Source organism: Micromys minutus (assembly GCF_963924665.1).
Source record: "Micromys minutus genome assembly, chromosome: 14".
NCBI lineage: Eukaryota > Metazoa > Chordata > Mammalia > Rodentia > Muridae > Micromys > Micromys minutus.
The window spans coordinates 45,965,633-46,025,398 of NC_137983.1; the positions used below are offsets into that span (position 1 = coordinate 45,965,633).

A 59,766-nucleotide genomic window follows, 5' to 3' on the forward strand; every position below is an offset into this window, starting at 1 on the left:
GATGAGTGAATAGAGTTTAATCAGCTGGTGGCATAAAAACGCCAGGGATAGTTTATCTGTGACTTTCTCCGAGAACAAGATTTTTATAGTAAAACCAACAAAGGAAACTATTCTCGTCACAACTACCCTCTGCAGCAGAGCCAGAACTTTGTCTACAACTTTACTGTCCTCATGCAGTGGCTCTCTCTAGATGTTATACCCCTAGAAGGTTCTGAGCATCTCTAAAGCAATATATGCTACTTTGACCCCCTGGAGCCAACTCTGCCTACAGCTCTGCCAACTGTTCAGTAATTCTTCATTGCATTCAGTCTTGACACCAAAAATCCAAATACTGAGCTATAAACAGGCTGCCCACATCTCCTGAGTCTGACAGAGATCGGCTGAAAGCAGAGATCTCTGGCCATGGCCCTTCCTTGAGAGGCAAAGTGGAGCTTAAGTTAATAAATACCTTAGAACATGACAAAACCCACAGCCCCATCCAGGGACATCATTAAAACGATTTAATGTTTAACTTTATCAGACTCGTGGAGAGGTGAAAGGAAAATTGTTTTCAGCTGAGCAAAGTGAAAGTTCTGAAAAGGCATGGCTGTTAAGTTTGGCATGTGAGTGAGGGTACGTATGAATTACTGAGTTCATCAGCACAAAGTGGTAAGCTTAAGACATTATGAGATACTCCGTGACTTGTTGGTATCTGGGGGGGGGGGGCTATTATTGAGCATGGAGTTTGTAGATGGCAGTGTTGAATTGCCATGTCCCAAGGGTGAACAGGAGTAGTTCATACTTTTGGCATGTTAACGGATGTCTGGATAACAGGAATTCTAGTTTGCTTTTTGTTCATGTGATAAAACACTGAGCAAAGTCTTCTTGGGACAGAGGGCATTTATTTCACCTTACAGGATATGGTCCATCATTGGGGAAAGCCAGGCAGGAACCTGGAAGCAGGAACTGAAGCAGGGACCATGGAAAAACACTGCTTACTGGCTTGCTCCTTCCAGCTTGAGTTCACCCTGCTCTCTTAATTTAGGATCACCTGCCTGGGGTTGGCATCTCCCACTGTGGCCTGGCTCCTACTATATCAAGCAGCAATCAAGAAAATACCCCCACAAACATGTCCTCAGGCCTGTCTAGTGAAGGCAGCTCCTGAGTTGAGGCCAGTCTGATGGAGGCAGCTCCTAAGTTGAGGTCAGTCTGATGGAGGCAGCTCCTGAGTTGAGGCCAGTCTGATGGAGGCAGCTCCTGAGTTGAGGCCAGTCTGATGGAGGCAGCTCCTGAGTTGAGGCCAGTCTGATGGAGGCAGCTCCTGAGTTGAGGCCAGTCTGATGGAGGCAGCTCCTAAGTTGAGGCCAGTCTGGTGGAGGCAGCTTTTCAACTGAGTCTCCCTCTTTTCATTTGTGTCAAGTTGACGTCTAAGATTAGAGGTGATAGGGGAATTCCTTTATGACATCATCCAGGTAGTTTCCTGGGTATTTCTAGATCTGTTAAGTTGATAACATCAAACCATTACAGAGGCAGAACACTTGCCTCGCATGCTCAAGACTCCTATTTTAATCTTTAGTACTGAAAAAAGAAATCACAAACTCAGTTTCTTTTAAATCTCTGTTCATGCCAATTTTTTAAAAGATTTATTTATTTTATTTACATGAGTACACTGTAGCTGTTTTCAGAAACAGCAGTAGAGGGCATCAGATCCCATTACAGATGGTTGTGAGACAGCATGTGGTGGCTAGAAATTGAACTCAGAACCTTTGGAAGATCAGTCAGTGCTCTCAGCCCCTGAACCATCTCACCAGACCCCAGAACTGGGTATTCTTAAAGGACAAAAGTTGAAATCAAGGGGCTCGGGATGTAATGGAGCTGGTGGAGTGCTTGCCTAGCATTCTGGAAGCCCTGACTCTGTCCTCTTCATCAGCATCACGTAAACAGTGTATCAGGGCACACTCCTGTAAGCCTAGCACTAAGAGACAAAGGCAGGAACAGTGGAAGTTCTTAGTCATCCTTGGCTACACAGGGAGCTCAAGGCTAGCCTGGGATATTTAAGGCCTGTCTTAGTCAGGGTTTTACTGCTGTGAACAGACACCATGACCAAGACAACTCTTATAAGGACAACATTTAACTGGGGCTGGCTTATATGGTCAGAGGTTTAGTTTATTATCATCAAGGGAGGAACATGGCAACATTCAGGCAGGCATGGTGCAGAAGAAGCTGAGAGTTTTCTACATCTTCATCTGAAGGCTGCTAGCAGAATACTGTCATGCCAAAAATTTTAATGGCCATTTTATAAGTGACTATTTTAAAATGATTTTAGTACATTTAATGTCCTATATATCTGTGACTAGTAATGTGTGTGTGTATGTTTATATATGAATATTATGAAGTATGCAAAAGCATATGAATGCAATCTACTCAAAGTGGTGAGTAAGCCTTCTGTGTTATAGACATGAATCATATTGAGATGCGATATGTAAAATGGTCAGTAAAGTTCCTTTGGCAACTCTACTATATTTAACCAGTACTACTCAGATGAAAAACATGTCATTTGGGAAGTCCTGCTGTGTCTAAAGACCTTGCCTACACTAACATCTTTGTCCACATCTATTGCTTTAACCATTTTGTTGTAGTAAATATGGTATGTGCTTATGCACCAGAAAATGAGTCTGTTTGTGGTCACCAGCACTTCATTTTTAGAATGCATTTATCTATTTACTGAGTATGTCTGTGCACCACATGTGTGCAGAAACCCTCAGAAGAGAGACAAGGCCACTGGAACTGGAGCCACAGACAACTATGAGTCATCATGTGGGTGCTGGGAATTGAACCCAGATTTTCTGTAAGAGCAGCAAGCTTTTTCAGCTGCTGAGCCATTTCTCCAGGCACTACGCTTGTAACAAGTCTAATTTTCCAGTTTTGTTACTGATAAAGACCTATTTTCCTACCGACTCAAAAATTCTAAATTTTTATTAAAAAATAGAACATTAATGCATATATGACTTCTGCATATTTGTTATGTATGCTCATGTTTAATTGCCACTGAATTCCTTATATGTCAAATACATTTATGTATATGATTTCTTATATACAACCTCTAAGAGGCAAAGTTTGCAAGAACAATTTTCCAAGATGTAGCCTCCAAACTAGATTTGGTAGTGGTCCTGACCTTTTCCAGGTCCGTATCCGTGTGTTTCTGTTTATATCATGAATATTATTTGTAAGCAAAGGCAATCAGACATAATTTAATACCACATATCCAAGCAGTGCTTCCAAATAAATGAAAAGGCACTGGCCACTGGTCCTCTAAGGAGTACATCTGTATCTTAGTCACTCTTCTATTGCTGTGAAGAAACACCACGATCAGGGCAACTCTTACAGAGGAAAGCATTTAATTGGGAACTTGGTTACTGTTTCAGAAGTTTAGCCCATTATCATCTTGGTCAGAAGCATGGTGGGACACAGGCACATATGGTCCTGAAGAAGTAGCACAGAGTGACATCCTGATTCACAGAGAGAGGAGAGAGAATGCTCCTGAGCCTGGCATAGGTTTTGAAACCTCAAAGCCCACCCCAGATTAAGACCACATCTCCTAATCCTTCCCAGGTAGTGCCAGTCCTCAGTAACTAACCTTTCAAATAGATGAGCCTATGGGGGGGGGCATTCTCATTCAAACCACCATAATCTGTGAACAACTATTTAATTTTTAGGTTACCTTTCCCTAAATATTTACTCTTGTAGGATTTTTTTTTTAAAACTTTGCAATTGTTGTCTATAAAATAGTGTAACTTTTTTAAAAAGTTAAAAAGCAGTGTTTTTTAGAAATTTTGGAGTCCATCTCATCCTCTTGGGACTCAGCCTTGTGGTACGGATCCACGGACTCCCTGGTTCTTCTTTATCGCTGTCCTCAAGAACTCCTTACCCTGTCTCTATTTCTTCCTGACTCCATGCCCACTGCAGAACCACTCTATACCAAGTGCCCATTTAGGGTGCCTGTGCTCTCCTCCCACTCCTCTGTTCTGCTGGATACTCTGAGAACTGCCCCTGCTGCCCCTGCTCAAGTCCATGCTTCATCCCTGTTGACTATCATTGATGCTGGAAGAGATCCTGCACACTACCAGAGGAGAAAGGTGACGATCACTGCCACCCCGCTGTAAACTACACTCTACAACTGTGACCTGCCGGCAAAATAGACTGGTACAATACTGTCACACATTCTATGAAAGTAACCAACCAACCACCTTTTGATTTGGAATTAGTACCCAGTTCAAGGGATAGGACTCATGCCTGACACTGTTAATGAGACAAAGAACCTGAGGCTTAATAGGTCATGGGCTTGGGGAAAAATCTACTATAGTTTCTCCAATAAATTAACATAGCAAAACAACGATTCCTAATGCCATTTTATTACATTCGTAAGTCAGAGCATTGTGACACCATTCTCAGAGAAGCTTCTTGAAGTAGATGGGAATTAACAGTGCACAGCCAGAGTGCACACACACTGGACATCATGCAGAGGGATAGACTTTGAAGCACTCACCTCTAAGTGGGATGTCTGTATTACCCTCCTCCTCTCAAGCCTCAGGAGTCTATGTGGATAAGGAAGTAGAAAGATTATAAGAGCCAGAGGCGATGCTTGACTCCAAGGAGACTGCGTCTTCCAGACATGGAGACTGAAGCAGCAACAACATGACCTGCATATGTTCAATACAGGCAAATAAAATTCCAGAGGGGACATGCGCACAGTACCATCTCTGCCTGAGAAGCTATGGAGAGCTCAAGAATGCCAACACAAAATGAGCTCCACACGGTTTTCATTTTGTTTATCCTTTTGTTTGTGTTTGTGTGTGCCTTTGTTTGTTTGTTTAAGCAAGAGAGAGAATATGAAACAGAATGAGTAGGGAGAGAGGGGGGTCTGGGAAGAGTTGGGGGAAGACAAAAGAATATGACCTAAATACATTGTATGGAAAATGTTAAAGGAAATTTTAGAAAGAAATTAGTTACATTTATTTGGTAGGTATGTGCACTTGTGGAGGTCAGAGGACATGTTGGAGTTGGTTCTCTTGTTCTACCACACGGGATCTTGGGATTTAACTCAGATTGTCAGGTTTAGAAGCAAGTACCTTTGTCCACAGGAGCCATCTTGCTGGTTTCTGGACATATTCTCTTAGTAATATTTATTCATTCTTTGGCAATACCACATACTAGATCCTAATCATATCCATTCCAAAGTCTCCCCTCTCGCTAGCCTTGAGTTCTCTCCTTTTTATAATCATTTATTTATTTTTATATTATGTGCATTGGTGTTTTGACTGCTTTCATGTCTGTATGAGGGTGTCAGATCCCCAGGAACTGGAGTTACAGACAGTTGTGAGCCGCTATGTGGGTGCTGGGAATTGAACCCAGGTCCTCTGGAAGAGCAGCCAGTGCTCTTAATTGCTGAGCCATCTCTCCAGCCCCAAATTCTCTCTCTGAAAAAAATGTTTTTGTAACCCTCTAAGTTCAAGTGTTGAAATGTTGACTAAGTTGACTGATCTTTCAGCTTGACTTGTGCAGATGACCACAGCAGTAGTGACTTCATGAGTGGAACCGTGAAGCACTCCTTTGAGGCACTCCTTCCTATTCTCTAAGTCTCACACCCCTTCTTCCATCCTCTCTCTGTGCCTTGGGTGGAGGGAGTGCTGGCTAGGTCAGCACTCAAGAATAACTGGCTGAATCGTGATTTTGAAATGCCAGCACATCATCCACCAGAAGATAGAATTAAAGCCCAAGAAGCAAGTTTTCTATAATTCTTGGTGGCTTATACTTTAGCACGCAGGTCCAGTTAACACCTGCTTCTCTGTTCACCCTCCCCCACCCCAGGATGAGAGCAGATGGGTGAATCTCATCCCAGTCGCCAGGTGCCATTGAGATGGAACGACCTTTAGAGAATATCCTTCAGAGGCTGGGGGAAAAGTTTTCAGAACCTCGACTCCTCTGGGATGTAATTCTCTGCTTGCTATTCCAGCACTTGGAAGGCATGGTTGAAGCAGGAAGATAGTCAGTTTTAGATGAACCTGGGCTTCACAGCAAGACTGCCTTGAAGCCAGAACGGAGTTGCTGGTCCCAGCTCCCCCAAAGGCAGCTCAAACCAAGGAGAAATGGTTCTGGCGTGTGGCTGCCTGTCACCAATTAAATTCAGTTGTGAATGAGACCCCTCTGTAAGAGGTTATGTTTGCAGAGACTGGTTAGACTGTGGCACCATGGAGAGACTGGAATGTTACAAGTCCAGAGGCTAATTACTTTATCTGGAACACCCATTGCTTACCCATATCTGTGTCAGAACTAACGTTCTGTGACTAAGAGATTAAAACAAAAGCAAACAAAAACCCAGCTTTTGAAATCTATTAACTTAGTGAGCCATTATCTTCCACCAACACAAAAACTAAGAAGGTCGTCAGAGAGCATCTGATGATTCACAGGCTCAATTCCCCTACCTTGCCATTATCATCCCTCTGAGGTATCCACGGATGCTTTCACACTTGCCTTGATTTATTCCTTTCTTGGTTCCCTAAAACTATAAAACTTCTTAAAACCGCTGCCACATTGGAACGTTACATTCAGGGACTAAATGTATATTCCCATGCTGTGATCTCTCATATCTGCTCTGGAATAAACCATGTTCTTTTTCCTTCGCGGTGAGAGCTGTTTCTTTGGATGACACGGTACACCCTTGATTCCCACTTCTGCTTATGTCTGTTTCAGACGCAGGAATCTTTTACCTCAAAAAAAACGGAAGTGAAATAACCAAGAGGGACCGCATTGTCCTTGCAGGGATGGAGGCTCTCTAAAGAGACGCTCGAGCTCTTCCTCTTAAACTGCAGACATTAACAGACTCCGAGAAATTGGAATCTCTCCCAGAAATATCATCTGAGGCCCCGTAGGAGCCTGTGTAGGAAACCCATTGCCTTCCCCGGAGCTGTGGTTGGGGCAGAGCGCAGAATGTTCTTCCCACAAGGTGGCCTTCTAGAAAATAGTTGCATAACCTGTAAAAAGTGGATGCCCTTGAAAGAGAGGACATGTAGGGTGTACTCTGGGATATCTCTGTGGGAGGGGTGAAGTCCTGGGAGGAATATCTTGCCTCCCCCCCCCACACGTTCAAGAATGATACGACGTAATCTAAGTGTCTTCCCTTGTTGTTCTTGTATTTCCTGGAACTTTCTGTAAACATCACCTCGAGTTTTGCTCGCTGTAATAATAAAGGTGTGAGAAGTGCTTGATTTGCTTGCTCTATTGAGTTCAAATCCTTGGAGTCCCCTGGCTATCCCACAAAGACCTTCGACTTACCATTCAATCCACCGGAGACTTTGTTAGCCTTGCTGGTCGCTGTCTAAAAAACCAGAGATGTTAGAAGCCTCGTGCCAACGTCAGAGGCACTTGGCTCAGGCAGGTATTTCAGGGTTCTGACAAATGCCACCTTAGGAGAGACTGGAGCCTAGACAATGGTGGTGGACCAGAACATACCCTGAGCACAACTACATATTATCTTGCCTTCCATTTAAACCCAAACCTCATGGCAAAATCCAAAAATTGGACTTGGGTTGGCAGAGGTATGTGTGAGGGTGATTGGATCTCTGTCTTTTCCCAATGTAGTCACATTGAATAAACCCCTTTTCCCGATTTTCATTGCTAATTGTATCATGAATTATGGAAGGTGAGCGGCTGAACTTGGTTTGTTTGAGGCAGAGGTGGAGAGGGCAATACCCAGGGTTTTGACCTAATAACTAGTAATTTCCCTATGTTCCAGTGCTGAAACTCCAGTTTAGATACAGTGCTAGTTTATGTTTTGTCTTTTCACTCTCCCTCCCCCAACCCCCTCCCCCCCACCTTGAGAGGGATGGTGGTGTATTACTTTCTGAGGAGCATCACAGGGTGGTTTATTCTTGGTTCTGAACCAGAAGCATTCAGACTCCGAATGGAGGTGGGAGGAGAGAGAGGCAATTCTTGGGACAATCCCTAAGTCAGCCCTAGTGGGGGCTCAGCAGACACACACACACACACACACACACACACACACACACACAGACACACACAGACACACACACACACACACACACCTCTCCGTTAACTTTCTAGCCAGGCGGATCAACTCAGCCTGAAACGCGCAAGGGTGAAGAACTCTCCACGCGGCCAGGTCCCGCACTGCCGGGTCCAGCACTGCGATTGACCAAGGCTTGCTCTTCTGCCAGCGGCTCGCGCGTCCCCTTTAAGAGCCGACAAGTGCCCGTGACGTCAGAGCAGGAAGTGTTTGAGGAAGTGGCGCTGGGCTGGCTGCGTGGGGACCCCGAGTTTTCATGTCCTCAGCGGGTGTCCCTGGCGGCCCCGCGGCCCCCGGGGCAGGTGAGTCCCACGCGAGGGCTGCTCGCGGCGCGTGGACGGGCTCGGCCGGGTGCAGGCTCGGCCTCTCCCGCACGGTGCGGAGCAGACCCGCCGGCGGGCCGGACCGTGGCTACTTTCTATTTGTGAACTAAACCCGTCCCCTTGTAGGGCAGCAGCCGCTGCTGCTTCCCCTGCTTCTTGGGCTCCATCCAGTGTTCTAACTCTCAACTTGTCAACTTGCTTCTAGAGTTAGCAGGGCATCGATATGAGCTGGTCACCTTCCCTCCCAACCCAGACCTGTGGGGCCTGGGAAATGAAAGAACGCCTCGGGACTGGGGGATTTGGAAACGTCATCCGGTGGCACAATCAGGTAGGGCTCTGGCACCGGAGAGGGCGCATGAGCTTTCTTGGCGCCACTTCTGTCCCCGCCCGGTGTGAATGGGTGGATCCCCTCCTATCCTTGGCGTGGTCCAATGGGAGCGTAAGAAAAGGGACTGCAAAGGGGACCTGTGAGCTGCTAAACTGTGTCATAAGAACCTTAATAACCGTGCTTCTTAGAAGGGCGCGGGGCAAGTAAGTGTCATTCCAAGTATTTTGAAATTTTATGTCTACTAATGTTTAGACTAACACGTAATGCGTTACATAGTGATAAATGTAGAATATAGGCAGTGTTAAAAGACGAGAGCAATAAAAACATTTTAAATAACTTTATTTCAAATATTTTTAGGTAGTTGATAACTCCAAGGTTTTTGTTGCTGTGGTGGTGGTTCTTTCTTTTTCATTTTCTTTTTCTTTTGTAATACGGTGCTGCACAAAAGACCCAGTTAAGGATAATGGGTGAAAATGTGTAGCCCATATAAAGCTGAGTGATTTGGACTGATTTCTCTTTTGGATCTGATTATTATTCTTATTATTTTAGTTATGTGTCTGACATGAGTTGCTCAGGTTAAAAGTTTCTGTTCTTCCAAATTTTTTGTTTGGGTTGGCAAACTGGGGGGTGGGGTGGTGAAGGTGTCACAGCCTGTGCCCTAAGCTGAGTCCTCAATAAGCCAATTAAAATAGTCTAATTAATAGTAGAGAGCAACCTGAGGTTGTGTTGCACTGGGAAGAGGGATAGAAAGACCCAGTGAACGTCCCAAGTCTGTCTCCATGGTCCTAAAATTAGATTAAGGTTCAAACAGAATGCCGAGGATATACACGTCTAAGCAGTTTGGCGGTCCGGCCTACCACAGGCCTGTTTTTGTCATCCTGTGAGATTTCCTGAGAATGTGTTAGAAATCTGTACCCCAGAAGACACAAATTCCCCCTCTGGCTGGTAGCTTTTTCTCTCCCAGTGTATAATTTCTAGGGGATTCCCCATCTCTCTGGCATCCAGTGTTTAAAAGTATTTCCTTAGAATATCTTCATTCCTGCCAGGTCAGTTACCCAACCTCCCGATAGACCGTGGGGAGTGCTCTCCAGAGGCTGTTTTTTTATATTTTAGGATTCCAGTGTTGGGTAACACTTGGGAAGCTTACTAAAACAAAAGGCCAGCCACCCTTCTAGGGAATCCTTCCTAAATAGCGAAAATCAAGGTCTTGACTCAAAATTAAGTGGTCAAGGCGAGAGACTCGCTTGGTTTATGGTGGTGATGATAGCGAGAAACAGACAGACAGAAGAGATATTTAGGGGTTAAAATGAACAGGACTTGGGTGATAGAGCGGGTAGGGGCTGAGGTTTGGGAGGAGTTTGGCTGAAGAACCTGCCTGCTTAGACCTGGAAGTCCTCTGGACAAATCTCAGGGAAGCCTGGGGGCTGCTTTGAGTGTGTAGAAGCACCTTTACCCCACACCTAGGATCAGAAGATACAGCATGCCTTCTGGCGGACTCACCTCTGTTCTGACCTCTAGACGCATGCAGCTAGAATATGGTGGTTGTACTTGGCATCAGACATCTTCTTTCTACTTCATCTGTTTTCTCTTGTCTATAGGCAAAAGAATGTTTGTAGCTATCACAGAGAAATTGCTTGAAAGAGCCTTAGAAGGTCGTAGTTGCAAACCTATTACATGCCAAGATGGGGCTAGGTTTCTTACATGCTGGGTCTGTTTGGTGTTACCATGAGCAGTATCCTTAACAACTCTTAATTTCTGTTTTCTGACTGAGGACTCAGAGGCACGGGGGAGGTAGGTAATCTATCAGAAGAAGATAAGCTGTTAACACACTCATCTGTTCTGATCCAGGCAGTGTACCCCACTGTGGCTCCTTCTGGTTGGAACTAGAGCTTAGGACATGTCCTGCACACACTAGTTATTCTGTAGGTACTATTTGGTTCTTCACAATCGATCCAGGCCATTCTGAAGCACTAAGGAAAAGCTGAGGGATATTCAAATGTAACAGATGACCCTCCTCCAGTTCCCCTACTTCCTGAGACACAGTGTGAGCTTGACAGTCTTTGTTGCCTAGGGATGCCCTTACATCCCCAACCGAAGGCTCAGCACACACCATTTGTGCTTCAGGTAGGCTGCTGTTTGCAGCAGACCTTGAGAGACAAAGAAAGAGGAAGAAGATACAACTCTGGGGACCTCACCCTGCAGCTCCTTTCGAGGGTAAACGGGAAGGAGCCACATGTTCTCACAACCACACAGCACTTGGTTAGAATCCTGACTGTCACTAATTCTTGGGTTTGGGTCACAGCTTCTGGTGTGCATCACAGACACTCAGTGTGACTGGAAAGTCATGAGGCAAATGTGCCGTGGAAACATCCCAGGATCCTTTGCAACTATTACATCCTCAGTGGGCTCTAGTGGGGGAAAAAGACTGGCAAGCCTGGGGGATCCATGCTCACATGATGGGAAGTAGGGAACGCACTGGCTGTTGGAAGGCAAAGGGTTATCAGTTATTCTTCCTATGAAGTAGCGCTAAACTTTACTGGTCAGACTAAGATCACCTCCGTTTGCGAAACTCAGTTCCCTTACTACACATGAGCCTGAGCCCGGTGCAGGCAAATGAAGAGATGACACCATCCTTAATTTATCTTTACTTACATTGAATGAATTCTTAAAGATATGACTAAGTTTAAATGCTCTCACGCAGAAATACTAATGACTAAAGCTTATCAGGAATCCTTGTCATTTTCCAGCTGAATGAGGCAGCAGCACTTCTAACCTGAATGCCCACCCGGGGGGCAGAGGCAGGCCAGTCTTTGTGAGTTCGAAGTCAGCCTGGTCTACAGTAGCAGGGGAAGACTGAGGAAACAACCTCATCAGGTTCTTGAGAGGAGGTGGGCTTTAGATGGCCCTAGGGATGAGACCCTTCATTTTAGTTTAATTGGCGTCCCTGGAAGGGTTGGGTTTTCTTCCGTCTGTGGAAAAGAGCCAAAGGCCTCACGGCCTCAGAGCTGCAGTGTTTATTTGCCCAAGGAGGCGGCAACACCTTTGTCCTCTGGGCAGGATGGGAACCCGCTGTGTCATTTTGTATCTATCTCAGGAAGACTGAAGAACTGTAGTCCCTTATCATAGGGACAGGTTGTGTCCGCCACTTCTTCTGTCAGGAATAAAGATTAATCTAAGCCATTTTTAAAAGAAAATTATTTATTTTATTTTTTGAAATTATAATTACATATTTCTCCCCTCCTTTCCTCTCTCCAAACTCTGTCATATACCCCTTCTTGCTCTCTTTGAAATTTATGACCTCTTTTTATTATTGTTATAAATACGTATATGCTCCTAAATACATAAATACAATATATTCAGTCTGTATAAGGCTACACACACACACATACATATATATGTCTTCAGGCTGACCACTTGTTACTGGATAACCAATTGATATGTTTTTCCCTGGGAAGACTGTCTTTCCCACTCTGAGTGTTGCTTAGCCACCTGTACTTATTCGTGTAGACCAGAGGCCTCCGGGGTTTTCTCTGCCCGTGTTAGCATGTCCATCATTTTCCCTTCCCATGTTAGCATGTCCATTATTTTTGTTCCTGATCAGCTCATGCTTAAGCAGTCTTGTTAGTAGGACTTTATCTGTGTAACCTCTGACATTACTAAGAGAGGCATTCTCATAGCAACCCCCCTGTTCCCCTGGGTATAGGAGTTGTATTGTAGAGTGTCCCAGACCTTTACTTTTAAGTACTAATTTGAGAATTTCATATAGTGTATAGTGTATTTTAGTCATATTTACTCCTCCCCACTCCCCCCAGCTTTTACCCCACCACCCTGCTCATCCACCTTTACATCTTTAAAAGAACCAAAAAAGTCTAATTTGTGCCCCTCCCATTGAAGTGTGGTTGACCCTACCACAGAACACGCCCTTAAAGAGAACCAATTCTCTCTCTCTGCAATGAGAACTGCCATTAGCTGCCCAGCTAGGGGTGGGACTTCCTGCCTCCCTCCCTCTCCAAGCCTGGGTTTTCCGTGGCTCCAGCACACATACACTGTCACAACTGCTGTGAGCTCCTATAGACTGCTTCCCTGTTGTGCCAGGGAAAAACTGATATTCTCTGCAAAGAAACAAAACATCTCTGACTAGCGCTGAGTGGCACATGTGGTGGCTGGTACATCCATCTGTACTTTTTGACTCCCCAGCCTGGGTCCCACCTGTGCATTCCTTCTGGGCCCAGTTTCACACACACCCTATTTTCCAGAAACATTGATATGGGGCAGGATCTGATTGTCTCCCATGACACTGTTGCTGGTGGGATGGTTATGACTGACTGGGTTTTCTGGAGTGTAATTCTCAGAGGAATTCTGTGGAGTTTTCTGTTTGTTTGCTTTATGTTGTTTGTTTATTTGTTTTTGTGTTTGGATCATTAGGAGGTTAACCACAGGGAGTTGGTTGGCCCCTTCTGTCTTGTTTTGTTCTTGTTCTTTATAAACTGGCTTTCTAGCACCCGTGTGTGCAGTCACCTACCTTCTTTAGACCTTGTAATACACAGACATACACAAGATCTGTGTTCTTGTGTAAAGGGCAAAGAGTAGCAAACTCTGAGGACCTCCAAAAATCAGTTTGGCTATGTTCGGTTTAGACAGCAAAATCGACCCTTTCTTATTGAGAATAAAGATGGTTTTTAGATTGTATCCTATTTAAGGAGTCTGCTGATTAGCAAGTTGGAGATAGATAGTCCTACTTTGGTTTCTGTTGCTGTGATAGACACTATGACCAAACCCAGCATGGGGAGGAAAGGGTTTATCGGCTTACATGCTCTTCTTGAAGGGAAGCCAAGGCAGGACCTGAGGCAGAGACTGTGGAGAAACACTGCTTACTGACTTGTTTTCTATAGTTTGCTTCACCTTTCTTTAAAAACCCAGTTGTCCAGGGGCAACACCTCCACAGTTGCCTGGGCTCACCTACATCAATTGTTAATCAAGAAAATGCCCCACAGGCTTCCCTGTAGACAAGTAGATGGGGACAATTCTTCAGCTAAGGTTCCCAGATAAGATTCTAGCTTATGTCAGATTGACAAAATAATACAAACTTAATCAGCACAGATAGAATTCAGGCCCAGTCTGGCTTTCTGAACTTAGATTCTTGATCTGAGCAAAATAAAGTCATTTACGGCTGGGTGAGTTTTCCTACTGATGAATATGTTCCCAGTTCATGAACAAAAATAATACACAGCTGTGTAAGGATAAGTCTGTTTCTATCTCAGACATCCCTAGGCCTTAGAAGTTAGGATTCCCCTGTAATAGGGTTCAGCTGAGCTGACACAGGCAGTTCTCTGTGTCATAGACACAGACTGTCTCTTAGACAACAGTCTCTGATGGCTAAGTCTAAGTTTGGAGGCTGAAGGCTGTTCTCACATCTTCAATCCCATCAGCCTTCATTATACAGGTTACCTTGGCTTCTGGGTTGATCCAGCTGACAACTCTGTCTTTCGCTCTGACATTGGGCAAGAGATTACAGTTACTCAATGCACAGGAGAACAAGTTCCCTAAGTCACAGTGGATCTGATCACTGTTGTGTTGTTTGCAGAGAGCATCCCCCTTCCCCAAGGGCATCCATACCTTACTCTCCTGGATCTTGGACATTGCACGGCAAGGGAGAATCCAGGTTGCCAGTCAGCTGGCCTTAGATTGACAGGTTGTCCTAGCTATTATGAGTGGGCCCAGTGTCATACTTGGGTCCTGAAAAGTCGAAAAGGAGTCGGGAGAGTCAGTGTTGAACTAAGACAGGGTGAGAAAGATGCAACTGGACATTGGTGGGTTTGAGAATGAGATAAAGGGCCTAAGCAAAGGAAAATGCCCAGGCTCGGGCTGCAAGAGGCATGGGTGATCTCCCAGAGCTGGTGGAAGAAAACACAGCTCTGCTGACAACTTGATGCTTAACAAGGGAAACTCACTGCAGACTTGTGATATGCATAACCTTAAGATGTATTTCTGTTGGTTTAAGCACCTAGGCTTGTGGCTAATTCATTACAACAGGAAAACACCACGCTGCTCTGTGTGTTCCTTAGGTGTGTGCAGACTCTTTAGTCTCCGAGTATAGACTTTGTCACCCTCGGGTAGCATAGCAGGACTTGTAGCATCTTCATGTGTGGACCAGTGATCCTCTGCAGTGAGCTTGCACCCTGCCCCCTCCCCCCACCCGCTCCCTCTCATCTGCAGAACCCACAAGCCTAGGCTCCCTTGGAGATTCTACCAGACTGAAGGCCAGTGTAGAGTTCTTGAGTCTGGGCGATCTAGTTTTAATAGTAATAGTAACCTTTAATTTACTCAAGTAAATCAAACTGGTCTTCCAAACACTTGGGAAATAATTTAATATAGGTTTTCCTTAGGTGGATCATGTTTACCCCCTTACCCTCTTTTATCCTCTTCCCACTGAACTCCTTGTCAACATATCCTCCTAACTTCATGACTTGCGGGGATGTGTGGCCCATTGGTCTTAATTAGGTTGCCGACATGATCGTGGGCGGTGTGTTAGGCTGATTGACTTGAAATGACTCAGCCTGCTGGTCATTTCAGACAGGCGCTTGCTCTCTTTCAAAGACATGTTTTCCACCCCGCCATCACCAAAGGTCTCTGCATGATAACATCTCACCATGGCTGCCTGTAACCCCAAAGTCCCACCTCTAAATACGGTTACAACATTCTAACCTCAGCATTTGGCATTAGTGGTATTTGCTGTTGATGAATCCACCCTAGAACTGGGCAAAAAAAAAAATTTTTTTTTTGAGTCCATACACTGACAGGAAGTGAAACTGAGAACAGTTCCAGAGAAGAGGCAGATAAGTTGGATCTTGAGGTACGGTGTTTTCCAAGCTGTGGCTTCTGAGAATGTCCATCGATTAGAGGGATGTTTTTCTAGAATGGTCTCTCACTCTCGAAGACCATAGATGAACTAACTTCTCCCTGGGTTCGGCTGTGTAGCCACAGTGACTGATTCAGCAGCCATAGAGGATACAGTGTTAAAAGGAAATCAGCTCTTTAGAAAGAGCTTCGGAATCCAGGCCGAAAGGCAGGATTCTAACAGGCAAAGAAAAGGAAAGAATGATCCTGGGGCAGAGCCCAGTTATTGATTTCTCCTCCTGTGGGCAGCCCTGAGGAGGCTGTTGAGGTCACAGGAGTGGACCTGTAGCTACAGCATGAATGAGCTGTGGAAACGTGTCTGTAAGAGAGAGCATCTGTTTAAAATTACACACCTGTGACTTGTTTTGCACTGGATGTCCAGAGCATGAATATCCGTACAGACAGAAAGTAGATGGGTGTTGTCTAAGGGTTGGAAGGACCCCAGGGACAATGGGAAATGGGGTTTGTGGATAGAGACCCTGCTGCAGCATTAGTTGTGATTTTGGTTGTATACTTAGAATATGCCAGTAAACTAGGCATGGACGCACCTGCATCTTAGCTTAAGCGGCACTTCTGGACTAAAAACACATTAGAGTGGTACTGGCCACCTTCATTTCTGAAGTTCTCAGTCTTAATCTTCCATTTTAGGGTTGATATCTTGGTCGGTGATCACATTAGATAACTTTCCCTTCTGTCTGGAAAGTCCGTTTTCCTTCTCTTACCGGGCAGCCCCAAGGGGTGGCCAGCAGGAGTTTTGGCCATTTGGGTGGATAGGAGCGCTGAGGAGTCGTCCAGTTGGCAGAGCATTCTAAGTATACTAAACTGAAGCGTCATCAGATAGGTGCTTACATCAGAAACCCGCTGGGGACACCCATGCTGAAATTGTTATGCTAGAGTTCCCAGATGAGGTCTCCAGGCAGAATAGAGCAGGTTTCCATGGATACACTCTGCCTTTCTGTTCTTGATACAAGTGTTTTTATACTGTGCAACAGACTGTAGTAATCTCTGTTGGGGATGATTTCTTTCCAGCTGTTCTCAATGAACTGGTTGGTGTCACTGTGAACAGAGATACTGATACTACTGTCTGAAGTCGAGGCTGGTGGTTCCAGGTCACCTGACACCAGGGCTTCTCTCTGCTGCTGCTGCCCGAACCACGGACTTAGAACCCTTCTCTCCTATGTGCTCCCACGGACTCCTTTGTGTACCAGCAAAGACTTACCCGTTAACCTCAGGAAACAGTCATTAGTCACAAAATATTGACTTTTCCAGTAAAGAAACCACAGTGTGCTTAAGAATGTAGTTCAGTTGGTAGAGTGCTTGCCCAGTGTTCACAAAGCCCTAGGTTTGACCCCTAGCACCATACAAAGTGGGCACAGTAGTTTGTGCACACCTATAATCCTAGCAGATGGTAAGAGGAGTCAGGAGGACCAGAAATCCGGTGTCGTCCTTGTAGCCAGAGTGAATATTGGTCTAGCCTTGGATCCATTAGACCACTCTAAATAAGTATGTAAGTAAACAGTGAGAGCCAGTATGTGTATTCTGCTCAGGGCTGTGCTCTTGTAGACTTGTCAGGCACTTGCTATGGGCTATCTATATGACATAGCTACATCCTTGACTTCATTACAGCCCCAACTGTGGCATTAATAAATGGTCTATATGTAGTCTGCTCAAAGGATACACAGCTGGTGAAAGAAAGTTGGAACTGGAGATGTCCCTTGTCCCATTGACTACACTATGTTTGTCTTCTCTCCAAAGAGAAAGGAAAAAAAAAAACCTCTTACATTCTTACATGAAACAATGGAGACACCCATTGTTCCAATAGTAGTTGAATCACACAGAAGGGCCATTTTTATATGTGAAACAAGTCAATCAGCAGCAGCGCTGTATGGCTTAACCTGGCATCACCACGGCAACAATTGTCGTACAGAGAGAGAAGTAGGAGTCCTGGACAGGAACGTGCTACGGCGGGGGGGGGGGGGGGGGCAGGGGGGTGTATGGAGGAGGCAGAGACAGCAAGATTTGAGGGACTTGTGTTCCATCGATGGGGAGATAAAGGAGGAGGATGGGCATCTGTGATGTGGGAGTGGTGAGGAGGGCAGACAGACAGACACCTGGTGTCCGGGTATTCTGCAGGATGCCTGTGTGTCAGGTGGGGGTTCTGTGGTGGTCACATGCCTGGTTGTTGATTGTTCTGATACCTGGTGTGCCCTTTCTGTAGGCGACAGGTGAACAGATTGCTATCAAGCAGTGCCGACAGGAGCTCAGCCCAAAGAACAGAGACCGATGGTGCCTGGAGATCCAGATCATGAGAAGGTGAGGGCCTGGGCCCACCTCTGGGGAGGCCATTTCCACAGCCCCGTGAGCCTGGAACAGAAACCACAGCTCATCAGACTTGCTGTATCTAGAAAAGAACCCCTAAGTGTCTCCCGTCGGGACATTGCCCATGCTACCCAGATAGTTCACTATCCTGGAAGCTTCTAAAGGAGTAACACTTAATTACTACATTGAGCTTTGTGGTCAGCTTGTTACATTAAATGTAAGACAGCCATCTTACCTAGGCATGGTGGGTGCTCCTATAGGTCCAGTTACTTGGGAGGCTGAAGACCCCAGGAATTTGAGACCAGCATAGGCAGCGTGAGACACTGTGTCAAACATTACTTAAGTACTAAGTTAATTAAAACAGTCGGCATAGTACGTTTTGACTTGTCAGCAAAAATCTTTGTTTTCCCCATATTTCTAATTCCAGAGTAGCATATGACTCTGCTGATGGCCCTCTGTGGATAGTCACGCAGTGTGGACATAGGATCTTTTAGGCCCGGGGGGATGCTGTCCTCCTGACTGGTGGGACCTGTGGGTAGTGAGCACCCCAAGAGTTAGCTTGAAGAAATCAAGCAGATGCTCCCATTGCTCACCTCGCTTCATTTTAAAAATTGTTCTTGTCGTGTTGGTTCGGCTGCATCTGTGTCTGTGTCATGTGCATGCTTGGTGCCTGAGCAGGCCTGGAGGGGGACTTGGATCCGCTGGAACTGGGGTTTAGAGATGACTGAACTCCACCCCATGGGGGCTGACACTCAGACCAGGTCCTCTGGAATTGCCCAGAGGTCTTAACTGTGGAATTGTCTCCAGACCTCTGCTCACATCTTCAAAGACGAGGAAGAGCGGTGTCTCCTTCATTAAATGTTCACACGCATGTGCCAACCTTTCTCTGAAATGGCACAGGGTACCTGTTTTCAGCTATTAGAAGCAGTCTTTCATACACTGAAAAATTCAAATAGGTCACTTTAAGGACAAGTAAATACATGTGATATCCTGTGGGTGATTGAATTCAGGGGCTGAGGAAGGCTGGGCAAATGTTTGTTCACTTACTAGAGGGCCAGGTGAGTTTCCCTTCCTGGCCTCCATCTCCTGTTTAGCTACTAAGAACACCTGGTTATTCTTCGCCTCGGTTGGAAGGTGAGATTGGCTGAGACATGGAATAAGGGGATGGATTCGAGCTGAAACTCGGATGCTTTTTGGTTTCCCCTCCCTCTAGGCTGAACCATCCCAATGTGGTGGCTGCCCGGGATGTCCCAGAGGGGATGCAGAACTTGGCCCCCAATGATTTGCCTCTGCTGGCCATGGAGTACTGCCAAGGAGGAGATCTCCGAAGAGTAAGTCTTCTGGGGTGGAGGACGTAGGTCCATTAGGGGCGCTCGGGAACACTGGGAGGGGAGAAAAGGAGAGATCTTTTGCCATCATTCCAGAAGCTCAAAGAGTCAGAGGGGTAACTCCACCTATTCCAACTCCCTCTTCTATACCTTCTTTGGGGGTGATTTCGGAATGTGTTAGTCAAAAGGCTGAGTCAGAAGTGCAGACAAGAAAGCTGAAAACGGGCCGTGTCCCATGGTCACTAACACGACAAGGAAAAGTTAGCAACCATCATGCGTGGACCACAGGAAGAAACTGAATGAGTCTCACTCTTCCCCTTTGGCATGTCAGAGCCACTGCAAGCTTCCGGGGTTGGCGTCACCACTGTCCAATGGGAGAGACTTTCTTCACAGACAGTACAGTGCTACCCAGAATCACAGCAGGCAGGAAGGGAGCCAGCTTAGTCATCAGAGAACAGGGCTGTAGTTCCAGATTCTCCTGACTCATCTGCAGGATTTCCCTCTGTCCCTCTTCTGTCCTATCTGCTCCAACCAACCCCATGCTGGACAGTGGGTGTGGGCCGTTCTCCCTGGTCACAGGGACAATTCTGTGTGTCCTTAAGGAGACAGATACTCCTTAAGTTTTTACAGGGTGCCTGGTTTATGGTTCCAACAGAATTCCTGCGCTGCAGGTAGAGGCACTAGTTAGGTAAAGCACTGGAGGCACACAGCTAGCGTAGAGAGAGAGCCTGGATCGCAGCCTGCCTCAGGTGCAGCTGCCCTGCTGTCTGAACCTGGGTCATGTCAGCTGTGAGGAAAGTAGACTCTCCAAGTGAGATGGGTTTTTATCCGCTCTTCCTATAGCTCCGTTCAGCTCTTCACTCTAAAAGAGCCTCAGCATGTGGCTTGGCCGCCTCTGCGCGTCTCTCTTCCCGGCAGTTTCCCAGACTTACGTCATGTGCTGTCCTCCTCACCCTTCCAGGCCTTTCTCCTCATCTTATAAACAAAGTTTCCATGAGTGAGTCTGCAGTAGGGCGGGCGTGTCCTCAGATGATGTGGCTTGGGGACAGGATGTGCCCCGTAAACAGGTTGATAACAGAGAGCATGACCACTCTGGGTTCTCCTGTTTTCCAACCTTTGGCGGCTGTCCCCTTGCCCATGGTTAGCGGGAAATGCAACTGTGCTGTCTTAGGCAAGGACTTCAGGCTGAAGTGGGTGGGTGTGACCAGGTGATGGTGACGGGGTGCTCGGAATGCTGGGGAGGCATACAGTTGCCCTTTTAGGCAGCAAAGAACTCGTAAGCCAGGGGGAAAAGATGATGGAAATTTCAGCATGACTCTTGGCATGGGCTTCGGTGTGATCTAGGGAGAGGCAGGATGTGATTTCATAAAGGACCTCTGTCCGTCTGTCTTTCTGTCTGTCACTTAGAACAGCACTGGGGAGAGGGTCCTGTTGCCCAGAGTTCCTAGGATATTTTCTAAAATAAGGTAGCCTGTCCTTTTCTTTTCTTAAAAATTCAAGATCTATGTTATCTCTTACCTCTCAGCCTTCCCAACACTGCGGAGGCTCAGTTCCTCCTGTTGGAGTGACCCCAACCATAAGGTCATTTTCACTGCTATTACTTTGCTGACTAGGGATTGTAATGTAAATATCTGTTCTCTAGTGGTTGGGGGCAACCCCTGTGAGAGGGCCATTTAACACCCCAAAGGGGTCCATGAAGGCTCGACCAGCACCTAGCACATTTCAGAATGAGAGTCAATTTCGAGGCTTAAGTCCTCTGTGCTTAGCTGGTAGTGCAGCGTGGGGGATTTCAGGGAGGAGACTGTCTTCAAATATGGGATCGACCTCAAATGTAGCAGTAAATATTAAACAAGTGGCGAGCACCCATTATTTATATTATTTACCTACTACACCCCAAACAGACCAAACCCAGAAAGACTGAAATGCATGGTACAGAGGCCAAGTATTCTGGGATGTCCGTGAATCCGAGCATTAATCACCACAGCTGACTCACAGCAGCACATGGGGCCCCTGGACAAGCCGAAGAGTCAGAAACACAAAGGATTCGGAGTTCACTTCACTTTACAACTTTGCCTGTGTGTGCCAACTAATAATGATGCTCCAGTCTCAGTGTTTTCACCTTAGAGGGAGTGGTAGGACTCAGGGCAGGGGAGTCCGCTGACTTCATCCCCGCAGAGCTGGGTGCAATGCCCAGGCACATAACAAGTGCACATTCCCCTCAGTGAATTGTCCAAGGGAGTCCCGGTTAGCAGAGAGGTCAGAGGTGGCTTTGGTGAGTCTTTCTGGGTCAGTCCTGTCTGCAGAAGTCTGGAGAGCAAATTCAGTTGCTATTGACGTTTGACCCTGGCCACATCCTTCAGACTTAGGACTGTAGTGAGGCCGACTTAAATTCTTCCTGCCAGGGCCAGGGAGGTGACACCATGGGTGCTCAGAGGCTGCTGCCTCACCGACCCTGGAGCAATCCCTGGAGCAATCCCTGCCAGTACTGCTCCTTCAGTTGCCTCCAGCCAGCTCCCCTGGAGCCCTGCTGTGGCACTAGCACCCGTCTGTCAGTCAGTCCGACAGAGAAGACACTGGTGGGCTTCTTAGGGCTGTGTGACACACCACACTCACAATGTCTCTCATGTTTTCTGCAGTATCTGAACCAGTTTGAAAACTGCTGTGGTCTGCGGGAAGGAGCCATCCTTACCCTGCTAAGTGACATCGGTAAGTCCCACCCTACAGAGGGCGTGGTGAGGTCTACAGAGAGCCTAGTGGATTAAGGTGGCCAGCCAGGGCTGGTTAGGATTGTAGTGAACTCAGAGTTCCTTCCTTTCTAAGTCACGATGCGAGTGACTGTGTTCCGAGGAAGAGATTTCCTGTCCCCACTTTCCTGGAACAGCCAGGGAAGTAGGTCGTCATCTGAACAGCTTCACCCAGGGTGTGAGTGTTTCTACCCTCACACTGGTTGTCATACGTGTGTGAGTGAGAGAGAAAGCCGGCATCAGGGAGGAGAATCCCATGGGCCTGCAGGGCTGTGTGGTGTCTCCTGCAAACAGAACTGGGGCTCTGATGGTGAGCTCTGCCTCTCACCTACAGAAGCAGACACCAAAAGTGCCACAGAGCGTGCTCGGGGCTTTAAAATTGGTGGTGGTGAGGATGATGGTGATGATGATGGTGATGATGATGATGGTAGAGAGTGATCATGACGGGGTGGGGGTGATGATGATGGTGGTGGTGGTGATGCGTCCCAAGGTTGGTGGTACAAACTGATATTTTGGGCTCTAAGGGTCAGAGTTATTCAGACTTTATCCATGAATACATGGTCCCCGCTTTGGAGAATGACTCCATTTGCACCCCTCCCCCACTTTGTTCTTCTCTACTTGTACATAGGATTTGTTTACTCAGACCTTGTTTTTCCAGTACATAAATACAGAAGGCATGAAGTAATGAAGTCATACGCCCTTCCCTTAGACTGTCAGCCATGAGTGTTGACCCTTCTAACCTCACAGTCCAGGAGCCTCTCACCTTCCAGAAACTTGGCCTGCGTGGCTGCTGCCTCTTATGCCACGTCTTTGGGTAGAGGGGAGGCAAAAGGGCTATTGAAGGGGGGTGGGGAGTGGGGTCAAGCAACCATGTATTTAAGGCTGAGATCCAAGCAGGTTTGGCATGTAAAATATCCACCTTTCTCTGCATCATAGTTTCCTTGTGAAGGAAGGCCTGTGGGGGGCGAGGCGGTATTGGTACAGTCTTAGTTGACTGTTCAGCCACCTCCTGGCCTCTGACTCTCCCGTGTCTTGGTGTGTGTGTCTGCTGGAAGGGTCCTGTCTGTATACCTGCAGGCTCTAACCCAGAGGTCTGGAATTCCACTTCTCTTCATGGTAATGTGCCTCATTCTCACCCACTCATGTTTTGCTTAGATGTTTACTTGAGTACATCTCTTAAAACCAGCAGCCAAATTGCTAATTTGCTCTGGATGAATTGGGTGGAAGGCAGGCTAGTTAATTGGGGGGTGGGGATGCCATCTTGTCTCCAAGGGCAACAGTTGCTTCCTTGGTTACAGCCTCCTATAGTTACCTTTCTTTGATAGTATCCCCTGGACTATGTTCTTCTGCTCCACGGGGTTACTTATGCGTCTATCACAGAGCTAGTAGAAGTCTCTAGCTGAATGGTGGCTCACACCAGTGGTTCTAGTACTTGGAGACAGAAGCAAGAATATTGCTGTGAATCTGAGGATAGCCTGGGCTACAGTGGAAACCCTGTCTCAAAGGAACAGAAATGAAAAGTCCTGCCCGCTTGGTGCAAGTGGGACCTGTGGCCTCACACATGCTAGGCAAGCCCTCTGCTGTGGAGCTAAACTTCATAAAATCAGAGACTTTAGTCCCTGCTTTGTCTCCAGCATCCAGAGAAGTAGTGGCTGTGGATATTTATGAGATGGATATGTCCCAAAAGGAATTAAAATAAGTACGTACCCATTTCCCCTCGAACTGGACGTCCCTATATTCATTCATATTCCCAGCTTACAGACCAGTTCTTCCTCTGGATAGCTATGTGACCTGGAGCAGGGACTCACACTTTCGGAATGTTTGTTTCCTTAGCTGTCATAGAAACATGGCCCACCTCTTTAGAGTCGTTGAACTGAAGCTGTTCATGATAAGCCCTTAGTAAGGTGCTCTTCCTAAAACAAAAATCTAGTAAATTGGTGTGTTCTCCTTTCCCCTTCCCTCCCTGCGGGATCCCGAAAGCCCTCAGTCCCTGCTGTGATTTATGAATGAATGAGGTTGGAGCCAGCAAAGCCAACAGGTGGGAGTTGCCCTTTCTGGAAATGGCTGATCAATCTTCCTCAGACCCTCTTCTAACCCAGCCATTCCTGAGATGCATTCCTATCCTATGACGCCGTTTGAAGTTGATGATAAATTTCCATTTTACTTGCGTATCCCTACACCCCATTTCTGGTTTGGTATGAGGCCCATCAGATTTATTTCTTTTGTAACTGTCTCCTACTCAGTCAGTTTGAAAGCTTTACTTGGAACGGCTCAGCTAACACAAGCACACTGTATCCTGAGCACATTTTGTTCTACGTGCGACACTAATCCTTCATGTGACATCACAACAGGCATCAGTCACCATTGCTCTTCCCTGCCTAGTTGACATCAGCTCGTTATCAGGCCTCACTCTTGGCCACAGGGTCCGGATTCATTGCCTCCTCATTTGGGTTACATTTATTTGCCCCTAATCTCTGGACACCTACACAGAGCATCCATCACCACAGCACCAGACACAGATTCTTGCAGTGAGTCTGAAGTTGCCAACTACAAAGGCTCCAGCAACGTGTGCATCAGAAAACAGGCAGATGCCTGGCAGACAGAGATGAAGCCTGCCCCCTGTGCCAGAGCAAGCCTGTCAGATTGGTGCCTCCCACTGACAAGAGAACCTGGGACAGACATAGAAGCAGCACTAACAGTTTGGACTTCCCGTACTATGACCCTGAAATAGTTCCACCAAGAAGTCTTGTTTATTGTCCTTTAGAAAAGATTGAAGTGTTGTCTTCCTTCCAGTGAAGTAGCAAATTCCTAAGCAGTCAGGACTAAGGGGCAGGTGGCTGCTGCCCTCTTTGTCCTACCGTAGTGCCTTGGTCAGTGACCCCAGTCTGACACTGACTTCGTAATCCTCCTGCCTCAGCTTCCAGAACGTCAGGACTACAGGCGTATTGCACATGCCCAGGCCACGCCCATCTTCCACATTGTCCTGTTGCCTTTTCTTCTTTCCTCCCCCCTCCCATCCACCTCTCTGTACCTGGACCAGCCGTGCTCTGCTTCACTCCGATTTGCCTGCTTGGCTTCTTGACTATTTTATCAACTTCATCTCCCCCTAGTCTGTTCTCTGGCCTGAACTCAGTGTCCATATCTGCAGAATATATCTCCCAAAGTCACCCCCAAGTTGAGTCCTAGACTTCTTATTTTAAAAACTTGATCCTGTTGTGATATCTTCTTCTTCTTTTTTTTTTATTGGACCCATGTTTCTGCCTACCCAGACATGAGTATCAAGTTTAAATCTCAGCTTTTGGGTCAGCAGTTAAGAGTACTTGTTACTCTTTGAGGGAATCCAGAATTGGATTTCAGTTCCCATGTGGTGGCTCCAGTTCCAAGGAATCTAAAAACCTTTTCTGGCCATTGTTGGCACCAGACACGCACATGGTACACATACACACATGAAGACAGAAAACCCAAAATAAAAAGAAACCTTTAAAGCTCATCTTCCACTGTTGCTAGGACACATAATGACATTAAGGCACTCTCCAAAGTGAGCTGGGATGTGGCTCAGCTGTAGAATGCTTGCCTACTGTACATAAACTGGGATGTTGGCACACACCCCAGCTCTGGGGTTGGGGGTAGGGATCTGGGATTTAAAATCATCTTCAGCCACAGAGCAAGTTTGATGCCAACCTGAGTTAGGGACCAGAGCGTCTGTCTTAAAACAGGCAAACCAAAAGAATAAGAACACAGAAGTCACCTAGTCCAGTATGTCTGTCATGTCCTGGCCTTTCTCCCTGCCTGTCCCCACCGCCTCGCAGCAAGTCAGGACCCCATGCTGGCTTTTGTTAATCCATTTTCAGAAGGACACTTTCTGGTGTGTGGCCTCGAACTCCCAGCAGCCCTCTCACCTCAGCTCGTGAGTCGTGGGGTTACAGATATGCATCACTGTGCCTGGCTGAAGGGTACTTTTGTCACTGCTCCAGACCCCTTTATCCCGAATGTCCCCATGTGCAGCAGCCAGCCTACCCTGCGTGCACAGGATCTCCACAGCCATTCCCTGGCTTGCTCTGCACCTGCTTCCCCTTCAGGTGCTATTCCAGCACCACACCAGGGACCCTGACCTTTCCCATCCTTTAGGGGATAGCCTTAGATTTTACTTGTCACTCTTTATTTTCCTCCTGGAATTCTACTCTTCATGGTCGCTGGGCAAATGAAAGGATGGCTCTGCACTTTCTTCTTACCGTTTGGTCTTCCTCCTGTCCTGCTTCTTAGTCCAGAAAGCTTGAGCCAGACTAAGTCTGCCCTACTTGGAAAGTCCTGGGCAGCCCATGGTAGGCTCACCATTTTAATTAGTAAAACACAGACATCCTCTTACGTGGACCACCCATTGGCTAGCTTCCTGGATCTTCCTGCCTCGCCTTCCTCTTCCTTTCTTCTTTCTGCCCCTTGTCTTAGCACTCAGGCACTAAGATACAAACCCAGACCCTGCAAGTTGGTTTTTGCTTTTTCTTGTTATTTCTGATTTCTGACCCCCAATTTTTCTGGTTCATCTGTCTTTACATCTCTTCCCAGTGCAACACATCTCTAACAAGCATCCAGAAAAGAGCTTACTCACCTCTTAAAACTTTCATTGAAAGATGAGATTTCACAGGCACACCCCTTCTAAAACACATCTCTTTATTGACGCCTGGCTGCTCTTACCTCTTTTTTGACCTGTCATTTATCATCTGAAAAACGTCATTTTGAATTCAGGTTTCATTCTTCCTGTAAACCCAGGGAGATCCTAGGTGTAGACCTGGGTACCACCCTGACATTTACAGTGATGCTCTTTATCTGCTGCAGGTACTGCACCTGGACCTCTGCAGAATCCATGTTACTACAGGCCAACGTGTAGTCCAGAGAGCTATTTGTTTCAGTGCTGCAGCCAAAGCCCAGGAACTAACGCATGCTAAGCCGGGAGTGTAGTCTAAAAATGAGTGTTTGTTTCAGCTCGTTTCTCTAACTGGAGCATGAGAGATGAGTTAAACTTTTACATGTTGTGATTTTCACTTTTGATGGGTATATTCTATCACTACATCTAAGGGTTTAGTTTTATTAAATAAACTTCCAAACAGCATTTTTTTTTTTTTTTTTTTTTAGGTCTCAACATTGCATATCTCATCCAGGTTAAACCAGTTTAGGTTCTCTGGGATTAAGACAGTGTTGATCAGCTTCCTGACTCTGTTCTTCAGGGGATGTTTGCGAAATGTACAGTCAGACTGCCCATGGCTCATTATATAGTCAGACTACACAGTTCATTATACAGTCAGACTGCCCACAGGTCATTATAAAGTCAGACTGCCTATAGCTCATTAAACAGTCAGACTGCCCACAGCTCATTATACAGTCAGACTGCCCACAGCTCATTATACAGTCAGACTGCCCACAGGTCATTATACAGTCAGACTGCCCACAGGTCATTATACAGTCAGATTGCCCACAGCTCATTATACAGTCAGACTACACAGCTCATTATACAGTCAGACTACATAGCTCATTATACAGTCATACTGCACACAGCTCATTATACAGTCAGACTGCCTATAGCTCATTATACAGTAAGACTGCATAGCTCATTATATAGTCAGACTGCCTATAACTCACTATACAGTCAGACTGCCCACAGCTCAGCTTGTTATACAGTCAGACTGCCCACAGCTCATTGAAGACCTGTGTTTCAGATTTTTTTTAAGACATTGCCTGTCAGAATGCTTGCTGTTTTAGCTACCTAGGGCCTGCTTAGTCCAAAAAAGTACTTAGAATTCTACATTCTTTTAATGTAGTCTGATTCCTTTAATCCCAGTACTCACTAGGCAAAGGCAGGCAGATCTCAGTGAGTTCGAGGCCAGCCTGCTCTACAAAGTGAGTCCAGTACAGTCAGAACTTGTTACACAGAGAAATCCTGTCTCGAAAATAAAACAGCAAATAACAACAAGAAACCTGACATCTTTGGCCTTCACATGCACGAACATCACTTATATGACCCACACACATACTCTAAGAATTGCCAGTATAATATGGGTCTGTATTAATCTAACTAGGTATTTCTTGATTATAACTAAATTTCACCTTACTTTTCTACCTGTTATTCTACGTTATGCCGTTTTGGGAGAAAGACCTTTTGAGGCAGATTTCCCATAGGAGTAGATTCTCTTGCTCACCTTGAACTCCTGGTCACCCTACAATTCCTAAGCCTTGAATTACAGGCACCACCACTTCCAGATTTTCTTCCACTCCCCTTTTTAAGATACTGGGGTCAAACCCAGACTCTTGTGCATAGTGGGCAAGCACTCTGCCACTGAACCACATTCCCAACTCCCTTCTCCTTTGTGATGTGAAGAAAGATTGAACTCAGCTTTGCTAAGCAGTGATGTTTTCAATTTTGTAAGCTAGTTGTTCAGAAGTAGAAACTGTAGTTCATAGATAGATAGATAAATAGTTAGTTAGATAGATAGATAGATAGATAGATAGATAGATAGATAGATAGATAGATGGGTGATAGATGGATGACAGATAGATGATGGATGAATGATGGATGGATGGATGGATGGATGGATAGATGGATGAATGGATGGATGGATGAATGGATGGATGAATGGATGGATGGATGATGATGGATGGATAATGGATGAATAGTTGATGGATAGATAGATGGATGGCTGTGTTGAGGGCCGAAGGCTGCGCCTTACAAGATGGTGCTGGTTTCAGGTGCCATGAATCAGCTAAAGTGTGGTAAATAACCACTGGGCACATGTGCAAAGAGTGGTGCGAGCCAAGTCACCGCCCATCCCGGGGCGTCACGATCAGACCACTGGCGGGCAGCCAATCACACAGCAACACACCACCCTTGGGGGGTATAAATTAGGGTGCCTTTTCCTGCTTGGTGTCTTCCTCTTCAACATACAATAAAGGTTGTTCGCAGAAGAATCCTGTTGTTGCACACTTTTTCCTGCCGGTGGGAAGTGGGGCGCGCGACATGGCTGAATGATGGATAGTGAATGGATGGATGGTGGTGGATGGATGGTGGATGGATGGATAGTTGATGGATAGATGGATGGATGGATGATGGATGGATTGATGGATGGATGATGGATGGATGGATGGATGGTGGATGGATGATGGATGGATAAATGATGGATGGATGGATGGATGATAGATGGGTGGTGGATGGATGATGGATGGATAGATGATGGATGGATGATGGATGGATGATGGATGGATGATGGATGGATGATGGTGGATGGGTGGATGGATGATGGATGGATAGTTGATTTGATGGATAGATGGATGATGGATGGATGGATGGATGGATGGATGGATGGATGGTACATATTTGTGTTCTGTCCTGCAGTGTAGCAGAGCACCCTTATTGCTTCACTCTGCAGTCTTTGATGTCAGCATGAGCAGCTATTCTCTACCTATCTTGCCATTCACACTAATTTGTGAGATAGAGTTATCTTTATTTCCCCTTCCTGTTTTTTTGTTTGTCCTCATACTGGGTATTGAACTGAGGCCTTCATTCTCATAAGCAGGTGTTCTCTTTTTACTTTTGATTTTGAAACAGTCTCATCAAGTTGCCCAAGCTAGCTATGAGTTTGCCACTCCTTCTTCCTCAGGCTCCTAAGTAGCTAGAGTTACCAGCCTGTGCTGTCATACCTGGACCTTTGCTTTATGCTGACTTTTTTTTTTTGCAGTGGTTAGAATTATTTTAATTTCATTTTTTATTATTAACTAATTAATTAATTTACTTTCCATCCTCTTCTGCTGGTTTTTAAGGGCTGTGTTTGCTGTGGAGTATATGTTGCAGATACTCTTTCCAAGGTCCCTTTGCCTTTGAACTTTATGGTGTCTTTCACTGTGAATTTTCAAAATGTTTTTGTGCCACTTCCCGCGTCCCCTCTCCCTCCATTAGCTGGGGTCTATCACAGGCTGGCCTTGATCTCTCTAGAAGATGACTTTAAACTGCTGATCTTCCTGTCTCCACATCCCAGCCGCCCCCAAACACCTTGTCTTTGTGCTGTTTGTCTTTCTGTGATGCTTTAGCACTTCACGCACTCTGCGCGAGAGCTATACCTGCCGAGCTACATCACCAGTGGATATGTCAGAATCGCAGTTAGAAGTCTGCTTTCCTGTCCTGGCCCCCTTCACCCAACATGAATGGTGTCAAGGTGCACCATAGTGTCTCACAGGCTAGTCAATTCTGAAACAAAAAGGCATTTTCTAGACATAATAAAACCTCACTTCCCTGTCTCTCTTCCTCAGCATCGGCACTTAGATACCTCCACGAAAACAGAATCATCCACCGAGATCTGAAGCCAGAAAACATTGTCCTGCAGCAAGGAGAGAAAAGAGTGAGTGACCTTCCTGGGGCTCAGGGCTGGAGGGCCGCGTGGCTGCTCTGGCACAGAAGGCGTATGCTTTGCAAGTTGCTTGTTTCTGTATTTCCCTGAGGCACTCTGGTTCTCTTAAGAACTTTTTTTTCTTATTTCTTCCTTTTGTTCTTCTTGAAACAGCAATGCAGACTGTTCTTGCTAATAGAAGAGGCAAGCTTAGATAAATCACACTGGGGTTTTTATTTTTATTTTCTCCAGCTCTGAATGTAGTATACTGTTAACTCCTAAGTCATAGGAATCTGATGTAGGAAGTAATGTTTGTTAATCCACGTCCACCCTCAACCTAACACTTCTTGGAAACAGACATGTTTCCGTTTGACGCGTGCACCTTGTCTTTTGGTGAGCTGAAATGGGCTGATGTTGGCTGTAGCTATGGCTGAGAAGAGACATACAGAGCCGGTATCGGCCCATCCTGGGCATGGTCCAGCTTGCTCTCGCATACAAGCTATTTATAGCCTTTCTTCTTAATGGCCACCCTGCTCAAATGTGACCTTAGCCTCCCCGTGGGCATAGATGCTATAGTCTTCCCCAGCTTTGTTCAGCCGGGGGTCACCCGTCCCTCCTGATACAGCTTCCCTCACAGTTTCTAGTCTAGCCCATGATGTGGCAGGCCCGTGGCACAATCATCTTCCAGTAATTCTGGATATTACCTGAGCAGGGGCTAGCCTGGTCTCTGACATTACAAATCTAGGTTTGGTGATCCTGAGTGCTGATATGTATGTTCTTAATTTGCTTGGTGGTAGACCAAGAAAAGTATCTGCCCAACATTTTTATAGTGCCCCACATCTACCCTGCTGAGGGCACTCTCCTGTGAATGCAGTGACTCTAAGATCCTTTGGGAAGTCAGAAATGTCTGCTCCGATGGCAAACTGCCTGAACTACTGTAACTAACTCCTGCCTTCTTACAGCCTTCAGATTCCTTTTCCCCACTTTTTTCTAGTTAATACACAAAATTATTGATCTGGGATATGCCAAGGAGCTGGATCAGGGCAGTCTCTGCACTTCCTTTGTGGGGACCCTGCAATATCTGGTAAGAAATGGGACCTGAGTCTTTGCTTCTCGGTCTCACTGTTTATGTTTGGGGGTCTGTCTGTCTGTCCTTCTTACTGTGTCTCTTGCTGGCTCCATAGGTATTTAGAATTGATAATTTACTGATGAGTGTTTTCTGTCCTCTGGGAAGATTTTGTCTCTTCTGTGCTGTGAGAAGGGTTGTGCCTGTGTGCCTTTAGGAAGATCCTGGAGCTTCTCTGTGCCTCGGGGTTTTATGTGATTACCTGTAGAGGCTGAGTTCCTCAGAGGGTCTTAGGAGCCAGTGAGGAAGAGGAGGGCTGTGATTTCCCTTCTCTGTGTTATGTGGTCTGAATAATGGAGTATTATCTGAGTGATTCCTTCATCAGGAATACTGTACGGCAGAGATTGTACTCAGAGCTGGTAAGACTATGGGAAGACAATAAACATTTTCTGCTCATCAAGAGCTTAACATTTGAGAAAAAAACAAAACAGACATCTGTTACCATGATGCACAGATAATTCAAAAACACCATTGTCTCGGGTGCCACTGATTTAAAAAAAAAAAAAAAAACAAACACAGTGTCTAAGGATGTATACAAGGAGCACCTAGCTAAGTGCGGGCCCAATGAGAAAGGGTAAAGTGGGAGGCGGCCATGGAAGGAGGGAGAGGAGATGCTGGCAAAGGCATAGCACATTGGAAGATGCAGTGGGGTGGCTGGGGCTTGGAGAGTAAAGCGAGCGTCTGGAGGTGACACTGGGGAGAAAGAAGGGACAGATTATTACCCTTTAAAAAAATGGCTTTAAAGGTTTTTAACTGTGTTGCAAAGACTCTGGAATAGCACAGAAGCTTGCTTTGAAGGACGATATGGAGGGGAACCGTACTAAACAGGAAAACGACTGTAAGGAGCTTGTTGGACTCGGCACCTGCACAGCTCAAGAAGAGTAGGGAGGAAGAGAATGACCAAATTCAGGAAGTGCTTACCAGGCTTGGACATTGTGTTGCACACCTGTCATCTCAGCATTGCCTACTTGGATGGTGGGGCTAGCCTGGACTACACAGTGAGATCCTATCTTTTAAAACAAAAAAGCAATCAGGTGGGAGTAGATCACAGAAACTCTAAGGAAGACTTAGAAAGAGCTTACTTGGTGATAACGCCATCAGATTGCCATTGAAGAGCAGAATCTGCAGTCCAGTATATGAAAACAGGTTGAAGGTCTCAGGACTAAAAGAGCTTAAGCACCCTCTTTCTCAGGAAAGCAATTACGTCTTGTCTTCCTGAGTTCAGTTGTGTTTCCCATCTACCCTGCCAACTAGAGTATTTGAATCCGTTTCTCTTCCCCTGTATGGACGCAGCCTTCACAACGGTGACTGTGGTGACATTATTCAGGCCCTGTATTTATGTGACGTACTTACATACATCTTGCCAAGTACCCTCTAGGGTCCTCGATAGCTCAGCAACAATTAAGTGAGGTGACTCCATGTTCTGACACGCCGTCGCTGGCAAATCCTTGTCTGGCTCCAGGGACTTGACCTGACTAGGGGTGGCAAGGGAAAGAAGCAACGGTTGACTGACAGGCAGTGCTGGGATTGCGTGGGCTGAGCTCTCTGCTGGAGAACCGACAGCACCTCTGAAGCTCGCCGCATTGTACCAAGGCAAGGTTATCACACGGCGGAACAAGGAGGTGGGGTCGAGGTGGTGGGCTTAGGTTTAGCAAATCTTAGGAGCGGTCTCTGTGGAGAGGAGCGGTCTTCAGGCCATCAGCATTGGGGGAGGGGGCTATGATGCACCTTTTCTGCACACTGCTGACACCCGTACTTGGACCCCCTAGGAAAGCTCTGCCATCTCTGGTCTTCACTGCTGTGGAGAGGCCATCTCCCCCTGGGTCTGAGGCTGTGGCCTCTGACACGGCATAGGCTGTACACATTCACTCAGATTCCCTCCGCTTCCCACTCAAGGTGCTAAGTGAAGTTATCCACGTGTGAGAATCAGAATGTCAGCCGTGGCCATACCTAGAAGCTGAGCTAAATTTTAGTCCAAATCTCTCATGGTTTCAACTCCCTTCTGTGAGTCTTACCTGTCATATGGATCACGTATGGTCTTTTTCATGTTTGTGGTCCTTTCTGGGATGTTTCGTTCTATGTGTTTCCTTCAAGCCTTCTGAGCCCAGTTCATGTCCTGCCCTAGGCTCGTCACCCTCCAGGGCCACTCCAGCTCTCTTAACGGGGGCAGCAGTCATGCATCTTGGTTTTTTACTGCTTGACTGTAAATTTCCAATCTCACTCCATGGCTGTATGTTACTTGATTCAGGGTTACTTGGTTCAGTATATGTGCTATACATTTGGTGTGTTTAAGCTGATGCCGTTTTGTTTGCTGGACATAGCTTGTCTCTCCATCTCTCTACAACACCCATGAACTGGGTACTGCATGTAATCCTACTCCCTGAAATACCACCTCCTTTTTAAATAACGGAAACATTAAATAACTGTGAAATGCATAACTCCACAATGCTCTACGCTAAGGTGGCTCCAAGGACCCCGACTCTCAGTCCCCTGGCATTGCTTCTCATATGACTGTGAAGCACGGGGAATCTTAGTTACCCACAGCTAAGCCTGCTCAAGTTCATCTCCTCACACTTGAGTGGTCATACTGTGTGCTGGCAACGATGGCAGGAGGCTGACTGCGAGAGCTGGTGGCTCTTCCATTCAGGGAGAGGACAGCATAGGCACCCACCTGTGTGTTTCAGGCTCCAGAGCTTCTGGAGCAGCAGAAGTACACCGTGACTGTTGACTACTGGAGCTTTGGCACCCTGGCCTTTGAGTGCATCACCGGCTTCCGGCCCTTTCTCCCTAACTGGCAGCCTGTGCAGTGGTGAGTAGGTCTGGCATTGGTGGGAGGGCTATCTCAGGGCTATCTCAGGGGACAAGGGGCCCCTGGCTCCATGTCTTGTCATTCAGTCCTTTTCCAGTCCCCAAGGTTGGACTAAATGGTATGTGGCCTGTTCTCCCTTAGGACCCAGCGGTTATAGTTCAAGATTTTCAACCTTGAACAAGAGCGGTTGCTAGCTGTGAAATACATCGCCAGTCTAAGAGGGTAGACTACGGACTATGGTGTCACCCCTGCATTCACATTGAAAATGTTAGTGAACTGCTAGTAAAGAGAACAGAGGTGCACACATGGCATGTAATGAAGGAATATTTACACATGTGGTAAAACTTGTCAACAGTGAGTCTTCATGTAGAAAGTTGGTACTTAAGGTAGTTTCTAGACTAGTAATAAGGTCACATACTTTAAGCTTCAAAAGAATAAGAAAAATAGTGGAAAAGATTGTCTCATGAAAGTTTCCATACCACTTGGTCTCTCTCTCTCTAGGGACACAAGATAACCACTAGTTTGGTGCTTTATAGATGCTTGTGGCCTGCCCAGCAGGGTGCACTTGTCTGACTGTTTGGTGGCATTTTCTTTGTGCTTTTGTGGTGCCATAACTGAGCACTGTTCTGCGTGTGCCTGAAAGCATTTGACACCAGAATTCCCTTCAGAGCAATTTACTTCATGCTCTCGAATACACACACACACACACACACACACACACACACACACACACACACACCACACACACACAAACACACAAACACATGCACACACACACAAAATCTTTGCCTAGAGTCTACAAGTGCTGTGCAGATTGCCCCACGTTAATTCCGTAGTATTTTGGAAGATATAGAAATAATGAAAAGTCCAGAATTTGGTAGCATATATACTAAAAGTAGAAGCATTTTTTTAACTTAGAAAAGAATCAGCTATAACCAAATGATCTGCAAGCAATCACTGAACATTTCTGTCCATCTTCTTAAGACTAGCTCCTTATACACTCTTTGAAGTACCCTGCATTTCTGCTCATACTGAACACGCTGCGTGTCTTCCTGGGCTTTGGGAGGTCTCTGGTGTTCTACTAAGTCACTGTGGTATAGTTCATCATGGCCAGAAGACTGAGTGGTTTATAACTGTGCTTCTTAAAATAACACCACAAACAGCATCCGTGTAAAGCTGTCGTTCCAACGTGGCTATTTGTCTAGTTATTTATACACCTGTACAAACAGAATTAAGAAACTTTTTAAAGAGCTCACACATTTTAAAGGCTTTGATGTGTCTTATACTACCTGCCAGAAATGGTTGTACAAAAACATGCTTCTGCAGGAGTGCGCCAGTCCGACCTCTTCCCTGTGCCATTCTCAACAGTAATGTCTTCATTAAAGAAAAAGATAAGTATTTATTCCAAGGAAAACAATATGGTAGGAGGTGACCATAACTTATGGCGCCCCGAAGCTGGAATTACAGGCATGCTCTATCATACGCAGTTTCATTCAGTGCTGGGGATGGAACCCAGGACTTTCTTGCATGCTAAGGCAAACTATACCAACTGAGCCACATCCCCATGGAAATACTTCTAGTGAGAACTGAAGCCTGGCCTTTGAAGTCAGTTCTGGAAGAAAGGTTTGGATAGTAGCAGCAGAGGTCACTTCTGCAGTTAAACCCACACGCAGACAGTGCAGAGACAGAGGGTGTTCTCTGGAAAAGCCCACTGTCCGATGATAACCGCTTACCAACCTGGCTTACTTCATAGTCACACATTGTAATGTAACCAGAAAATAAAATAGCTTTAAATTGTTTGTAATTTACTGATTTTAGTTAAGCAAGGGATTGATTGTTTTGTTTTCAGTTCAAACATCAACTTTTCCAAACTGGGGGTTTCGTCTCTAGAATGGAGGAAGCTCTCACAAATGTCGAACTTTTCTCTGCTGACGACAATATAAGTTAGTCGGTGTAGAACTGAACACACCATAATGACGTCTCCACAGCTCATCTGTTGCTCTTGCGATCTATCCTCTAAAGCCACCGTCCTTGGCTGTGTGGAAGCCAAGTCACTGAAGCCCCATAGGAATCGTTCTGTGAACTAGTCGGGAGAAGACCTTCTCCTGGGCTTTTAATGTTTGGTGGCATTTTCATCTCTCAAATGACAAGACACGCGGTCAAGCAGTACATGCATTGCCTAATGCATCCGTCGACAGTTTCCTACTAGTGGACTGTGTTCTATAGAACCATCTTGTGTCGGTTAGAAGCCACAGGGACCCTGACCTCCATCAGTTGCTCCCCCAGCTGGGTGCCTGCAGCCTTTGCCACACACACAGCAGCTTCCATACGCCTGTCTGCCCTGCAGCTGTTCAAGGCTAAAGCATTTTGTTTTTAATTTGAATGAATCTTTTTAGGGGAAGGATGTATTTGGACTTTAGACACTAGAAATTATGCCAAATTTTGAGTCCTCTGTTCTGCCCCTCTGTAGTTTGTAACATTGGACAACATATACTCAGACTAGAAATAATTTCACCACATGGGGCCACCCTTGAAACCAAAGGAACTCTGGCAGAGTACTTAGCCATTTGTGAAGCATTATTCAAACTTAAATTGTCCTTGTTACCAAGAAAGTTAGAAACCACTTGGATCTAATTTTTTTTCCCATTCCAAAACTACTTTAAATACTTTAGGAATACTCCCGTGTTAGAAAGTATAAAAGTTTATTTATTCTAGAAAATAATTAGCCATACACTTTTAAGTAAGTACAGGCCTGCTAGGTAGATAAATGGGTAAAGGCACTTGTCCCCAAGCTTGACAACCTGAGCTCTAGCTCTGGAGCTCTAGTGGTAGAAGGAGAGAACCAGTTCCCTTAAGCTGTCCTCTGAGATGCTTGCCATGTGGCAAGTGTGCATGTGTGTGCATAAACACACACACACACACACACACACACATGCACACACACAGATAAATGGATGCCATTTTAAAATGAAATGAAGTGCATGTTTGCTTATTTGCATTTCAAATAAATGTGATGTATACACAATGACAATGGTTCAGAACCCCGATTTTATCCTCTATCCAAACATGAGATCTGGGCTGGGGAGATGGTTCAGCAGTTAGGAGCACTTGCTGCTCTTCCAGAGGAGCCCAGTTTGGTATCAGGCAGCCCACAGGAGGCGTGTATCCTCCTGCACACGTAAGTGTAACTGAAAATAACTGTTTTTAAATGGAAGGTTGTACCTGATAGCTGAAGTTAAGGGGATTAGAGAAATAGTCAAGAGTACTTGGTCGTCCATGAAGCATCGTCCAGACTGTAGTTGTCTTTGTTAGGTTGTCCACATAGAGGTGCACAGTGCTCCTGGAGAACTTAGGAGGAGAGGCCATGAGTGACCTTGCTCAAGGTTGTCCTGCAAGGTCTCATTGGGCAGCCCTGAGCATGTTTTATTTAAATGCTGAACCCAGGCCACTCATACTGGACTCGCTGGCACTGAGCTAAACCCCTAACCACAGTGCAGACCTTTCACACACACTCGCAGCATGCAGACCATTATTTTAAAATGAAGTGATGTTACAAGTATAACTGAGTGACATAAAGGACATCTTAAAATGATACCTACAGGCACTCCAAAGTCCGGCAGAAGAGCGAAGTGGACATTGTTGTTAGTGAAGACTTGAATGGAGCAGTGAAGTTTTCAAGTTCCTTACCCTTCCCCAATAATCTTAACAGGTAAGGTCATGGGGCATCTGTCTTAAAGATAGTTTCTTCTCTTTTTAGAAGTACAGGTTTGAGATAACAGCTGATACTTTTTAAAAAAAATTTTTTTTATATGTTTGATGGCCTGTGGAAGCCAGAAGAGTAGTCAGATCCCTTGGAATTAGAATTACAGATGATTGTCAACTGCCTTGTGGGTGCTGAGAACCAAACATAGTATCTTAACCACTAAGCCATCTCCAGGCCTCTGATAACTTTTGAACAGATATCAGAATACCATTCTGTGATTGAGAACTTGGCTAGTCCATCTCAACATTAGACATAGGTTGGATTCCCATATCTCATCTCCCTAGAAATCTTTTTATTTAATTGTTTGGTTGCTTGGTTGGGTAGGTGGTTGGTTAAGTGGATGGGTGGGTGGTTGGTTGGTTGGTTAGGTGGTTGGCTAGGTAGATGGGTAGGTGGTTGGCTGGTTGGCTAGGTGGTTGGTTGGTTGGGTAGGTGGTTGGTTGGTTGGGTAGGTGGTTGGTTGGTTGGGTAGGTGGTTGGTTGGTTGGGTAGGTGGTTGGTTGGTTGGGTAGGTGGTTGGTTGGTTGGGTAGGTGGTTGGTTGGTTGGTTGGTTTGTTCGTACTAAGCAAGTACTATACTAGTGAGCTACATTCTTAGCTCCTAAACTATCTCTACTAAATTCCAGAATAATTTATTTGTTTGTCCTACTGTCTTTATTGATCTTGTTCTAGCTTATTTTCTGTTGCTTTTCTATTGCTGTGATAAGCCCTGTGTGGTGGTTTGAATATGTCTGGCCCAAGGGTCACTGGGACAATTGATGCTGGTTATCTGGAGCTAAAAAATTAGTAATGGTTAAGAAGAGACCAGCATCACTCAGATAAAAACTTTTGGGAAGTGTTTTCTGAGACCACAAAGAAGCTGTGTTCCAGAGATTACCAAAGTTATCCAGCTCATGCTGCAGCTGGACTTGGTAATGTGTAATAGTCACCCAATTTGGTTTTGAAGGTATGAAAGGGTCATGGAGAACAGCTGAGGCTTGGCAGTGTGAGAGGCCAGGGAAGGCCACTGTGAAGGTGCAGCCTCAGCTGCCGTTGACAGAACTGACGGTTGACAGTGTGTGTCACTGTGGGGGGTTGGGGTTAGATACCCAGAAGAGAGTCTTCTCCTAGTTCCCTATGGAACAAGATGTAGGACTGTCAGCTTTTCCTCCAGCGCCACGCCTGCCTCATGTTTATGAGGCATTGAACTTGCTAATCTTCTCAAGGCGATTCACTGAGGCTCCCTCTTCCCAGGTGACTGAAGCTGAAGCTTCCCAGGTGATTGGCGGCTGAAGCTATGACTCTCGTGGCTCTGGTTTAAAGTCTATTCACTTGAGCATAGAGTTTGTCTCTCACACCATAGGAAGGAGGGTAGGGATTTCACCCTAACCCTCTGTGTTCCCTGTTTGAAGTTTGAATGGTTGTGGTCCTGTCTTAGAGCTAGAGCTAGAATATAAGCAATTCATTCCAGAATCAGAATTGGGTCATGAAGGAAGCTCCAGGTTGATGACTCCTTCAGTATTTGAGGACAGAAGGACTACAGCTGTGTTTTGTGACTGTGATGTGCTGTAATTGGGGAGGCAATGGAGGAAAATACATATAGAGGACATCAATGGAGAATGATTAGACAGAGTCGCATGGGGCTGGCCGTAAGTGGCCAGTGTAGGGAAAGGAGGAGGAGTCTGAACATTGGCACGTACACCCATTGGATGCTCTCACGTCAGCAGCTCAGCAGCTCGTGGTCCAGACCAGGGTTATTTAAAACTTTTCCTGAGAGCCCAGCATATTGGTGCACACCTTTAATCCCAACACTGGGGAGGAAGAGGCAAGTGAATTTCTGTGAGTTTGAGGCCAGCCTGGTCTACATAGTGAATTCGAGAACAGCCAGCAGCTAGGATCCCTTTGTACCCAAGAAATGTTTATAATACCCCAGATATGTAAATACACAAGATATATAAATCAAACATCTACTGATAATAAATCATAAAGAAATTTTTAAAAAATCCTTTATATACAGTTTTTAAAGACAAATATTAAATTAAAACATACAAATATTAAACTTATATACTAATGAGATTAATAAAATATATATACTTCATTTGCACAAAGAATTAAATCTTGGCTGAGTTTTTTTGCATTTTCTTCATATGTGTGTTTCCACATATGTACACGCAGAGACATGGTGCTGATGAAGAAACCACAGAGCCAGGCAAAGCACTCCACCCAGCTCTGGAATGCATTATCAAAGTTTTAGGGTCACTCTAAGGTCTACTGGGGTGACCCTGTCAGAAAGGAGAGGAGACAATCCTAAACTGTTAATTTGTTTGAAAATGTCTGTTTTCTCAGTTTTCTCATTTTCATTTCTGATACTTATTTGGTGCCACCCTGTGTGTTGTGTTAAGACACACTCAAGCCCGTGCTTCCTTTAAGATGTATGTTTGCATGTTCTCATGCGTGTTCCAAGTGTGTGCTCTGGAAGAGGACCTTGGCTCTCACTCCTTGGGCACTGAGTGTCTCTCACTGATCTGGAATTCAACAAGGCCAAGTTGGCTGACTCCTCAAGGATCGGCTTGTCTGATATAAGCATTTCTTATGTGCTCTCTGGCATGGAACTTAGGTTCTTGTGTGTGCACAGCAGGCACCTCACTTGAGCTGAGCTGTTAGCCGAGGCTGTGCTTTGGAATTTGCACACGAAGGCAGCCTGGTTCAGGCCTCTCTTACCTTTGCTCCCTCAGTGTCCTGGCTGAACGTCTGGAGAAGTGGCTGCAGCTGATGCTCATGTGGCAACCTCGGCAGAGAGGCACGGATCCCCAGTACGGTCCCAACGGCTGTTTCAGGGCCCTAGATGACATCTTGAACTTGAAGGTGAGAGCAAAGCCAAGGCCGTTCTGAGGCAGTAGCTGTGGTCCCAGTGGGACATAGCAGTTTTTCCAAGGAAGGAAGACATAGCAGGTTGTGGGCCACTTGGCTTTGTGACGAAATTCAGGCTCCTCTGACTCTTTGGGCTGAAAAGAGGACAGGAAAACTGAGGTGACTAACATGTTTTGACATCTCAACGATGAGGAAAAAATGGGATTTAAAATAGCCCTTCACTAGCAAATGTGGGGGTAGGGTGGGTAGTGGAGGGTCTCAGCAAATCCATGAGCCTCTTGTAAAGGATTTTGTTTCCTAGAATAATGAGATGGCTCATCAGGTAAAGACACCTGTGGCAAAGCCTGACACTGGAGTTCAACCCTACAACCTACATAATGAAAGAGAACCAACTCCTTCCAACTGTCTGATCTCCACACATGTGGTGTGGCGCGCACATGTATTCCCCTCTTCTAATATGCATGTGTCTTAATTAGGGTTTACTGTTGTGAGCAGACACCATGACCAAGGCAACTCTTATAAAGGACAACATTTAACTGGGGCTGGCTTTCAGGTTCAGAGGTTCAGTCCAGTATCATCAAGGCAAGAGCGTGGCAGTGTCATGGCAGTGTCCAGGCAGATGTGGGGCTGGGGAGCTGAGAGTTCTATATCTTCATCCAAAGGCAAACAGGAGAAGACTGGCTTCCAGGCAGCTAGGATGAGGGTCTTAAAGCCCATGCCCACAGTGACACACCCACTCCAACAAGGCCACACCTCCAAATAGTGCCACTCCCTGCACCAAGCACATTCAAACCACTACAGCATACAGACAGTGTAAGTGAATGTTAAGAAAATTTCTTTCTGTAACCTCTGGGTTGTGTTGCAGCTGGTTCATATCTTGAACATGGTCACGGGCACCATTCACACATACCCTGTGACAGAGGATGAGAGTCTGCAGAGCTTAAAATCCAGAATCCGGGAAGACACAGGAATCCTGGAGGCAGACCAGGAGCTGCTACAAGAGGCAGGGCTGGTGCTGCTTCCTGACAAGCCTGCTACTCAGTGCATCTCAGACAGCAAGGTGAGTCCTGACTGCCTGCACCCTGCCTGCCATTTCCCTCTGACCTGATGTCGTAGGGGACTATCAGCCTTCCACATCATCACTCCGATGTGGCGGTCAGTCACCGTGTACAAACTGCTTGCTGGGTCAGGAATCCCAGGCGGGTCACTAAAAGACAGGTATCATTCCACGCTCAGCCTGTCACTTCCAGACCACTAACACTTTCTCGTGCTTCCGATGCCAGAATCGTGTTCTTCTGTTCTCGTCGGCCAAAGCTATTTGCAGCTACACAGCTATGCCTGTGCCGAGCCCATCAATGTGTGACATGGTGTCTGCCCCAAAGTGCTGCTGGAGTAGCGGATGGAGGCCACACACACACAGGGGACACAGCCTTTGCACAGGGAAGTGTGAGGTGTTCAGGTCACAGGGGAAGCAAGCAGAGTAAAATAGAAAACGATGTAAGTTAGGGGCAGGAGAGAAAGCAGGCTGAGTCACTTGTGCTTCTTAGGCTAAGGTGCCGTCCTCCGAGTGCAGGCGGAGCGGCTTTAAGACCATGTAGCTGGAAAGGAATGGTGGGATCCACAGATCTCATTGCTTTCTTGTCTCTTGGCAGACAAATGAGGGCCTCACGTTGGACATGGATCTTGTTTTTCTCTTTGACACCAGTAAAATCAACTATGAGACTCAGATCACCCCCCGACCCCAACCTGAAAGTGTCAGCTGTATCCGTAAGTACACCGTGTATCAACAGCCATCAGTTGTGATACTTAGAATAAAGCTGGAGGAAAACCTGGGTTTTGATTCTGAGTATACAAAGCCTTCTTTACGTGCAGAGAACAGTCCAGGCAAGGGCACTGGTTAAGTGCCTCTCATCTCACTAGAGGAGTAGCAGCAGAGGTTGAGAAACACCACCTACCTACTTCTGTGTTTCACTTTTGAGGTTTCATTTATGTTTCAATAACTAATGTGTGTCGGAGGGCAAAGGCAGGAGAGTCAGGAGTTCAGCCACATGGGATGTTCAAGACCAGCCTGGGTTACATGAAGGTCTGTTTCAAAACAAAAATTATATTAATGCATGCACATGATACAAAAACAAAACACAAAGCCTCAAAAGATACCCAAAAAAGAATACACAATGAAAAGGAAACACTCGGGCTCTAGTCCCCAGCCTGGAGGCTTGCCTCCCACAGAACTGCTGCTCTTAAGTGCTTGGGTGTCCCCCTCAAAAAAATGACAACACCAGCGTGCACTGTTCTGTGTGTCCCTCGTCACCCAAGTTGGCCATTTCCTCTTCCTCATGTTGAAGGAAGGCCCGGTGCTCCTCTGCTTGTTTGTTTGGTGAGCATCTTACTAACCGACCCCCATTCTCAGGCAAAGATCTAATGCCTCAAAGTTCTCCAAGGCTTCTTGACTATTTAAATATCTTTAGTATTCTGGCTAATTCTGCTTGTTACTGTACTTGCCTATTTAACCTATTTATCATTGCTGGAGGTCATCTGTGCCACACTAGAGGTCAGAGGACAACTTTGGAATAAGTTCTTTCCTACTTTCATGTGGGTCCGAAGGATTGAAATCTGTTCAGGGTTTGTGTGTCAAGAGCCTCACCCACTGAGCCATCTCACCTGATGGTGTATTTTCGTATTTCATGAAAATTTTGTGGGATTCTTACTGGACTTGGCTACTTTGTGGGTTCTCTTTTCTTTGACCCTTCTTCAATTCTCTTCTCCCACCCTTCCAAGCCCCTGACACTAGGTAGGAGAGAAAAGAGCATAGAGGAACCAGAGGCAATGACATTGGCAGACTACTTCCTGGTGATTGGGGTCGATTTCCTTGAGACAAGCTTGATCTTCCCTGTCAGGATTTTTACTTTCTTCTTTTTGTCTTTTCGCACATGACAACTTGACAAAACTCAACCAACAGCAACCAACCATCAACCAGCCAATCAGCCAACAATTCCCCCCACACTGAGGCTCTAGCACTTACAATCCTCTGAAAAGTCCCCCTAATTCCAGATGTCACACACTCAGGAAAAAAAAAAACTATCTGCAGCTGGCAAAACTCACATCTCTGCTAGATCACGAGGCAAATCATAGTCAGCGGCCGTGGACAGTCTGAAGCAGCCCTTTATCCCACACGTAGGATTAAAACAAAAACACATTCTTATATTTCTATGTTAAAAAAAAAAAACCCAAATTCTCACTTTATACAACCTTAAATGTGGTGACTGAAAATATATGGGTGTGTGAGCTTGCGATTATTTCTCCAAGTGGTCCACAGCACAGGCTGGCCTTGACCTGACTATGTAACCTTAGCCTGCCTCAATCTCGAGGCAGACCTGCCTCAGCCACCCAGGTAGCGGGATTGCGGGTGGACATCACCATCAAATCAAATGGGAAGCTTTTTGTTGGCCATCCTTACTGTTAATGGAGCACTGAGATGTTTAAAATAATAACAAACCACAATATGTGTAAAATTATGTAACAATATAGCAGTTATATAATTTCTAAAAACACCAGCAGTGCTGTGGGGCAGGGTGTGGTTCCCTGTGGCCGAGTTCCTCTCTGACAATCTGTTTGTCTCCAGTTCAGGAGCCCAAGCGGAACCTCTCCTTCTTCCAGCTGAGGAAAGTGTGGGGCCAAGTCTGGCACAGCATCCAAACGCTGAAGGAGGACTGTAACCGGCTGCAGCAGGGACAGCGAGCTGCCATGTACTGTGCCCTGCTGGCTTTACCTAATGCATTTGAAATTGCTTGTTGGCCTTGACCCTAGAGAGGTGGCTGAGGCAGGCATCCAGAAGCAACTCTTAGGGGCAGGAAGAGACTCTGGTTTGGACGACAGAGAGCGGTTGGGTGGTCTGGCTGGAGAGAGGCTGGTTAAGGCCAGAGGTTAGAGAATGGAGCAGCAGTGCAGAACTTGGGTCTGGGCAGCTCAGCTGTGTGGGATTTAGAACTTGGAGAAACTTACTGAGCCTTGGGTTAACAACAGTGGTTGACTGGGACTTGCTGAGTCTCCGATTAGGACGGATGTGTTAAGCCTAGGTGTCGTATTTTACCTAATTCCAACCTTGATATAGACTTCTGTGTGTTGGCGCAGACTAGGAAGCCATCCTTACGTTTCTAGGAGGCTGTTTTGGTAACGGGTAGCTGTGAGTGATTATAGCCGAGGCTCCCTTGGCAAAGCGATTGTCACTATACAGGAAGTGTGCTTAGATGCCGAATGTGCCCCAAAGTTCCGTTTCTGTTCCTTACCATCCTTGCAGGATGAATCTCCTTCGGAACAACAGTTGCCTCTCCAAGATGAAGAATGCCATGGCCTCCATGGCCCAGCAGCTCAAGGCCAAGTTGGACTTCTTTAAAACCAGCATCCAGATTGACCTGGAAAAGTACAAAGAGCAGACGGAGTTTGGGATCAGTGAGTGTGCGCTGCCATGGGCTGGAAGCCACCTCTCCTCCCGTCTTTCTCTCTCAAGTTTCTTTGTCCCCTTATAGTTCAGTTTTTAACTTCTGTTTTAGTTCTATGATGTTTTTGGTTTTCATTTTTTTTTTCTTTCCATTTTTCTTCCAGCATCAGATAAACTGCTGCTGGCCTGGCGGGAAATGGAGCAGGCTGTGGAGCAGTGTGGGCGGGTAGGAGACTCCCCCGGGGGCTCCGAGCTTCTGTGGCTGCTGTGTCAAAACTGAACATTTCCTCAACACGTCCTCTGGCCCTACCCAGACTTCTGGACAGACACAGAGTAGTCAGCCAAGAGAGCCCTGCTGTGACCTTAGGAAAGAAGATGTGACCTTAGGAAAGAGTGTCAGGTGCCCTTATGAAAGCCAAGGCCTCCTGCTCCCGCCTCACAAAGGTTTCCTCCTAAATTTGTTGAAACATGAACTCTGTAAGGAAGAAAGGGTTTAAGCAGTATACCTGAGGTGCCATTTCAAACACCTCTTCACAAGTGAAGTTAAGTGTAGCTTGGAGCATCATGCACAGAAATGAAACCCTACCTACCAGAGCTTCTCCTGCTCCACTTCCTATGCACTGGACAAGGCCTTTTCCTCCGGGCCTCAGTGTCTAACTGTAAATGAGACCTAATAGGTAAGCGCTTACCTAAAGGTGTACAGATATGAGGTCAGCTCAAGGCTCAGTGCGTGAAGTGCTTGGTGCTGTAAGCTGGTTTGTGTCCAGACCCACATTTTTAAAAAGCTGGTAATGGCACGCATGTGTAATCTAGTGCTCCTACAGCAAGATGGGAGGCAGAGACAAGAGAGTTGCCCAGAAGCTCACAGGTCAACTACTGTGGAGTACATAGTATATCAGAACCAACAAGAAAGGCTTGCCTCAGAAACACAGAATGCGATATTTCTCCTGAAAGTGTTCCCCAGCCACCACACACGGCACAATGGTCCACAGATGGCAGTGCGCACACATGAGCTTCCGTAGACAGCACTGTAACCCACCACATGCATGTGCACAGCAACACACGGTAATGAAGACGGTTGTCCTCTATAGAGTTCCTTCTGTCTACACCCGAACAAGTGTGTGTCTTCCTCACCTTTGGACAGTCAGCTTCTGCACCTGCTTTTGGTAGACACGGTAAAAGAAGACAGAGTAATACCCATTGGGCATCTTCTCTGCCAGATACTGAGCTTACTGTATTGGTTTTAACTCTGCAGTTAAGCCCTACTGAAAGTTTGTTTCTAGAAGAGGAAACTGTGGCTCACAGTTAAGTAACTTCTGAGGGTCTCACAGCTAGAAAGTGGTAGACTTTGGAACATCTTCTTCCTGAACCCATATTTCTTCTAGCCAGTCAACTGAGGGTCTCCCCAGCCTGCCCAGCACATCTGTCCTGTCAGGATGCTCTTTGTCCGTCATTTGGCATGAACATAGCTCTTCTATCAGGAGGAAGACGTGAAGCATCTAGTAGAGCGGATGATGGCACTGCAGACAGACATTGTGGACCTACAGAGGAGCCCGATGGGTCGGAAGCAGGGGGGCACCCTGGATGACCTGTGAGTACAACCAGGGAGGAACCACAGTGTCCCCCCCAGAACATACGTCCTGCAGAGTTCCAGGAGGTTCTGTAGAGTGTATCTCCTAGTGAATCACCTTGGCGCATTCTCTAGGATAAACTGTGACAAATGGCTGTCACTCTGAGCCTTGCCACTGTGAAGTGACAAGGAAAAGTGACCTAACAAATTGTAAGAAGCTAGCCAATAACTTCTAAAGGCTGTGAAACACACACACACTCACACACACACACACACACACACACACGCACGCACGCACGCACGTGTGTACATGGAAACACATGCACACGCTCATACACGAACAGTCACACAGCTTTTCTGTGGCAGCAGATGTCCCTGCTCACCCAGCCCACCCCTCTAGGTGTGGCTCCCAGAGCAAGAAGTAGAACTGAGGGAGGAGCCTGCTGATCCGAGTTTGGCGTTGTGTCCAAGAGAGGTGAAGGCATCCAAACAGATCCATCCTGTCTGGAGACCCTAATATGTAGCCCTGTGTGCTGACAGAGGACTCCAGGCAGGTGGGTCAGCTTAAGGGCCCTGTCACCTGAAGTGATTGGTGTCCCCTGATGCTCTTACTAGATGTTCTTCTTAGGGTGAGAAATCTAAAAATAACTACTTGCTCTCTGTTGTATCTTATATATTAACCCTTTATTTCTCTTCATGTTTACATGAGACTCTTCATGTGCTCATGTGTATGTGGACATCTGTGTGCCAGTGCTCTTTATTTCAGAACAGTGCTCCACTGTACAGTACAGGCAGGCCTGGCATTTGCTAGGTAGTTAAGACTTGCGTCGAATTCACAGAAACTCTACTACCATGGCTTCCTGAGTGTTTGGACTGTCTGTCTGCAACCAAGATCAGTTAGAACCTCCTTCCGAGGCTGTTGCCAGCCCACCTGTGTTAGAGGATGAAATTGGCTCAAGTCTAGCTTTGGACTTAGGTTTTTGAGGGCAAGTATTTTCTTGGTCGGGTCTAGAAATGGTACCTTGAATCACTCTCCTAGTTAAGCAGAGGAGGAATGTAATCTTTAAGTTTGTTCTTGTTTGGGGCATTTGGGTTTTATCCCCATTGAGAACATATGACCAGTGGTCTACAGAGTAGTGATTCTGCTGTCAAGAATTAGCAGGCTGGTGTACAGATGTTCTTGCTGTGCCTTGACTACGGCCTTTTCTCTCTTCCAGAGAGGAACAAGCGAGGGAGCTCTATAGAAGACTCAGGGAGAAGCCAAGAGGTACATGCTTCTGGGCCCAGCCTCAGTTTGTCTTGTCTTTGAGACACTGGTCTCCCCTGGAGGCCAGTTGGAGGAACTGTGCCACTCTCCTCTGCAGACCAAAGGACAGAAGGTGACAGCCAGGATATGGTACGGCTGCTGCTTCAGGCAATCCAAAGCTTTGAGAAGAAAGTGCGAGTGATTTATACACAGCTCAGGTAGGTACTCCAGCTTCCCCTCCAGGGCAGGCACGGTGAAGAACAGATCATAACTGGAAGCAATGCTGTGCCAGCCCAGAGCTTTCAGGAGTGAGGATTTTTGATTCCTTACAGTAAGACCGTGGTTTGTAAGCAGAAGGCACTGGAGTTGCTGCCCAAAGTAGAAGAGGTGGTGAGATTTATGAATGAGGATGAGAAGACTGTGGTCCGGCTTCAGGAGAAGCGGCAGAAGGAGCTCTGGAACCTCCTGAAGATCGCCTGTGTGAGTGACTTATTCCGGCCTCTCAGGTCCCCTCTACACGTGCTGCCACCACCCTTCAAGAAGGCACAGGCAGGCCCTCAGCTGTGACTGCTCTGTCAGCACTGATCTGTGACATGGATTGGCAGGGAGGTGTTCTTATGCACCCGTGTGGCTACTGGAATTCCCACAAGGAGCTCCAGACAGCAGGCACTATTCTTTCAGAGCTCAGAGGCCAGAAGTTAAGAATGTAGTTGTCAGCACCCCTCTGATGGATCCAGGCAAAGCCACCCCCACCCACTGCCCTCTCCAGCTTCAGTGGCTCAGGTCTCCTCCTGCATCTGTATCTGTGTCTTCAGTTGACATCAGTGTCTTACCTGAATGTTTCTAAGACATTCAGGGCTAGAGATGCATCTGCAGAAAGATGTTTGCCCCGTGCCTAAGGCCTTGAGTTCAGACCTTAGCAGCACACATACACGTACACACACAAACACACACACACACACACACACACACACACACACACACACACACTGGCAACAGTAAAGAGAGCATCAGGGGCACCGAAGAATATATGAAGCAACCCAACCAAGGAGAGGCCAGAACTGGAGAATGCAGGGTCTGGTCCCTGGCTGCATGCATGAGGAGGTGGCCAGTGACCACGGCCTGGGCCTCTAGCTGGAGGAGGGCCAGCTTAGCAACCCGAGTTCTTTCTTAACTACACCACGGGTGGTGCAGTTGCTATAGTCTCTCTGTGTATCTTGGTTTTCTACTTGGAAAGAGTGAAAACACCTTCCCCTCCTTTAGATTTATTTTAGTTTTAACTGTGTGTATGCATGTGCCCAAATGTGTGGATATGTGCACATGAGTGCAGGTGTCTGAGGGGGCCAGAGGCACGGGGTCTCCCGGGAGCTGGAGTTACGGGCATCTGTGAGCCACCCACTGTGGGCTGCTGGGAGCCCACACTTAGGTTCTCTGCAAAAGCAGAATGCACTCGTAACCACTGCGCCGTCCCTGTAGCCCACTGACTCCATAACATGCTTGACTTTCTGTTGTCATCATTCAGAGCAAAGTCCGAGGTCCGGTGAGTGGAAGCCCAGACAGCATGAATGTGTCTCGACTCAGTCACCCTGGTCAGCTCATGTCCCAGCCCTCCAGTGCCTGTGACAGCTTACCTGAATCAGACAAGAAAAGGTAAACTATGCTTGACAGTGCCGAACATCATGTTCGTGGTCACGCAGGGACTGGGAATGGATTGCTTGCTTGTCACCACTCTGTGGTCTCTTCTTTGTGTTTATCAAGATCTGTGGACACAGACATGTTTTTTCATTCTGCTCCTACAGTCTCTGTCACATGACAACTGGTTTCCCTGCCCAAGAGCTGGATTACCAGTTGTCTAATGAGAACATTGACGGTGTTAGTCCTGCTGTACGTGGATGTAAATTGTTCTTTAAAACCCACCGCAGGGTGTGCCCCCTTTGTCACACCTGAGCTCCTGGCTTTCTCCCTCCCAGGGACCTCCATCTAGAGCAGTGGTTCTCAACCTGAGGGCCACAGCCCCTTTAGGGGCCATGATTAGATCTCCTTCATATCAGATATTCACACCGTGGTTCATAACAACAGCAACACTGCAGTCATGAAGTAGCAACGAACATAATTTTATGGTTCCCCACAACACGAGGAACTTTATTAAAGGCCCACAGCATCAGGAAGGCTGAGAACCAAGGATCTCATTAGTGGCTGGGCTTCTCTTCCCACCCAGTGCCTCCCCCCTCCTCTGTCCACCTCTTTCCTTTTCTTCTTCTTTTTAATTGCTGTGGGTAGGTGGGAGTGCCGCCAGGGTAGAGACAACTTGTGGAAACTGGTTCCCTTCTTCCACCACGTGGGTCCTGGGGCGTGAACACAGGCGTGGCTGCCAGTGCCTCTACCTGCTGAGTCCTCCCACTGGTCTTTTCTCTTTCCTGACAGATACTGTAGTCTTCCCTGGCAAGCCTTTTAGCTTCTCTTTTGCTTCCTGACTCTTTAACTTCTAACCAAGTCTTCTGTTTACCATGAGTGACGTTCTGACCAAATCTTGTCTAGGAACAGTAGTTTGTTCTCCAGTCTAGATCTTGTTTAAACTTGTAAGTGTCTATCAGTGTGATCCTTGGGTTAGTCTATCATGTTTTACAAATGGTTTGTCCAACCTGAAATAGCAACGACAGCAATAGCAAGACAGGCTCTGGGGACCCACTGTGCACCCTCTGAAGTGAGGTGGGACTCAGCAGTTCTGTGACTGGTTCTCCCGCCCACTGAAATACAGACCTGCCTCCCTCAGAGTCTGCAGTTCCTGATGGTAAGTCCTTAGAACAGGAAGGAGGTGGATGATGAGTGAGGCTGCAGTGAGCGTGGGAGAGAAAGAACTGACTGCTGTTGGGTACAAGGTCTATTTGAGGAGATGATGAAAATTTCCGTAATTAGACCATACAGCTGTGCATATGCTGAAGCCAAGGATTTGTCACAGTGTGAACAGGCAAGATTTCTAACAAATTATGTAACAATAAAGATTTTTTTAAATCCTGTTTTTGATCCAAGGGAGTGTATAGTCTGGTATTTAATTATATGTTTCTGTGCAGTCTTAATTACCCCTCCTATCTCTTGCAAGCTCCTAGAGGCTAGACCCCAGGTCATGGACCTTTCTGTGCTCTCCGAAGTTGACAGTGAGCCTTTAACCAGGAGCCAGGAGCCCTGTGGCTGACATCACATTTGAAAGGGAGGGGAAATCTGAGGCACTGGTACTTTTTCTCTAGTGATAACCCCCAAGTTCAGAATGGTTAGCCTGTGATTATGAGCAGGGGTGAATATCTTGTCTCTCTGTTTCACAAGACTCTGTTTGGAAAAGGACACAATTTGGTGTGGCATGCCCCGTGTCATAGACAACCCATGATAGAAAACCGATAGTTCAGTTTAGATCTAGTACATTCTCAGAAATGTGCACTATGGAAGCTCAGACATTCCTTAATCTACTTTTTAATTTCTACCTTAAAAACCGTGATTTGGAGCTTATTTTGGGGATAGAGCACTTGCCTAGCCTGTGCTCAATTCCCAGGACTGCCAAAAACAAAAACAAAACAAAAACCAACTTTGGAAAACAGGTGATGGAATACTGAGCTGTTGGTACTTTGGATAGAAATGTGGTTATGCGTAAATCAAAAAGAAACGCTGGAGCTAAGACAGCACAGCAGCCATGGCGAAGGACTGAGTTCAGCTCCCAGCACCCTCTTGGCAGTTCACGAGGGGCTCTAACCCCAATCCCAGGGGTGCATGCTTTCTTTTGTCGTCCACGAACACTGTGTATACATGGTACACAGACAGACATGCAGATAAACACACACACAATAGAAATGAATCCCTCTTCAAAGGCTTTATTATGTGAAGATCTACTCACTGCTCCGTGTTTTCAGCAGGGCTGTCTCTCACGGGATTTGAGCACCTTTTGAGTATTTAGCTAGATACTTGAACACACTCGTCAGGGGTGTGGTGCTGTAAGACATGAGTGACCCCTATGTTGTTTTTAGAACGGTTTGGAGAGTTCTTCAGCATGTTTTAAAGCAGTACATTAGCTCTGGTAAGACCCTGACAACCTCATTCTGGTCTGATTGTTGTCTTCAGTGAGGAACTGGTGGCTGAAGCCCATGCCCTCTGCTCCCGGCTAGAAAGTGCCCTGCAAGACACCGTGAAGGAACAAGACCGAAGCTTCACGGTAAAGCCTGCGGGGAGCCCAGCTTGTCCACTCCCTTCCTTTCTGCAGCAGACAAGGAAAAGCAGTTTGGCATCAGCCTTGGCTCAGCAGAAACTCGTGGTTGTCTCTGCATTTTTCAGGTTCTTGTAATTACTTCATGCTTAGTGATGCCAAGTGCATTCATTCATTATCTTAATCCCTATGAGACTTAATCCTCATAAGGGGGCATAAGTCCCAGAAGCCCCTTCCCTATCTGTGGGACCACTACCAAACATCTGTATGTGCTGGGCACTGTGCTGGGCACTGTGCTGGGCTTTGTAACCAAACAGAAACCTGTCATAGCCTGTGTGGCTCAAGGACTCAGTCTAACCACAAGCAGTAGCCACGTCAGAGAAACTGGCCTGAAGAAAATCTAGCCACGGTCCAGGCACTTTCAGACAGAGCCTAAACACTTGTCCATGTCTAAATGGCCCTTTCCTGCTAATGCAACCATCTGCTAACTGCTCTCACTTCTAACTGTGGGGAGTCAGAAGAAACCCCATTCAGTCGCCGTCCATCCTTGCTAACCTGCTCACTTGTCTTTCTTCGATGAGCCTCCCTAACGCCTGCCGCTTCTCACTCGCCTCCTGTTGCCATCTCTTCTGTCTCACTACTTGCTTGCACTTTAGCCAGAGAAAAGGGAAGCATCATCTGGTTCTCATGGCAGTGGATAACTGAAGTGGTTACCACCTATCTGCAGTGAGTATGTAAATGAGAACCATGCTACAGGTCATTCTAAAATGGCCGTCCACATTCCACAGGCATGGAGTTCCAGGAACTTCAGCTAGTCCAAAGGAAATCCGCTGCACATTTGAACCTAACTCACTTGGCTCAAGGGTGCCCTGTAGTACCAGGACTGACGCTGATAAGGCTTAAACATACTTCTAAATTGTGCTGCTTGCCTCCTGGAGAGGAATGACAGCCCTGCCACTGAGTATTTAATGTGCCTGTTGACTTTCAGACTCTAGACTGGAGCTGGTTACAGATGGAGGATGAAGAAAGGGGTGGCCTGGAGCAGGCCCGTGACTGAGGTGCCCATGAACTGGCTCGTGGCTATGCTTGTGATGCTGTCCTGGCATCTCCAGGTGGAAAGCTCACTCCCCAGCAGCCGAGGCTGGCCCTGTCTACACACTGGATGTCCTCCACCACAGAAGCACCGCAGTGCAGTCACAAGAACAGGCAGCAACAATGCTTCACAGAGCATGTGACAAATGTCTGTCTTGAGTATTTCCAGACAGCAGCCAGCCTGTCCCCACTGCACTGCTGCGGGGAGGGAGCCCTGCCCTGCCCGTCCTTCATCCTCTTACAGCTGAGGCATCGTCTGGGTCCAGCTCTCGTAGACATTTAAATGATTGAGACATTAACCATTGACGATTCTATATCTTTCTTCCTCTTCACTTCTCCCCTGGTAAATGTTTCTACCTTTCTGTGCTGGTACTTGTGGCAAACAGCCTTTTACTAAGTTGTAGTGATGGTGATGCCAAGCTCCCTGCCGTCTCTGGTCCTTTAAACCACAGAGCCACTTACAGAGCCAGGCAGAACAGAAATGCAGCTACAGATCTGAAGTCCCAAAGATTGCCTGGAATCAATTGTCATGAAGAAAAAGGAAGAAGGTTTTGTGTCAGCCACTATCCTTCTGAACACTCTGCGGTTCCTGGGGACCTGCCAGGTGTGTGAACATTGCTGCCTCTCACACTAGCAGCATTATTAAATTGGTTCATTTTATGAATAATTTCTACTTTTTGTAATTCAGATATGAATCCTAGGCTCAAGGTCTATTTCCACAGTATACTAGTGTCACTAGTACTTCGGGGCTCAAAATTCAACACCACGAGAGATTTTGTAAAATCGAATAGTGTGTCTAAATTGTGAGCCATTTTAACATCACACAAAGTGTGTGTGTTTGTGTGCATGTGTATGTGAAAAAGCAAAACTGGCTCAGGTTATCATAATAACCAGCCGTATTTAATTAGAGAATAAAGTTGGAACAGAGAAATGTCAGAGTGGCCACCACGGAGACAGTATGAAGCATCAGTGGGTCAAATGAGTTCAGAGATGCTGCATGCTTTAATTGTTCCTTCGAGACTGATACTGCGCACTGGTAAACTCTCCGAAAACTCTGACAATAAAGATGCTGGCTTAAGTTCAGTGTAAATTCAGCCATGAGTAATGTCATTTGTCCAAAGAGTCCTACCCTTCGTGTGTACTTAGTGTTTACTAATGCTATAAGTGCTGGGCTCAAGAAAGCATGATTTTAGAAACCCTGGAAAGGGTATAGTGGGAACTAAGACCAGAAAGGATGGGGTGAGGCCAGATCAGGAAGGGGGTGGATGCTGGGCTAAGAGAGCTATGGTTTAATACGCTGTTGGGAGTCATGGCAAAACTTTATGCAAGAGAAAGGACATTAACCTAAAGCAATGGTTTGGAAAGTTTGTCATTCGAGCACTGTAAATTATGACAGAGTGAAGTTCAAGGGTTACATCTGCTTTCCCAAAAGATGAATGTTCTATTAAGTGATGAAACACTATGACCAAGAAGCAAGTTGGGGAGGGAAAAGTTTATTTGCCTTACACTTCCACATCACAGCTTATCATTAAAGGAAGTCAGGACAGGAACTCAAGCAGGACAGGAACCTGAAGGCAGGAACTGATACCAAGGCCATTGGAAGGATGCTGCTCACTGGCCAGCTTCACATGGCTTGCTCAAGCTGCTTTCTTATAGAACCCAGGACCACCAGATCAGGGATGGCACCGCCCACAATAAGCTGCCTCCCAACTCCCATCTCTCACTAATTAAGAAAATGGTCTACAGCTGATCTTATAGAAACATCTTCTCAAGTAAGGTTCAAGCTTGTGTTAAGTTGACACAAAACTATCCAGCACAATGAAATAGATACTTTCCCCCTCTAAGTATAGGTAAAATCCTGCAACGTTGTGTATAAATAAAGCAGAGAGAAGGCAGACTAAGCAGGGAATCTGAGGTTGATGTTGAGTTCCCTGGGGGCCTGTTCAAAGGCAACTAGTGGACTCACCGGCGGGTGCGCAGGCGCGCGTGTGTGCGAATGCGCATGCACACACACACACACACACACACACACAAGTCGTAATTTTTTTCTCTCTAAATGTAACAAATGACATAGCTGAAACAGAAGTTTAAGAAATTGAAATCTAAACTTCATTGAGACTGGTTCCCCTAAAGGTTTGGGGAGAGAGCCTTTGCTGGCCTCTTCCTGTTTCCATGACTCCAGATAATCTTCAGCTTGTGGTAGTGTCTCTTTCTTAGGAATCACTTATTTCTTTCATAGCTAAGGTACGTTTCATCAGGGCCATGGAGGGTGAGAGGTAGGAGCGGGGAAGCTCTGGTTATGTCTGTCATAATGTGACAGTCAAGAAGCAGAGCAGTCAGGCCAGAAGTGAGGCCTGTAACCTTCAAACCCCATTTTTTCACCCCTAACCTAGGTACCCTGTTGTAAAGTTCTACTACCTCCAAGAACAGCACTGCCAAATAGCTACTACATTCAAATGTGAGCTGTGAAGAACTTCACATCTGACCCATCATAGTCACTTCAGTCTCCTCTTTCAGATTTGTCCTTGTTTGATGTATCAGATAAGGTTTCTCATTTGATTTAGGACCAGTCTGGGATATCTAGAATAAATAAGTGCCCCGTCTCAAGATTTTAATGCAATCATGCATTTTGCCATATGCTGTGACATCCACACGTTCTAGAACTTAGGACGTAGACATGTTATAGGACCACCATCAACCCAGTCTAACCTCTAACCTCTGGCCCCAACAGTTTTTTTTTTTTTTTCCCACATATCCAAAGTCTTACGTGCAGCATCGACTTTAGGATCAAAATCTCATCTGGGATGACAACTTAAAAGTTCATGGCCTCATTATCTTGATTGTATGTGGACAACATTTCCCCATGTCTAGCTGGGGTACATGAACTCAGCCTTTACAGCACCTCTTCTGGCCACTGCTAACACCAGGCAAGCACGTGATATAGATGTACGTGCAGGCAAAACAACCATACAGAAGGTAAACGCAAGCAACTTTTTAAAAGATTTTCATCTCTGGACCTAGACCACGGGGAAGGCATGGCCTGATGACAGGGGAAGGAGGCTGGGTGATCACATTTTCCCTCCATGCACAGGAAAGCAGAGTAGGAGGTCAGGAATTGGGACAAGGCTGTAAACCTTCAAACCTGCACCTTCTAAAGGTACCACACAAACACACACCAACTGAACCACCAACTGGAGACCCAGTGTTTAAAACTGCGTGAGTCTGTGGGGGACATTTCTCATTCAAACTACTACATCCAGTTCCTAGCCCTCGAGACACATGGACATCTTATGGTGCAAAATACAGTTTGGCCGACTTCGAATTTCCTATGGTCTTTACTCTTTAAAATTCCAATCTCTATAAGACTCAAAGCAATTCCTTAAACTGTGAGCCCCCTCCCCCCGCCCCGGGAAATAAAAAAGCAAATTACACACTCACAGCATATAATGGTACAAGATACATATTCCTGTTACAAAAGGGAGTAATGTGGAAAGGTTGAACCAAGAGTGACCCCAGTAGGGCAAACGCCAAATCCTTGTTGGCTCTGTCTGTTATTTGGGGCATGAATCTCTAAGCGCTTTGATGGCTTGGCCACTCCAGCTTTCCTTCCTGGAATAGACCTTACTCACTTGGGTTAGTTCTGCTCCATGAATGCATTGCTCTTCTTGGCAAACATTTCATGGCTCTGGAATCAACATCTCAGTGAGAGTCTCCCACACGACCCAGACTTCCCCTTTATAACTTTATGCAATGGCCCTGCAGAGACTCTGGCCATGCTACATACTGCCTGGATAATCTGTGGTACCCTCAATCTTGCATCTTTTTTGTTTCCAGAACCACTACTGCATGCACAATACCCCCAAATTTGGATGCTAGTTTAGGATGGAGCCTCACCTCCTTGGACCACAATTGTAGCAGTTTTTGTTCTTGTTTTTTGTTTTGTTTTTTTTATGTCCCTGCCTCCCAAGTGCTGGGATTAAAGTCATACTGCCACCATGCCTGGCCTGATTTTTGTTTCTTAATCACAGACATGCAAGAAAACAATAAGAGCCTGTTCAATATGATTCCCATTCAGAAGAACAAAATTCAGCTTTTATCTCTGATCTTGTACAGAAAAGAATTCACAATGGATAGAAGGCCTTAATTTAAAAGGTGAAAGACTGGAACTTCTGGATGAAAATACAGAAAGTGCTCTTATGACTCTGGGGTGAGTGATAACATTCAGAACAGAGTTTTAATGGCATAGGAACTAGTCTCAGGTGTCAACAAGTGGAACCACATGAAATTAAAATTTCATTTTAAAGTTGACACAGCAATAGAAACTCAGTAAAGCCAACAGCCTAAGGAAGGGAGAACATTTTTAGCAGCTATACTTCAGAGAAGGGGCTAATCTACAGGATTTCCAAAGAACTACAGAAATTAAATACCAAGGAAATTATGCTGCCAGTGAACAAATTGTCTAAAACTGGAAAAAAGTAAAAAATTCAAAAAAAATACAAAGCCAATAAATATTTCAAAGAGTGTTCAATATCCCTAGTCATCAGGGACATGCACATTAAAACTACTTTGCTATACCACCTTACCCCAGTCAGAAGAACTACCATCAAGGAGTCTTGTAGCAAATATTGGAGAGGATGCAGGAAAGAGGAACCCAGATTTACTGCTAGTAGAGGTGCAAATTAATCAACAACCATTGTGCAAATCAGTTCAGAGGCTCTTCAAAAAAAATTAAAATAATACTACTGAATAACCCAGTACTCAATTCTGGGCATAGATGTCTATCAACAGATGAATGGATAATGGACATCTGATAGATAGATAGATAGATAGATAGATAGATAGATAGATAGATAAAATATGCATATATGAAATGGAATATTTTTCATCTCTAAAGAAAAATGAAATCACAGAGTTTTCAAAAATAGATGGACTTACAATATGTAATACTATGTAAGGATGCACAATCTCAAAAAGAAAACAGCTGTATGTTCTACTTCATGTGTATTCTAGCCCAGAGAGAGTTGATGTACACAAATACACACTTAGGTGTAAAGTAACATCTATAAAGGAGAACAAGAAAGAATGATACAAAGTAATGAGGATGTAATGCAGGGAGAGGACAGAACCCAGAGGGAGAGCACAGAGAGCTGATTGATTTTCTATCTTTCCCACCCACAGTCCACACTGCAGTTCTCAGCCTCCATCCTAGTGAATTTGTTTCAACTGTTGCAGAAGTTTTAGTGGCAGCTTAGGGTGGGTCTTGCTGCTTCTACAGGGATCCCTCCAGTTGTCCCCAAGCCCTCTTCCTCTTCATTATGTCTCTGTGCATGGGGGACCTTATGAGAGGTGTTTTCTGACTGTTCTGTCTACATAGAACCCATCTCTCCCCTTCCAAGGGCTACCCTATTTCTTGCCTGTTTTGTTTATCCATGAAGTGTTGTGGTGCAGCTGAGGCCTCCTTTCTGCCAAGCATGTCCTCTCAGTAAATCACTCATTCTTGACGTATTCTTAGGCCACTTTATCACCAACTGCCATGGACACGTGCACACTTATCACTACGGTCTATCCAGTGCCCTGTCCTTGCTAATAAAAATGACTCATTCACCTAAAACAATAACAGTGTATTGCTGAAGCTGGTGTTGCACACTTATCCCCAGCACCCAAGAGGCTGAGACAGGATGATTTCTCTGAGTTTGAGGCCAGCCTGTTCTTCACAGTCTAGGACAATCTGGGCTACACAGATGTCCTATCTCAGAACAACAACAAACAAAACAAAAACAATAGACACTTTAAAAGATAAGACTGGAGTAGAAAAGTAAAAGTGTATGTCCCCAAATATTAATACCTAAGCCGGATGACAAGACTGTCATTGTCCTTAACTTTCCTTTCTCCTTCTCTGCTCTCTTCAGATTCACCCACACTAGTGTGCATCAGAATAGCATTTATTATGATAAATTTAACTTTATGCCCAAACGAATTGCTGTGTTTGCAGTTAATATGGACCCCATGAGGTACACTTATGAATGGCCCAAGTACTCTTATTACAATTCAAGCAAATTGTAAGGGCCTCACATATAGCTTTGGTTAAGTCGGACACGACTTTCTTGTGGTCTTTTCATAGCTTTATCCTCTCCCACAAGAGGCATGCATACCTACACAAATAAACAAAGCCAGGACATGTCTATAGCCGTTGGTTGGCATATTTCATTCCACGTTTTACATGGCGTCCGAAGGCTTGGAGCAGCTCTCCGGATTCTGACTGCAGAACTGGCTGTGGCATTCCTCACGTAAAATACAGGCCATGCGTTCCATA

General features: G+C 46.1%; 1 protein-coding gene across 1 annotated transcript; it reads left to right on the top strand.

Moving 5' to 3' along the window:
- The first annotated feature begins 8,276 nt into the window (after positions 1 to 8,276).
- On the top strand, positions 8,277 to 54,500 carry IKBKB (inhibitor of nuclear factor kappa B kinase subunit beta). The gene is made up of 22 exons (XM_080929109.1): positions 8,277 to 8,364; positions 8,591 to 8,713; positions 17,829 to 17,923; positions 19,143 to 19,260; positions 21,894 to 21,963; positions 30,294 to 30,382; positions 31,365 to 31,454; positions 34,181 to 34,305; positions 37,907 to 38,014; positions 40,783 to 40,912; positions 41,784 to 41,978; positions 42,571 to 42,685; positions 44,541 to 44,664; positions 45,216 to 45,367; positions 45,521 to 45,582; positions 46,838 to 46,947; positions 48,144 to 48,193; positions 48,291 to 48,390; positions 48,505 to 48,652; positions 49,695 to 49,822; positions 52,280 to 52,370; positions 53,350 to 54,500. Exons 2-22 carry the CDS (start codon positions 8,609 to 8,611, stop codon positions 53,416 to 53,418), a joined length of 2,274 nt encoding a protein of 757 aa, XP_080785235.1. The 5' UTR covers positions 8,277 to 8,364; positions 8,591 to 8,608; the 3' UTR covers positions 53,419 to 54,500.
- The last annotated feature ends 5,266 nt before the right edge of the window (positions 54,501 to 59,766 follow it).

Coding starts and splice junctions, on each gene's coding strand:
- IKBKB (XM_080929109.1), top strand. CDS start 8,609: ATGAGCTGGTCACCTTCCCTCCCAACCCAGACCTGTGGGGCCTGGGAA. Junction 17,924..19,142: donor GAGATCCAGATCATGAGAAG/GTGAGGGCCTGG, acceptor CCCTCCCTCTAG/GCTGAACCATCCCAATGTGG. Junction 46,948..48,143: donor GGGGGCACCCTGGATGACCT/GTGAGTACAACC, acceptor TCTCTCTTCCAG/AGAGGAACAAGCGAGGGAGC.